Here is a 72,089-nt window from a genome sequence, read left to right on the forward strand (position 1 = left end):
CCAGTCTCTAGTATATTCTAGAGGGTTCTCCCCTCCTCTTCCCTCCCAAGTTTGCCCATTTCCATTATTTCTGCTGACCCTCAGGGTTTCAGTCCTGTTCCCTCCAAATACCTGACCATGTTCCCCTCTTCCCCTCTTTGTCCCCTTTTCCACCCAGGTCCCTCCCTCCCTCTCCCAAACATATTTCAAGAAACCAAAGAATATTAAGTTGAAAGAGGGATGAGTTGGGGGAGAATCTTGGGGGAAGTTAGAAAGAGAGTCTGGGATGATTATGATGAAGATAACATCATTACAATTTCAAAGAATAAATATTTAAAAATTTTAACTTTGAATTGTAGGTACTCATCAATAACAAATTTACCTCTATAAAACATTGAAAGAATAAATGATACGTGATATAAGTTAGGAACAAAGTAAGGCAAATCTGGCAGGCATTTAAAATCTTTAAATGTGTAAATAGCAAGGGAAAGTTGAAATGTTGTAAGGTACAATCGACATCTCATATAGCACATGTTTCTGGGGATATTCCAAGGAAAAGATCATGGTTTTGGACATATTTCACTCTCCATGTAGACTAATCAGACAGATGGAATTAGGATAGAATCCTTTGAGATCTTTTACAGCAAAGGCAGTGCCAATGATGGTTTGGGACTATCCAAGAACTAACTAACATTTACTAACTGTTGGGTAGTTGTACATAGCCAATGTATTTGAGGGCAAAGAAGATAAAAGAGTAGGCAAATGGTTGAAGAGATGTTCAGCAGCAGACATAGTACAGAGCACTTGATGCTCTACAGAGAACCACATTGGGTTCCCAGGACTCATGAAGAAGATGACAATTGTTTATAGTTTCACTTCGCATGCATCTTGTGGTCTCTTCTGGCCACCACATGTAAAAATAATTATTTATATTCTGTATATATTAATTAATGCTGGAAATTAATAGGATCGAAGTTATTCCTTAACCAGCTAGTTCCCCAAACGACCATACAGAGACCGTTTAATGTGTCAAAACTTAGGCCTTAGCTGGGAAGACTCTCTCAACTACCTTATCCACCTATCCCTATCAAGCACTTGGCTAGTTATACCTTCCAGGGTAATAGTCATGTCTGTCTCCTCTCATGTCTCCTGGTGAAAATACTGTTCTCTTTCTTCTTTCCAGAGTTCCTTTCTCCCTCCCAGGAAGTCCTGCCTTCCACTTCCTTCCCAGCTAACTGGGCATCTGACATTTTTTAAAAGACAATGGAAAAATGCCTTAGGTAGATGATAAAGGACAGTGACACAAATTCAAACAAAGTTCCCCAACAACCACAAGTATCAGTCATGTACATAGCAAAGAAATACAGGTAAGTGAAATACCTATGCCCATAAATACAAAAAGAAAGAAAAAATAAAAGTAGGTAAAAAGGGACTCAAACAAAAGAGAGTGAACAAAGCCTAAATTGTAAAATCTCCTCTTACAAATACCTCACAGTTTTAAAATGTTCTTTTATATTAGCTTAATCCAATTATGCTCTGGAATTGTCTTGGACAAATCTTGTGATCCAAACATAGATTTAATATCACACCAATCTTATTCAAACTAGTAACCATGATTATTAATGCTATAGGATAATTTCAATTTATTAGCTGTTACCATGACAAAATATATCCACATGGTTCGATTTCGTTCCTCTGTTCTCAAAATTTGAATGAAGATTTTAAAATAGCAGCAAGCCAGAAGGGAAAAATGCTGGGATAAACTAGGAAAATTATGGATATGTATTTGAATTAAAGGAGAATTTATGCAGATAATAATATCCCAAACAATATTAGAATCCCTTGCACTGTTAGAGTATTAATATAAATCAAGTGCACTAAGCCAGCATTCTGACTTGCCCAGCCATTCATCAGGTTTTTCATATTAATTCTTGCCAAAATATGCAGATTTTGCTATTTATCATAAAACTGAAGGTAAAATGAAACATTTGCTAATAAAAATTTTGTGACAAAAATAATCTTTAGTTAAGAAGGAAGCAAAAATGTTCAACAATGTAACTAGGAAGCCAAAGATGGCCTTTTTTCAGAGCTCTTCAAAACTACATGTACTGTGCTTTGCATCCAGAATGTGTGGCTTATATCATAGATATGTGGAATTGATTTTTATGCTTGCAAGATAGCTCCAAGGTCCTTCTTCTTAATCAGACTCATAAAGTTGCAGGATTTGATTGACAAAATAAGATCTAAAATGTTAATCCTAGTGTCAACCCCTTGAATAATGTAAAAATTCTCATTTACCCAGAAAAGGTAGCATGTTATTTGGTAATAATTAACACATTAAAATTAGCTTCATTTTCTATTTAACGAACAAAACCCTACCAAGTACAGATGAAATCTTTGAGGCTTAAAATTAGAAAAAATTACCAGTATAATCCTTAATTGTACGTTTTTAAATTTTATGTGCATGTGTGTGAGCATGTGTATGTGTATATGTGCTATGTTTCTTCGATCAAGTACCTGAGAAGGGCAGATAGCATTCATGGCATTCCCTGGAAATAAAATTAAAGACACTTATGAGCTGTGTGATGTGAATGCTGGGAACCAAAATAAAAAGCTTATTTAGCCACTGAATCATCTCTCTTGCCTGAGATTTTTTTAAATGGTATTTAAGAATTACACATGGTGCAAAGAGTCATTATATTAATAATACTTAAAATAAATAACATTTCAATTTGTAACATTAAATGGTTTTAAGAGGTTAATTTTAAGGAAATCTTGAACTTCGTTAACGTTTTCAACATTAATGTTTTTATAAATGCTGACACCTCAAGTTACTGCTTTGTGCTAGGACAAACTTGGATTAACCATGTTTTACTTATTAGGAATAAAACACTTTGAATGGGATGGTGTCTTTGTTAGGGTTTTACTACTATGAACAGACACCATGACCAAGGCAACACTTTTAAGGATGACAATTAATTGGGGATGGTTTACAGGTTCCAAGGTTCAGTCCACTATCATCGAGGCAAGAACATGGCTATGTTGAGGCAGACATGAGACTGGAGGAACTGAGAGTTCCACCTCTTGTTCTGAAGGCAAGTAGTAGATGATTGGGTTGCAGGCAACTAGGACGAAAGTATTATAACCCACATCCACAATGACACACCTACTCCATCAAGGCTATACCTCCTAATAGTGTTACTCCCTGGGACAAGCATATATAAACCATCACAAATGATACCTTAGGGAAAAGTCAAAATGAAGTTATTTGCAAAATTTGAAAATCCTTGTATAAGGATTCAATACTTTTTTTTATTATAGCCTATAATTCTTTAAACTGGATCTCAGGATGGGTACCATTAATTGAGTTGTTGACTAGAGCATATACTGTGATTAAGAACCCAAGGCCATTATTTTGCTAGATAGATGTAATAATAAAATGTCCCCTGAATTATTATATATTTTCCACAGATGAGTAACTCTTTCAAACCTCATCAGAAAAACTCTATTTACAGTAGATGCTGATTAATGCACAAGTCACAAACTTGCAAACATGTAGGGTATAAAAAGTTTTCTTAAAGAATAGGCCAATAATAAGCTTCTCTAATTCTGTGGATGTGCTCACACCCATGTACATAGGAGTATTACTACACTCAGTGGGTTGTCAAAGAAAAAAATATGAAGTCGTGAGAGTAGCACGTTGGGAAAGATAAGGGCACATTTGGAATGGGAAATGTGATAGATAGATATGGTCATATTTTATTTTAGACTTGTATAATATCCTCAAATATAAAGATGCCATTTAAAATTAAGATGCACAGAGTCAAAATGTCTATCTAATAAAAATGGTTGGAAGTCATCCATTCAAGTCATGATGAAACATGGGGATGGGTACACATATAGGAAGAAAGAATTCCTTCACATGTGGTGAAAAAGCAGGTGAAGTAGAACTGGTGGACGTGACTGAATTGTTACAATTTTATGAAAAAATCTTAGTGAATAAGAATTGTTTCTTTTTTATTATTAATCCTTTTATTTGTTTACATTTCAAATGATGCCCCCTTCCTGGTTACCCCTCCACAAATCTCCCATCCCATTCTCTACCCTCCTTCCCACAAACCTTCCCTTTGGCCTCTATGATGGTGCTTCTCCACCCACTCATCCACTTCTGCCTCACCACTCTAGCATCCCCCTATGCTGGGGCATCAAGCCTCCACAGGACTTCGGGCCTCCCCTCCCACTGAAGCCAGTTAAGGCCATCCTCTGCTACATATGTATCTGGAGTCATGGATTCCTCCATGTAAACTCTTTGGTTGGTAGTTTAGTCTTTAACAGCTCAGGGTGGTCCAGTTAATTGATATTGATCTTCCTATGCAGTTTCAATCCCCTTCAGCTCCTTTAGTCCTTCCCCTAGCTCTTCCATTGGGGTCCCAAGACATAGTCTAATGGTTAGCTGTGGAAGAGTGTCTTATTGCAATAAAACTACTGCTACTGTAAATGCTGAAAACATTGTACAAATGACAATGGAAGATTTAGACTATCATAGACATGGTTTTCATGGATCAGGAGCAGAGTCTGAAAGAAGTATGAATGTTCTAAAGGATAATGCTATTAAACAACATCACATACTGTAGAGTAACATTGTAGAGAAAGCACAATCAATATAGTGGATTTTGATGTTGACTATTTTTAGGAAAGTGTCATACCTACCCCAACTTTTACCAATTACAACCCTCAGTAGCCAGTACCTATCAACACTAAGATAAGATACATCCATCACTAAAGTATTAAGCTTATTCAATACTCATCACTATTTTTATGCAAAACACTATAAAATAAAGGCATATAATGGTATGTTGTATAAAGTGCCACTACACATTTAATATATTTTATTTACTAAACTCAGGATTATTTTTCACATGCCATTTGCAAAATAGACTATTGTGAATTAACTACAACTGGACTATTAATTAAATGAATAAGTTGTCTGTCTTAAATTTGTCTTATTTTTATGACTGATCAGTAGGCATAACTGTAAGTTTTCTTAGGTATCACATAGCAAAGGAAAACATATATGATTTAAGTTTTCTACATTATGCCCAATATATGTTTACAAAGTTGTCCACCCTCAGCATAACCACATAGATATACTTTTTGCACAGTGAAATGGTGTTTACTTCATTTATGTTTCTCTAGGCTAGCACTAATTACCTGACAGTAATGGCTTTGAAGAGGGAGGTTTTCTTTGGCAGCATGCTTCAGTCCTTCTTAACGCTGAAGGCAAAAAAACATAGTTCTGCCCCTGAAAGTGAGAGCATGTGGCAGACGATATTCATATCACAGGAAAAAGAAAAAGAGGACAAACTGTACACAGTTCTCATTCTCTATTCTTCAAAGACTTATTCACCCCGTAATGACCTATTTCTTCCGTCCATGTCTCATGTCCAAAAGATTTAACATCCTCTGAAAATGCTACTACCAGCTGGGAATCTAATGATCAAAAAACTAGTCTTTCAGCTTCCAATCACAACAAACAAATATAATTTTTATATGCCATTAGTAATTATGATTCTTTGTTCTGCACTCAGAGACCAAATAATAATCAGTCACATAGCTCTACAAAAGATAACTTTGTAAGATAATAGAGTAAATTATTTTAGAACTTTAGTTTTACCAAAACATTATAATGTCTTATTATACTAGAAGTCATTTTACAGTTAAGAAAATAATAATAAAATTATGTCTTAAAATTGTCATTCTGTGCTGGCTAGTTTTTATATTAACTTGACACAAACTGGCCATTTTGAGAAAGAAACCTTCATTTGAGAAAATGCCTCACCAGAATTGCCTATAGGCAAGCCTGTGGTACATTTGTTTAATTAATGAATAACATAAAACTGACCTGTTCACTCTAGGCAGTGCTATCTCTGAGCTAATCACAGCTATATAAACACACACTAAGGAATCCATAAAAAGGAAGCCAGTAAACAGCATTCCTCCCTCGTCTCTGCTTCAGCTTAAAGACTCCATTCCTACCCTGACATCTCTGGGTGGTAGACTTCAATCTGGAAGACGAGTTGAAGGGAATGTCCAAACAATGACTTGCCCAAATTTAGTCTGATCCCAATGGCAAGAACCAATCCCTGGCACTATTAATGATCCTCTGTTATACTAGTAGACAGGAATCTAGCATAACTGTCTTCTGAGAGGCTCCACCCTGCAGCTAAATGAAACAAATGTGATACCAACAGCCAAATATTAGACAGAGCTCAGGGACTCTTAATGAAAGTGATGGGACAAGGATTGAGGGCTCCAAAGGCGATATAAACTCCCCAGGAAGACCAATACAGTCAACTAACCTGGACCCTTAGGCCTGCCAGAGACTGAACCACCAACCAAAGAGCATGGGATGGATCTAGGTCACAAATACATACGTAGCAGATGTGCAGTTTTGTGTATATGAGGTTCTCCCAACTACTGGAACTGCAGCTGTCCCTGAATCTGATGCATGACTGTGGTTCCCATTCCCCTAACTAGGTCACCTCATCTTTCCTCAGTAGGAGAGGATGTACCTAGTCCTGCAGTGACTTAATGTGCCAGGGTAGGGTGATACTCAGGGGGTCCCCCTATTTTCTGAGAAGGGGCAATAGGGGAGGAACTGTGAGGGGGGAGTAGAAGGAGAGGATTGCTGACAATGGGATGTAAAATGAATGAATGAATGAATGAATGAGTAAATAAATAAATAAATAAATAAATAAGAAAAAATAAACTCTTTTCTCCTCAAGTGCTTTTAGTCATGATATTTCCACAGTAATAGGAACTGGAATTAGGATAAAGACCTATCAAACTCAGTATACAGAATGCACTGAATGTAGTTGGGAATCATCATCAGTACAATTTAGATTCCATGCAAAGATATGGGTGTTATAGTACACGGGGCATATCAAGTTCCTGTTAGTCCTTCCTGCAATACCTGAATGGCCTTGTAGGAGCTCCAGACACAAGTTAAACACATCTTTAATAATGTATTTTGTTCCAAGAATTATCAAATATTATTGTAGGTAATTTTGCATTTGAATGTTTTCATGGCTCCTGCTTCCAACATTAGAGTTGTGTGTGGTCTTGGGGAAATTTTCATTCATTCAAGATTTCCTCTATTTTAAAAGTGGCTACTTTGAGTCAGCCAACTTCCATGTAAACAAATAAGAAAAGAATACATACAAAATGCAGGATGAAGCAATTTGAAAATCATGTTTCTTCACCAAACCAACATCTTGTACAAATGTATTGCAATAAATTATTCATAAATAAAAATTAGAATTTCTAAGTAAATGGAAGAAGTAATACCAGAATAAATATATTTAAGGAAAGTAAGTACAAGTAGTGTGACTATAACGGCAGCACAGCCAAGAGAGTTCCATGTTCAGAAAAACCATGAAAAGCATTTTAAGGAAAGGATTCCTCTTTCCTCAGTGGCTTCATTTCTCTTTATAGATAGTAAAATAGGGTGTTTTAGTATTTCTTTGTCTGCCAGAGATTTTGACTAAGGAATTTGAAAATAGGAAAAAGACAGTTGTTGGAAGTACTTACTCAAAAATAGTTCTCAAAATGGCCACTGACACTTGTAAAGAATTTATTATTTAACGTGAGGTAGAACATGAAGCTGTTAGTACTGAATATATTTCAAAAGCATGAGATCTGCTCTTCTAAAAAGCAACCTGTGAAGATCCTGCTGAAGCAACTTTTAAAGTGCAGATTAAATTAACAAGGACTTATTAGTTGATCAAGCACGTGAAAAAATTTCACAGCACAGTTAACCAAATGTTTATGTAGGTTCTAAAGGAAATGGCAGCGTTTATGATGACATAGACAATTTCAAAGTAACTTCAGACTATCATTTCCCAGGCCAAGAGGCAACCATGACTTCCCCCTATTCTAAAACACATTTTTATGGCTCTAAGAATAGCAATAAATTGATGTTATTTGATTTCAAAATTCTTCCATGAAGTGCTACCCCACACCCTAAATGGGCTAAATCCCTCCGTGGGAGAAAAACAAAACAATGGAAAATGAGATGGTGGGAACAACATCTTCCCAGATTTTAATATGTTTCTGGTTTTTGACAATTTACTTTGAAAAGAAATGAAGCTTCATTCTAGAATTGGTAAAATGGATGGAACATATTATGGGAATAGTCTAATGATGATCATCAGTACTTGAAGGTATTACATAATTTCCACTGCTTCTTATTAACAGAAATAAGCTGAGTTTTCATCCCTCTTTGGACAAGGGAAAATATTCCTCTGAGGATCAGGCAGAAAACATCACATTTGGCATGATTGACTCTTGAATAGTGTAGGAACAAGCTTGATTTCTGGGCTAAACAAAACATAATATTTAAATTTAAAATTCAATCCATTTGAAATAACAAAAAACACAGGATAGCAAAAACTATTCTTGACAATAAAACAACTTCTGGGGGAATCACCATCCCTAACCTCAAGCTGAATTGCAGAGAAATAGTGGTAAAAACTGTATGTTGTTGGTATAGAAATAGGCAGGTAGATCAATGGAATAGATTGAAGACCCAGAAATGAACCCACACACCAAAGGTCACTTGATCTTTGACAAAGGAACTAAAACCATCTAAGGGGAAAAAATAGCATTTTCAAAAAAATGGTGCTAGTTCAACTGGCAGTCAGTATATGGAAGAATGCAGATCTACACATTCTTATTGCCCTGTACAAAGCTAAAGTCCAAGTGGATCAAGGACCTCCACATAAAACTGACTCCGTCCCACAGAAAGGAGCGACACCACGACATTCTTCTCAAAGCAGTTTATTTAAGAACCTTTCTTTCTGCATGCAAGCGGCCATCTCCTACCCCAAAGCATATTCCCTACTATATAAACCCGTAACCATGCCCCATCAGTCCAGTATACATAGTCTCAGTTCATAGTTCCATGCCAAATGGCCTGATCTTGTGTCATGGTGTGCCTGCACAGCTCTCACGATACGATGGGTGTGGCCTACTTTTGGGTGTATGAGGAAGTCAGGTTCTAGTCATTAGACTTGGAAGCAGTTCTGGGTGCCATCTTTGGAGTGTCACCACACTTGCTCCCCACATCAAACCAGATACACTCAAACTAATAGAAGAAAAAGTGGGAAAGAGTCTTGAACATATGGGCACTAAGGAAAATTTCCTGAACAGATACCATTGGCTTATGCTCTAAGATCAATATTTGACAAATGGGACCTCATATAATTGCAATTGTCCCTATAAGACAAAGGACACTGTCATTACGACAAACCCCCAACCAACAGATTGGGAAAAGATTTTTAACAATCCCATATTCTACAGAGGGCTAATATCCAATATAAACAAAAAGTCAAGAGGTTAGACTCCAGAGAATCAAATAACCCTATTAAAATGAGATACAGAGCTAAACAAAGAATTCTCAACTGAGGAATATCAAATGGCAGTGAAGCACCTAAAGAAATGTTCAGGGGTTGGGGATTTAGCTCAGTGGTAGCGCAAGCACAAGGCCCTGGGGTTGGTCCCCAGCTCAGGAAAAAAAAAAAAAAAAGAAATGTTCAACATCCTTAGTCATCCGGGAAATGCAAATCAAAACAAACCTGAGATTCCACCTCACACCAGTCAGAATGGCTAAGATAAAAATCAAGTGACAACAGATGCTGGCGAGGATGTGGAGAAAGAGGAACACTCCTCCATTTTGGTGGGATTACAAGCTGGTCCAACCACTCTAGAAATCAGTCTGGAGGTTCCTCAGAAAACTGGACATTCCATTAGCTGAGGACCCAGCTATACCACTCCTGGGTATATACTCAAATGATGTTCCAACATACAACAAAGACATTTGCTCCACTATGTTCATAGCAGCCTTGTTTATTATAGGCAGAAGCTGGAAAGAATGCAGATGTCTTTCAACAGAGGAATGGATACAGAAAATGTGGTACATCTATACAATGGAGAACTACTCAGCTATTAAAACAATGACCATGAAATTCATAGACAAGTGGATGGAACTAGGAAATATCACCCTGAGTAAGGTAACCCAATCATACACACACACACACACACACACACACACACACACACACACACACACACACACACACACACACACACACACAAACCCTACTTGGCATACACTCACTGATAAGTGGATATTAGCCACAAAACTTGGATTATCCAAGAGACAATCCACAGACCACATGAAGTTATAAGACGACCAAAGTGCAGATGCTTAGTCCTTCTTAGAAGGGGGACCAAAAATGCACACAGGAGGAGGTATGAAGACAAAGCTTGGAGCAGAGACTGAAGGAAAGGCTATCCAGAGACAGCCCCACCTGTGGATTCATCCCATATACATACAGCCACCAAATCCTTACAATATTGCTGATGCCATGATGTGCATGCATGACAAATATAGAGGCAGATGCTTGCAGCCAACCATTGAATTGAGAACGTGGTCACCTGGGGAGGAGTTAGAGAAAGGATTAAAGGAGCTGAAGGGGTTTGCAACTCCATAAGAACAGCAATACCAACCAACCAGAGCCCCCAGGGATTAAACCACCATCCAAAGAGTACACATGAACAGACCCATGGCTCCAGCTGTATGTGTAACAGAGAATGACTTTGTTTGGCATCAATGGGAAGAATAGCCCTTGGTCCTGCCAAGGCTCGGTGTCCCAGTGTAGGGGAATGTCAGGGCTTGAGGACAGAAAAGGGTAGGTAGGTGGGTGGGGGAACAACCTCACTGAAGAAGAGGTACAGGAAATGTGAAAGGGGGTTTATGGACAGGAAACTGGGAAAGGGGATAACATGTGAAATGTAAATTAAAAATATCCAATAAGAAAATAGGTTTGCCTACTTTTTTATATACTTAGATCTCCTTCATCTCACCAATATAGAGATATTGAAGTTGTATCTTATTCAAACTTTGGTACAATACAGCAATGAGTTCAATCTGGTCCTATAGTGAGTGTGCAAAGAGACCTTTTAAACAAGTCATATTCAATGTTTGTTACATATGTAATTTTTTTGTCTTCTTGATTTAATTTTGATAGAGTGTATGATTTTAGACCTTTAAGCCTTTTTGTATATATCATAATTTCTTTGAAATGTAAATACTCAAAATAGCCCTTTCAGTCTTTATTTTATAAAAATAAAATGCATTTGAATATGTATAATTATTAAATCATTATAAGTTACTCCCTTTTTAATATACAATGTGTTTTATCTCATAATTACTACTGTTGATTTGAGTCTTCTCTGTCAATCATTAGAATAGCTATTGTATATTATTTCTGACTTCCATTTTCTTGCTAAGCAGATATAAACTATTTACTATAAGTTTGTTGTTTTCTTAGTTAATGAGGTATGGTTCATGTAAAAATTAAGTTGCTAAATTTTACTAAGGAGTTTGCATATTTTAAATGATGAGCTGAGGTTGATACATTTTAATGTTTTATTAAAAGGGGTATACTATTTTCTATGGTTGTTATGATGTGCTCTTTATGAATGAAACTATTAATTATTTTCTTTATTCTTTACATGTTTTCTCTGTCAGTACGTAAGACATTATGAATTCCCACTTAGCTCTCCACTGTTTATGTACCACTCTGATGCAATTTATTCCCCACTGTGTTCTCAAAATTATAATTAATTTTTCTTCCATTCACAGTATCATTTTCAGTTCTGACATAGATTATTTGGTATGTAACTGTCCTGAAATGTTCTTATTCATACGTCAATTAAAAAAGTCCTGTAATTTATTTAGCAGTCATAATTGTCTGTTATTTGCTTTACAAATTGAAGCATATTTTTACTAGACTTCTGATTTATTGATTATGCTATTCCACTACATTTGGTCTTGTACAAGGGGTGATTTTCTTTCTTTTCTTTCTCTGTCACATTTATAGTTGTTTCTTTGATTTTCTTTGTATTTTTTCTCTCACAAGTGTGTGTGTGTGTGTGTGTGTGTATGTAAATGCTTGCACACTTTTTACATTTGTGTGGATGTACATTCAGGTAAAATCAGATGTAAATGGCAAATGTCTTCCTCAGTTTTCTCTCAACCATTTTTTAAGCTTTCTTTTGCTTTAGTTCAAGTTCTCTCAGCGAAACTAAAGCACCCCAATTTAGTTACACTCTATCTGCCTACCTGCTCAGATAGCCCCATATATATTCCTGATTCCGGTTTCTAAGAATGGAAATTATAATTTTACATATGGTTTTTGATTGTCTGATGTTTTCCCTTGGTTTTAATGGCTGTTAATACTTTTTCTACTGTTTTATTTGATAACTCAACACTTCTTTTTCACAATTACATTAGATTCTTTCTTAGATTCAAATTCCTGGTTAAATGTTTTCCTTCTTTTGTATTTAAATTTCTCTTCTAAATTACTGAACATTTCATCCACCTTGATAACTTTCTTGTCTTGCTCCTGGATTTGTTTCCTTACTTCATTCATAGGTTTCTTTGTGTCCTCCATATGAACACTTATCCTTTTAAAAGTGAGACTCTGAGATCTTTGTCTCATATTCCAGATATTGCATTATATTTTGTTTCCTGTTATAAAGAACTATGTGCTCATAGGAGTATAATAGTCATTTCCTTCCTTTGGATTCTTTATTGTTACATGTGTGGCCACTAGTTAGCATGTTTTCTCTCGAATTAATTTGTAACCTTTCCTATTCCTAGTGTTGATTTGTTTTACTTTATTTGCTTTTTCTTAACAAGTCTACTTTGTTTGGATTTATATTTTCTATTATTATTTAGGGAAAAAGCTGACTACGGTAACAGGTATCAATTTTTGATACCAGACACAGTGCTAACCAATAGTGACAGCACATGTGTACTTCATTCATGCACATGACAAGGTTCAGAACAAGGAACACTAAAGTTCATGACTGACAAAAAAAAGTTCATGAGGGTTTTTTGATTTTGTTTTTACTTTTTTATTGATCTAGGGATATTAATATTTAGCTAAGCAATAGGATGGGATGGAAATATAACGAAAAGATAATAAAGTATGAATAATGAAAATCATATGAGCTAGAAATAGGAGAAAGAACATACACAATACCATAAAATAGATACAGAGAAGAAAAGGCAGACATAAAAGCTTATTCTGGAAAGATACAAACCACATCAAAGCAACTCAGTAACTTGTGTGTGATATCATAATACAATAGAAAACAAAAAGACGAAATTAAAGAAAGACACCTTTAGCAGTTGCTATTTCTTCCTACTTACATTAAGAGCAACCTCTCTTTCCCTAGGTTACCCTTTGTAGTAGACTCTGCAGATGAACAGAAGGCTACAAGCCTCAGTAACTAAGATAACCTAAATTAGTAGGTCTCTTTCTCTGAGATACATTTCAGAAGGTGGTCCTTCTTCTGTCTGAACTTCACAGTAGGAAATTCCCTGTCTGTCTGTTAAAACATTCTGTTTGGTATTTTGGCTATTCTTTCTGGCTGGTTTTCACAGAGGTGGTTACTAATCTGACATCCTATTGGAGTGAGACAGCTCTAAATTTTTCCTTTTATGGTGTGTGTATATGCTTGTGTGTATGTGTGTAAATGCATACATGTGTTCTGTGTTTATGTTTATTTGTATTCAAGAGAGTGTAAAATGAATATCATCCCAAATAAGTCATGTGTGATAACAAGAAAAAGTAAGTCCTAAGATGCCTAAGACCAAGTTTTGGAACGTGCTTGTCATAGAGACAGAAATTCATATACTTTAGTATAGTGCTATTTCTGATGAGAATATCTGGAAGCAACATATATATTCCTTTCCTAACTCTACAGCTTCTTTTAATGCCAGTCTTCAGAAGTACACAGTGTCAGATTCACCTACAGAGCATTTCCCAGAGTATGACCCTGAATCAAGAAACCCACTCCTAAAGCAAAAGTGACACAGGATAAAACTGTAAAATAAAGAATGATATGCTTTCAAAACTGTTGAAATCCATGTGACAGAGCTTAATCTCTCACAAGGAAGGAAGAAGGGTAAGTGGGTGAAAGCACTGGAGGAAAGGGGAAGAGCTCACCAGTGTATGCTGATTAGGTCATCTGTGTTGACTAGTGGGTGTTCATTAAAATTAGTTTGTAAACACCCCACCCCCAACTCACACACACACCATGGAAACTGCAACAATTACGTGTCAGAGTCAAGAGCTAAGTATTTTCTCAAATATAACTGACAAGGAAGGAGGGCAGTTTCTATCCTAATATGACTAAAATCAGTAAGACAGAAGAGAGAAGTGCAGGCTGACAGGAACCAGATTTAGATTTCTCCTGAGAGACACACCCAGAATACAGCAAATACAGAGGCGAATGCCAGCAGCAAACCACTGAACTGAGAACAGGACCCCCATTGAAGAATTCAGAGAAAGGACTGAAAGAGATTGAAGGGGCTTGAGACCCCATATGAACAACAATGCCAAGCAACCAGAGCTTCCAGGGACTAAGCCACTACCTAAAGACTATACATGGACTGACCCTGGGCTCCAACTGCATAGGTAGCAATGAATATCCTAGTAAGAGCACCAGTGGAAGGGGAAGCCCTGGGTCCTGCCAAGACTGAACCCCCAGTGACCGTGATTGTTGGGGGGGAGGGAGGTAATGGGAGGAGGATGGGGAGGGGAACACCCATATAGAAGGGAAGGGGGAGGGATAGGGTGATGTTGGCCTGGAAACCAGGAAAAGGAATAACAATTGAAATGTAAATAAGAAATACCCAATTTAATATAGATGGAGGGGAAAAAAAGAAGAGAGAGTATTTAAGTCTACAGCTGTCTCAATGCTTTGAAATCAAAGGACATGGCCTTGACTAAAGGTCCTGCTAATTTCCTGGTGGCATCTACATATCCCCAAACTAGGTACTTCTACATAATGCTTAGGAAAATCTCTAGACACATTAACCACAAAGACTCTCAATCCTTTGACCCCAGAGAGAAGAAAGTCTTTCATTCTCTCTATTTTCACACAGGCATCTAATTATCTCAAGAGCAGGAAGGGCAGCAGGAAGGGCAGCAGGAAGGCCTGATTCCTTCAGGGGATACCCCTACCCCCATTTACAGAATAAGTGTCATCCTCACACTCTATTTGGCCATAACGTCCAACATACTAAAGCAAAAATCAATCTTTATAGATATTTTATCTCAAAAATGTGCTCTATGCTTTAAAATGCAGTTTTAAGGTGAAAATATTTTAGACCATATCACAACACTTAAAATTAATATGGTAGTGCTCTACTACTTCATAAACTTCTATTATATTGAAAAGGTAGAAATGATACTAATATGAGTTATCTTAATATGAAACAATTTTTATCAAAAGTTAATCTTCCAATACAGTTTATGAATCAATTTGCATGTAACAAAAACAAAAATAGAAAATTGAGTACATCTCAATATATCAATTACCTTTTTAGAAGCAAATTTTGAGAAATGGTGTTATCCCTGTTATTACTTTGTTTGAAAGATGTTGAAATTTTGCTACACCTTGACAAGTTAGACTGAGAAAAATAATTAAAATATTTGTCTATAAATCTTCATAATTTTTAAAGGAATATGATTCCCAAATTACCAAAAATAAAAATTGTGTTCACTGGCTATTCATAATTACTTGTTATTACAGAAGAACTTAGGGCCATACATAAATTTATTTCCTACAAAATTATGTAACTGTGGTGTTTGGGGTATTCTTGATTGTTTGACATGAATGAAACTGTGCCTCTTTCCAACACAAATTATATACATTAAATGCTCAATTTTCAAGGTGTTTGTATTTGGAAATGTAGCCATTTGTAAGAAAATTAATGAAAAATGGAGTCTTAATAGTGACAATATAAATCATTATAACTACTAAGGTCCTTACAACACAACAGAGAGGTGAAAAGAAAGGGAGAAGGGGAGGGAGAAGGGGAGGGAGAAAGGGAGGGAGAGGTAGAGATGAGATGGAGGGGGAGGGGAAAGGGAGAGAGAGGGAGAGAGAGGGAGAGAGGATGAAGAGTACTGTACTCCTGGAGAAAGCAAGACTGGAGTTATTTGCTCTTCACTATCTATCCACCAGAATGAAAAGGAAATTAATTTCTGTTGTTTAAGTCACTCAAGCTCTGGTATATTGTGATTACAGCCCTTTCACAGTAACACAACTGCTGACAGTTCTGACAGAATTTAGTTACATTAAGAAAGACTTCTAAAAATCATGACTTGGTTATTGACGAACTGTGGTACATGAGGAAATTCTTTTTTATTGGATAATATTTTATTTATATTTCAGGTGTTATCACCTTTCCTGGTTTCCCTTCCATAAACCCCCTATCCCATTCTCCCTCTTTCTTTATCTATGAGGGTGTTCCCTACCCAACCACCCACCCCTTCCTTCCTCCCCTGAGGAGATTCTTTTAGGGCAAAATACGTATGTGAAGTGTCATAAGTCAAAGATCCCAAGATAAATATGTCTACTGGCAAGGTCATCTTCAGTGCAATATCTACTATGTGAGGAAGGAAACTTCAATGGCCAACAGCAGGATCTACAAATCTCAAGGACAAAACCTTGAGATGGACAAATAGCAAAGGCTCAACCCTAAGTATGGATTTAAAAACAAACTTTCAGTGTAAAGACATCATCCACAAAACACCCTTGTTCTGCAACAGATAACACACTATACATGGGTTGGGGATTTATCTCAGTGGTAGAGTGCTTGCCTAGCAACTGCAAGGCCCTGGGTTCGGTCCCTAGCTCTGGAAAAAACAAAACAAAACACTATGCATTTCTTAGGAATATAGTGAATTCAGGAAATTCTACAACAATAAATCCATCATTTTCATTCACTAATGAATTTCCACTGGAAAAATGATTTATGTCTGCAAGACTTGTCACTTAATGACACAATTTAAAGTTTCATGCTAGTGAAATTTATTTTGCTATAGAAAACAGGAGACTATCTCCATCCAAAACAGTACAAACTGAGCTTAGATGATTATTCACAAGGAGGAATTCAAAATACATTGCTTTTAATCTGAATCTCCTCCTTTCTTACAGAGCAAAGTGTATACAATTGCAAAAAAATGATATATATATATATATATATATATATATATATATATATATATATATATATATATAGAGAGAGAGAGAGAGAGAGAGAGAGAGAGAGAATTCTCTGGCCACATCCACACTCTCATCCTGCACTAGAGTTCATGACAGACATTTTAAGTAAAACAAATATCACTAAGGATGTATCAAGACATTATATGAGAACTATACTAAAGAACATAATATTAGATTGAAGAGCAGAGAATCCACAATCTTGCTAAGTTGCAAGGGTGACAGGTAAAGAGATAAACTTCCGTCTAATTTCTAACATTAAATGGCACATGTGAGAAAAATCTTTAAATTGTATGAGGGCTAAAATACCACTTGAATGATATTTAGAGAGGAGTCCTGAAATGGTTTTGATGGTTAAATTTTATCCATTCAAATATGCATATGAGAAAGCACCATTAAAAGTTGAGAACTACTTAATTTCTACAGCTAAATTGTATATTTAACTCCACATGCTCCTTCAAAATTAATTAGCACTAGGCACCAGATCTATGTCAACATGATCCTTCAGCAGTTGTGTACCATTGTGTATTTCAGCGGCTCTCTGTGCTGTCTGTCCAGTTGATGCAGAGAAGTTGAAGCAGTTTCCCTTATAAACAATTTTCATCTCATTCTACATCTTACACTTTTTTAATTGGATATTTTATTTATTTAAATTTCAAATGTTATCCCCTTTCCTGACTTCATCTTCAGAAACTCCCTATACTATTGTCCCCTCCCCTTGCTTCTATGAAGGTGCTCCCCCACCAACACACTATCCACTCACCCATTCCCAACTACACTGGGGCTCCCAGCCTTCACAGGATCAAGGACTTCTCCTAAAATTGATGCCTGATAAGGCTATTCTCTGCTAAATATACAGCTAGAGACATGAAAACCCTTTCAAGTCCTTCAGTCTTTTACATATACCCTTCATTGGGGACCTTGAGCTCAGTCCAATGGTTGACTGCCAGAATCCTCATCTGTATATGTCATAATCTCGATGAGTCACTCCAGCAAGTACTTCTTGGCATCCACAATAGTGTATGGGTTTGATATCTGTATATGGGCTGGATCACCAAGTGGGGCAGTCTCGGGTTGGCCTTCCCTTCAGTCTCCGTTCCTCTCTTTTTATTTTTTTCCCTTTTTTTTTAAATTGAATTTTCTTATTTAAATTTCAACTGTTATACCTGTTCCTGATTTCTTGTTGATAAACACCTTACCCCATCACTCCTCCCCCTTCTTCTATGAGGGTTACCCCACCCAACTATCACTTCCTCCCTCCCCTTTCTGAAGTTCCCCTACACTGGAGGATCATGCCTTGGCAAGACCAAGGGGTTCTCCACCCACTGAAGACCAACAAGGCCATATTGTGCTACATATGGGGGTGGAGCCATGGGTCTGTCCATGTTAATTTTTGGATGGTGGTTTAGACCCTGGAAGCTCTAGCTTGTTGGTTTTGTTGTTCCTATGGGGTTGCAAACCCCTTGAGCTCCTTCAATCCTTTTTCTAATACCAGCCCAGGGGATACTATTCTCAGTTCAATGGTTGGCTGCGGGCATCTGTCTATGTATTTGTCATGCATGACTGTCTAGGTTTGGTGGCTATATGGATCTCCAGGTGGGGTAGTCTCTGGTTGGCCTTTCCTTCAGTCTCTGCTCCAAACTTTGTCTCCATATCTCCTCCTGTGAATATTTTTGTTCCCCCTTCTAAGGAGTACCAAAGCATCCATACTTGGGTCATCTTTCAGCTTCATGTGGTCTGTGGATTGTATCTTGGGTAATTTGACATTTTGGGCTAATTTCCACTTATCAGTGACTGAGGGTTATTTGTCTCCCTGTGGTCTAACTTCTTGAGTTCTTTGTATATTTTGGATATAAGCCCTCTATCTGTTGTAGGATTGGTAAAGATCTTTTCCCAATCTGTTGTTTGCCTTTTTGTCCTAATAACAGTGTCCTTTGTCTTACAGAGGCTTTGCAGTTTTATGAGATCCCATTTGTCGATTCTTGATTTAGAGCATAAGGTGGTTTGTTCAGGAAATTTTCTCCAGTGCCCATGTGTTCGAGATGCTTCCCCAGTTTTTCTTCTATTAGTTTGAGTGTATCTGGTTTGATGTAGAGATTCTTGATCTACTTGGACTTAGGCTTTGTACAGGGTGATAAGCATGGATCGATCTGCATTCTTCTACTTGGTGACCTCCAGTTGAACCAGCACCATTTGCTGAAAATGCTATCTTTTTTCCATTGGATGGTTTTGGCTCCTTTGTCAAAAATCAAGTGACCATAGGTGTGTGGGTTCATTTCTGGGTCTTCAATTCTATTCCACTGGTCTATCTGTCTGTCTCTGTACCAATACCATGCAGTTTTTATCACTATTGCTCTGTAATACTGCTTGAGTTCAGGGATAGTTATTCCCCCAGAAGTCCTTTTATTGTTGAGGATAGTTTTAGCTATCCTGGGTTTTTTGTTATTCCAGATGTATTTGCAAATTGTTCTAACTCTCTGAACAATTGGATTGGCATTTTGATGGGATTGCATTGAATCTTAGATCGCTTTTGGTAAAATGGCCAAAATAATGCATTATTTAATGTCAATGTTTTAGTGTTCTATTTTGTCAAACTCTGCCTCTTAGAGCTTTAACCTTTCTACTTTTCCATCTTCTTATTTAACAGAAGAGTTACAGTTACATAAATCATATTGTTATCCATCAAGGACATCTTTTAATTAGACACATTTATTAATATAATCATGATATAACAGATAAAATTTAAAAAAATAGAATAAGTAATTTAACTAAAGCAATGACAACCTGGTAGGTGTTTCTTCTCTACATATTATATCTCTGCATTATTCTAGTATGAATGAATTATTTTTATTTATTTTTCTTTTTCCTTTTAAAATTTTATTGATTTATTTATTTTTATACTCCAGATTTTATTCCTTTCCCCATCTAGTCTATTCGCTCAACAGTCCATATACCATATCTACTACGCCCACCATAACTCCTCCCCATCTCATGTGTTCACAAGATGTCCCTACCCTAATTACTCCGCCAGACCTCTAAACTTCCTGGAGTCTCCAGTCTCTTGAAGGTTAGGTGAATCTTCTCTGATTAAACCCAGACCTGAGAGTCCTCTGTTGTACATGTGTTGGAGGCCTCATATCAGCTGATGCATGTTGCCTGGTTGGTGACCCATTGTCTCAGTGATCCAGGTTTATTGAAACTGCTGGTCTCCTACAAGGTTGCTTTCCTCCTCAGTTTCCTCCAGCTTTTCCCAAATTCAACCAGAGGAGTCAGCAACTTTTGTTCATTGGTTGGATGTACATATTTGTATTTGACTCTTACAGCTCCTTTTTGGGGTTTTTGGAGGACAATCATGATAGTTCCCTTTTTGTAACCACCACATAGCCTCAATAATGGTGTCACGTCTTGGCCTTCCCTTGAGCTGGATTTCATTTTTGAGCCTGTCCCTGGACCTTCTTTTCCTCAGGTTCTCCTCCCTTTCCATCCCTGCAGTTCTTTCACACAGGAAGAATTATGGGTCAGAGCTTTGACTGTAAGATAGCAACCCTGTTCCTCACTTGATGCCCTGTCTTTCTGCTGGAGGTAGGTTCAATAGGTTCCCTCTCCCTACTGTAGGGCATTTCATCTAGGGTCCCTTTTTTGAGTCCTGGCAGTCTCTCACTTCCCAGGTTTCTGGTACGTTCTAGAGTGTCCTCCCAACCTCCATCCTCCTGAGGTCGCCTGTTTCCATTCTTTCTGTTGGCCATCAGGGCTTCAGTCCCTTTTCCTACACAATAACAGATTATGTTCCCATCTTCTACTATTCCCATCCCCCTTTTTCCTCCCTTGTCTCACTGTCCATTTCCCCTTGGAGTTGCTTTCTTCTCCCTTCCAAATGTGACTAAGGCAGCCTCACTTGGGCCCTTCAGCTTATTGAACTTTTTGAGTTCTGTGTACTGCATCTTGATTATTCTGTACTTTCTTTCTTTCTCTCTTTCTCTCTTTCTTTCTTTCTTTCTTTCTTTCTTTCTTTCTTTTTTTTGGCTAATATCCACTTATTAGTGACAACATACCATGCATGACATTTTGGATCTTAGTTATATCACTCAGGATGGTATTTTCTAATTTTATCCATCTGCTTGCAAAACTCAGTATGTTCTCATTCTTAATAATTGAGTAGTATTCTATTGTGTAAATGAACTACATTTTCTGTATCCATTCTTTTGTCTTGGGACATTTGGGTTGTTTTCAGCTTTTGGAAATCACAAATAAGGCCACTATGAAAATAGTGAAACATGTGCACCTGTGGCTCGGTGGGGTCTCTTTTGGGTATATTCCCAAGAGTGGTATTTCTGGGTCTTTAAGTAGGTCTAGGTCTATTTTCAATTTTCTGAGGAACCTCCAAATTGATTTCCAGAGTCGTTGTACCAGTTTGCATTCAACCAGCAATGGAAGAGTGTTCCTTTTTATCTACATCCTTACCAACATATGTTGTCACCCGAGGTTTTGGTGTTAGCCATTCTGACAAGTGTAAGGTGGAATCTTAGGGTCATTTTGTTTTGCATTTCTCTGATCACTAAGGACTTTGAATATTTCTTTAGGTGCTTCTCAGCCATTTGATATTCCTCTGTTGTGAAATCTTTGTTTAGTTCTATACCCCATTTTTTGATTGGGTTGTTGTTTTGGTTTTTTTGGTGGTTAGTTTCTTGAGTTCTTTACATATTTTGGATATTAGCCCTCTATCAGATGTGAGGTCAATGAAGATTTTTTTCCCAATCTGTAGGATACCAATTTGTCTTATTGATTATGTCCTTTGCCTTAGAGAAGCTTTCAAGTTTCATGAGGTCCCATTTATCAATTCTTGATTTTAGTGCATGAGACATTGGAGTTCTGTTTAGAAAATTTCCCCCTGTGCCAATCAGTTCAAGGCTCTTTCCCACTTTCTCTTCTGTTAGATTGAGTGTATGTGGTTTTATATTGAGGTCCATGATCCACTTGGACTTGAGCTTTGTGCCTGGTGACAAAAATGGGTCTGTTTTCATTCTTCTACATACAGAGGATAGCTAGTTAGACCAGCACCATTTATTGAAGATGCTTTCTTTTTTCCATTTTACTCGTGTGGTTTTATTACTTCAATTCTATTACATTGATCAACAGGTCTGTCTCTGTTCCCATACCATGAAGTTTGTATCACTATGGCTCGTTAGTAGAGCTTGAGGTCAGGGATGGAGATCCGCCCACCTGTTCTTTGATTGTTAAAAATTGTTGTTTTTTTTTTATTCTGTGTTTCTGCTTTTCCAGATGAATGTGAGAATTGCTCTTTCCATGTCTTTGAAGAATTGTGTTGGGATTATGATGTGGATTCCATTGAGTCTATAGATTGACTTTGGTAGGTTGGCCATTTTTACTATGTTAATTCTGCCAATACATGAGCATGAGAGGTCTCTCCATATTTTGAGAACAACTTTGTTTTTTTCTTGAGAGACTTCATGTCCATATCATAAAGATCTTTCACTTGTTTGGTTAGAGTTACCCCAAGATATTTTGTATTATCTGTGGCTTTTGTGAAGGGAGTTCTTTTCCTAATTTCTTCCTTAGCCTATTTATCCTTTGTAAAAAGGAAGGCTACTGATTTGAGTTAATTATATATCTGGCCACTTTGCTGAAGTTGTTTATCAGTGGGAGAAATTCTTTGGTAGAATTTTTGGGGTCACTTAGGTATACTATTGTGTCATCTGCAAATAGTGATACCTTTATTTCCTCTTTGCCAATTTGTATCCCCTTAATTTCTTTTTGTGTCTTATTGTTCTAGCTTGCACTTTGAGTACTATATTGAATAAATATGGGGAGAGTGGGTATACTTATCTTCTGCCAATTTTATTGGGATTGCTTCAAGTATCTCTCCATTTAATTTGATATTGGCTGTTGGTTTGCAATAAATTGCTTTTCTTATGTTTAGGTATGGGTTTTGAATTCCTGATCTCACCAATACTTTTAACATGAAGGGGTGTTGTATTTTGTCAAATGCTTTCTTGGCATCTAAGAAGATGATCATGTAATTTTTATTGAGTTTTTTTTAAATATGGTAGATTACATTAATGGATTTTCATATATTTAACCAAACTTGCATCCCTGGCATGAAGCCTACATGGTCACAGTGAGTGATGGTTTTGAGGTATTCTTGGATTTGGTTTGCAAGAATTTTATTGAGTATTTTTGCATTGAATTTTATAGCTTATATTGGTCTGAAGTTCTCTGTTTTGGTAGGTACCTTGTGTCATTTAGGTATCAGAGAAATTGTGAATTTATAGAATGAATTAGATAGTTTTTCATCTGTTTCCATTTTATGGAATAATTTGAGAAATATTGGTATCAAGTCTTCTATGAAGGGTTAGTAGAATTCTAAACTAAATCTATCTGGCACTAGCCTATTTTTTGGTTGGAAGATTTCAATGATTTCTTCTCTTTCCTTATGGGATATGGGCATGTTTAGAAAGTTTACCTGCTCTTGTTTTAACTTTGGTATACGGTATCTGTCTAGAAAATCATCCATTTCATCTAGATTTTCCAGTTTTGTTGAGTATAAGCTTTTGTCATAGGATTCGTTGATTTGTTTTTTTATTTTCTCCATTTCTGTTGTTATGTCTTTCTTTTCATTTCTGATTTTGTTAATTTGGATACTGCCTCAGTCAGGGCCCTTTAATTAGTTTGGCTAGGGGTTTATCTATCTTGTTGATTTTTTTGAAGAATTAGCTTTTGTTTTGCTCATGCTTTGTATTGTTTTCTTTGTTTCTATGTGGTTGACTTTAGGCCTGAGTTTGATTATTTCCTACAGTCTACTCCTCTTGGGTGAGTTTGATTCTTTTTGTGCTGTTAAGTTGCTAGTGTAACATCTCTCCAGTTTCTTTACCAGTATACTTAGTGCTATGAATTTTTCTTTTAGCACTGCTTTCATTGTTTGAGTATGATATATCAACATTTTCATTAAATCACAGGAGTCTTATTTCTTTCTTTATTTCATCCCTGACCAAGTTGTCAATGAGTATAGAGTTGTTGAGTTTCCACACATATGTGGGGTTTCTGTTGCTTTTGTTGTAATTGAAGACTAGCTTTAGGCTATGGTCATATGATAGCATGCATAGGATTATTTCAATCTTCTTGTATCTGTGGAGTGTTGTTTTGTGACCAGTTATATGGTTGATTTTGGAGAAGGTACCATGAGGCGCTGAAAAAAAGTTGTATTCTTTTGTTTTAGGGTTAAATGTTTTATTGATATGTGTTAAATCCATTTGGTTCATAACTTTTATTAGTTTCACTGTATCTCTGTTTAGTTTGTGTTTCAATGACCTGTCCATTGGTGAGAGTGGGGTGTTGAAGTCTCCTACTATTATTATGTGGGGTTCAAGATGTGCTTTGAGCTTTAATAAGGTTTCTTTTACACTGTAGGTCCCCTTACATGTTAGGCTTAGATGTTCAGAATTGAGAGTTTGTCTTGGTGGATGTTCCCCTTAATCAATATGAAGTGTCCTCCCTCATCATGATTGATAAATTATGGTTGAATGTCTATTTTATTGGATATTAGGATGGCAACTCCAGCTTGTTTTGTGGGACTTTGCTTGGAAGAACTTTTTCTATCCTTTTACTCTGAGATAGTGTCTGTGTTATTTATTGAGGTATGTTTCTCATATGCAAAAAAATGCTGGATCTTGTTTGCATAACCAATCTGTTTCCTTATGTCTTTTTATAGATGAATTGAGTCCATTAATATTGAGAGATATTAAAGAGAGATGACTGTTAATTCCTGTTATATTTGTTTTTGTAGGTTGCTTTATGTGCTTCCAGTTTTCTCCTTTTTGCTTAGTTGTGAGATGCTTAATATCTTGTCTTTGAGAAATATTGGTATCGGATATTAGTATAGGAAACTTCCTTGTATTGGAGTTTTCCGTCTAGGATTCTCTGTAGGGCTAGATTGTTAGATAGATATTCTTTGAATATGTTTTGTCCTGGAATATTTTATCTATCTATGTTGATTGAGAGTTTTGCTGGGTATAGTAGGCTAGCCTGGCATGTTCTCTTAGAGTCTGCATGACCACTGACAAGGCTCTTCTGCCTTTCATAGTCTCTGTTGAGAAGTCTGGTGTAACTCTGATAGGTCTGCCTTAGTATGTTACTTGGAATTTTACCTTGCAGCTTTCAATATTCTCTCTTTTCCCTGTACATTTAGTGTTTTGACTATTATGTGACAAGTAGATTTTCTTTTCTGGTCCCATTTGTTTGGTGTTCTGTAGGCTTTTTGTACTTTTATGGCCATCTTTTTCTTTAGGTTGGGGAAGTTTTCTTCTATGATTTTGTTGAAGACGTTTTCAACTCCTTTGAGCTGGGAATCTTCATTCTTCTCTATTGCAATTGTTCTTAGATTTGGGCTTGTCATTGTGTCCTGGATTTCCAGGATGTTTTGGGTTAGGAGTTTTTGATATTTTGATTTTTTTTTTACTATTGTGTCAATCTCTTTTATGGTATCTTTTACACCTTAGATTCTCTCTTCTATTTTTTGTATTCTGTTGGTGATACTTATATCTATAATTCTTGTCCTCTTTCCTAAGTTTTCCATTTCATGGTTTGCCTCCATTTGTGTTTTCTTTATTGTTTCTACTTCTGCTTTTAGGTTTTTCACCACTTTATGCAATTTTGTCATCTGTTTGATTGTGTTTTCCTGTATTTCTTTAAGGGACTTATTTGTTTCCTTTTTAAGGGATTCAACCTGTTTATCTGTTTTCCCTGTATTTCTTTCAGTGAGTTATTTATATCCTCCTTTAAGGACTCTATTATCTTGATGAGATAGGATTTTAGGTCAGCTTTCTGATTTTCAGGTATATTAGTGTATTTGGTAGGGGAACTGTGTTATGATGATGCCTATGAATATTGGTTTCTGTTGCTTATGGTCTTGTGCTTGCCTCTTGCCATGTGGTTATCCCTAGTGTTTGTGGTCTAAATTACACTGTCTAGAGACTGCCTCTTTTGTCCCTGGTTTGTAACAGGTCTCCCGGTAGGCTTGTGGGCCTGGATGTAGCAGACCTCTTGTGGGCCCTTCTAACTGAAGGGTATTCAGAGGAGTGGGTAAGCTGCTGGTTTGTTGCCCTGGCTGCAGTAGATTTTCTGGGAGGCCTTCATGCTGTTGGTTCTTCAGAGGTGCAGTCAAACGGCTGTCCTGCATGAACCTTTTCTCTGGAGGCAGGGGGAAGTTTATCAATGGACAGTTGTTTCTGTTTCCTTGTGTGCTGTCACACTCTAGGAAGGCTTTCAGTCTTTTGGGTCAGTTACCCTGCACGTCACAGAGCTCCTGGGACATCTTCAGACTGTGGTGTCAATTGCTCAGTTGCCCTGTGTACAGCGGAACTCCTGGGATGCCTTTAAGTTGTGTTGTCCTGGGTGCACTGGATATCCTGGGATGCCTCAGGAAGTGGTATTAAATGTTTTGAGTGCAGTGGTTCTTCCTGTCAAATGTTCAAAGGCTGAGTGTAGCAGGTCCTCTCCTATGTCTCAGGATATAGCCTCTTCCAGAGAGCAGACTAGCTAGCAGTCTGTCCCAGCAGAGAGGACCAGGTAGAAGGGATGTTCAGTGGATGGGAGGTTTTAGCGAGATGGTCAGTCTTGAGTCCAGTGGCCCCCAGTGGCAGCTGTGGGACTTTGGCCAGGGGGGTGGGGTTCTTACCAAATGCTGGTTGCAGTGGATCCTCTGGTATGTCTCGGGATATAGCCTTTTCCAGGGAGAAGACCAGCTAGCAGTCTATCTCAGCAGAAAGAACCAAGTGGAAGGGGAAATTTATTTTTATTTCAAATTAATTTTTATTAATTACATTTATCACATCTCTACTCTGTAGCACAAAAAACTAAATTGTGTCTTATATTATATTAAAATATACACTTTATATTCAATGCACCTATAACTCTCTTGATGGATTATTTAAGCATTCGTACCATGATAATTATTGGATTTTTGTTATCCTCATACTTCAATAAAAGGGACATCAATAAACAGAGATAGGGTCTATTTTTGGAGTCAAAACAGATGCTTGCACTTGAATCAGATGCCTGGCCTTCCCTTTACTCCATTTCTCACCCACATCAGTCTTCAGTACACACAGGCATTCCCAAAAGAACAAGCACAAAAGGACAATTATCACATTTCAATTCGCATTCCTCCTCACTTTGCATAGAGCATCTACACATATAAAAGAGTCTCATGCCCACATGCCATATGTTAAGCAATCCTTGCTTGCAGGGTCTGGTATGCTTGATGGAACTCATAGATGTGCATTTATTTAGACTTTGCCTGCTTGTATGGGCCAATAGAGCTCCTTGCGATTGCCCTTATACTGCTATTTAATATGTTAAGGATTACTTTCTCTGACACACCTTACAACTCAACTGTAGCCTGTATCTTGTGTTATTCTCAGTCTCCGTATCTGTGTAGAAAGCAGTTACCACCATGATTTCAACCTCAAAATGTTGGCTTCTTATCTATTTCTCTGAGCTGTTCCATCCTCAGGCTCAAGAGCGAATTTATTCTGGTTCAGTGATATTATCTTCCCTTCCTCAAGCCATCTCACATCCTCTGCACCATCTGCTCATGGCGTATCTTCACTATAGCATTTGTTACCCAGAGAAAAGTATTCAGCTAGAATTATTTCTCCTTTGATAAGTGCATAACTTCAAAACAACTGACAAATATTGTTATATGTTCAAGGTAATTAATGCTTCTTATAAGCTACCATGAAAAGAAGTAAAATGATTAACTGCCACCCTCTCCCCCTTTAAGGGCAACTGTTTATGATAGCAACTATTAGTTCCGTGCTTTTTATATGTGCTTTCCCATATCTCCAATAGTTTAATAATTTTAAGCAGTCATTCAAACAATTGGTTTTAAAATAGTGCACCTGATTACTGAATTTTTGAAGAAAGAGAAAATGGATTTGATTTGATAAAGAAGATAAATATATAGAACTGCCATGGTAGTATGATTTTATACTAAAATTAATTGGCACTTCTGTTGTCTAAGGGCCTCTTTGTTGTTCAAATGCTTCTTTCAGGTGAATACATTCTAATAAGTGTATTATTTTTGATAGTATATTCTCCTGTTAAATTATGACTCATCCCGAACTTCACCTGATCAAACTTTTGTTTAACCTAGCCATATAGACAAATGGAGATTGTTGTCCCCAGGCAGCAATAACTATGTTTCTTTAAATTATGTATGCACAAAGTCTCAAGAGGATATCAGTATGACAATTTCATACCTGGTATAACAAGAATTGGTTCCATCTGTAAAAACTTCAGGGACAGAAATGGAGAAAAGCCTGAGGGAAAAGAGGTCCAGCAACAGGCCCAAAGTTGGATCCAGCTCAAGGGGAGGTTCCAAGGAATGACACTATTACTGAGGCTATGGAGCACTCACAAAAAGGGGCTATCATGACTGCATCTGCATAGCCCAGCAAGCAGCTGAGCCAGATGCAAATATTTACACCCAGCCAATGGACAGAAGCTGGTGACTTCTGTGGTTCAATTAGGGAAGGCTGGAAGAGGAGGGCAACCCTATAGTAGGACCAACAGTAACCTTGATCCCCAAGATCTTCCGAACACTAGACCACCAACCAGGCAGCACATACCAACTGTGGGTTGGTAACCCCATCTTTCTACTTGAGGCCCTGTCTATCTATACTGTTGGCAGATTCTAGGATTTACCTCTCTCCACTCTTGGGCATTCTGGCTAAGGTCACCACTATTGAGTCCTGAGAGTCTCTCAACTCCAAGGACTCTGATACTTTCTAGAAGGTTCCCCAGACTTCCACCCCAAGAGGCTGCATATTTCCATTCATTCTCCTAGCCCTCTGGGCTTCTATACTTCCTCTCCTCCCATACCTAATCCTGTTCCCCTTTCCCTTCCCCCTCCCCTCTTCCATGCAGTTCCCTTTTTCCCTCTGCCTCCCATGATTATTTGTTCCCCCTTTTAAGTAAGATTGAAATATTCTCACTTGTGCCTTCCTGCTTGTTAAATTTCTTATGGTCTGTGGGTTGTATCCTGGGTGTTTTTAAATATTCAAATAAATTGACTGTACTAACAGATTTATATTATTCATATACTCTGCATAGTAAAGTGTTAGATGTTGAATCTTATGTTTAACCATAGCACAGATAAAATAGAATTTTTCTAGAGCATTTACAATGTGATTTAAAGCTAAAATATTATTAGGACTGGCTGGGCAAGTGGCTCAGTAGCAGAGCACTTGCTATTATATCCTAGGCTCTGGGTTCAAGTGTCAGCACTATAAACCAAAACAATAAAGTTAACATATCATTAAAAGTATTATATGACAAATGTGTTAAAATCAATTCATAAAATTTGAATTTATGATTCAATATTTAATATTTTTATTCACTTTAATATTTGCTTTAATATTCACTCAGTATTAAATTACATTTACATGATGAGTAATTATTAATATTTTTAAATATTTAATACTGATTTTACAAATGAACACTATTTCACTTCATTAATTTTCTAGCAGTAAACATAAACAGATGTCACTATTAAAAGAATAGCATGATCTTAGAAAGGTATAAAATGCTAAAACAAATATTTAACAGTTATTTATTAATTTTCATTTTCAAATTGCATCTTAACTTAGGGTTTCAGAATTTTATGGGGATCAAACTTATTAAACCAGAATCATACATGTTATATTCTCTTTCTAAATCCATTTCCCCTGCCTGTCAATCTTTTAGGGGCACAACCAGCTGCCCTGAGTGGTCTGTGATCTTGCTGCACATCTAGTTTCTGGGCACTTCTCTATCTGACTCACCCACTAACTCCCTTCCTATCTTGTCCCCAGGAGAATACCCAACTGAGGGAGACTTGCAGGACCCCTTGAGTTCATTGTCTAATTCAAGGATACCCACTCAAGGCCTGCCACCTTAATATTATTGAGATTAGCCCCCCTCCAAATACCTGCTACAACAGGAACATCCAGGCATAGAAGATATGAAAGAAGAAATCGATACATCAGTCAAAGAAATGTTAAATCTAAAAAATTCCTGACACAAAATATCCCTGATATCTGGGGATAAGACCTAGCCTAATCATGATAGGAATAGTAGAAGGTGAAGAGTCAGTTCCAAGGACAAGAAAATATCTTCAAAAAAATTATAGAAGAAAACTTGTCTAACCTAAAGAAAAAAGATAGCTATAAACATCCAAGAAGCTTATAGAACACAAAATATATTGGACCATAAAAGAAAATCCTCCTGCCATATAATAATCAAAATAGCAAATCAACAGAACAACAACAACAAAAAAGAATACTAAATGCTATAGAAAACAAATCCAGGTAACATCCAAACCTGACCAATCAGAGTTACACACAAATTTTCAACGGACTCTAAAAGCTAGAAGGGCTAAGTTGCAACCTCTAATAAAACTAGAGATGCCATTGAAGACTATTATACCCAGCAAAATTCCCAGTCAAAGTAGATGGAGAAAACAAGATAATTCAAGACAAAACATAATTTAACAATATCTATCCTCAAATCTAGCCCTACATAAAATACTAGAAGGAAACCTTCAACTCAAGGAATATAACCACAGCCAAGAAAACAACAGAAGATAAGTAAGTCCATGCCAGCAAACACAATACAAGGGAAACACAAACAAATCTCACTCTCATCAACTGACAAGTCATAGATACAAAACTTAAGAGAAATAATAAAATTTATCAACCTTATGAATCAAATGGACCTAATGTATCTACACAGCAAGACACCCAAACACAAAAAGTTACCACTTCTTATGACCTCATGGAACGTTCTCCAAAATTGATCGTATATTCAATCAACAAAGCAAGCCTCAACAGATACAAGAAAATTGAAATAACTCATTGTTTCTTATCAGACCACCATAGATTAAACCTGGACATTGACAAAAACAGAAACATCAGAAAGCCTACACACTTATGGAAAATAAAAAATTCTGCTCAATGATCTCTGGGAATGGGGATAAATAAATAAATAAATAAAATACTTTTTATAGTTCCATGAAAATGAAGGTTAAAACATACCAAAATTTATGATACATAATGAAAGCAGTGCTAAGAAAAATGTTTATAGCATGAAGTTCCTCCAAAAATAATTAGAAATTTTAAATACCAACAATTTAAAAGTACATCTGCAAGCTCTAGAAAAACAAGCAAACTTAAGAGGAGTGCAAAAAAGGAAATAATAAAAAATTAGATATGAAATCAATCGATGAGAAACAAAGTAAACAATACATAGAATTGACAACATCAAGAGGTGGATCTTTAGGAAAATCAACAAGATAGACAAACCCTTAGGCAAATTAACATACAAAAAGACAGTTTCCAAATAATTAAAATCAAAAATGAAAAGGGAGACATAACAACAGACACTGAAGAAACTCAAAGAATTATTAGGTCTTACTTTAATAGCCTCTACTCCACAAAATTAGAAATTCTTAATGGAATGAATGATTTTCTAGACAAATTTACCAAAGTTAAATCAAGATCAGATAATTTATTTAAATGCCCTCTAACCAGCGAGGAAATAGCAGCCATTAAAAGTCTCCCAACCAAAAACAGTTCAGGACCAGATAGTTTTAGCACAGAATTCTACCAGACTTTCAAAGAAGAGCTAATACCAATACTTTTCAAAATATTTCACAAAATAGAAACAGAGACAACACTACCAAGACACAGTTACTCTAACACTTACATCACACACAGATTCAAAAAAGAAAGGGAATAGCAGACCAATTTCTCTTATGAACACTGATGTAAAAATATCCAGTAAAATACTCACAAATGGAATCTACCAACACATCAAAAACATCATCCACTATGATCAAGTAGACTTCAATTAGGAATGCAGTAATGGTTCAATATATGGAAACCCATCAATGCATTCTATTATATAAACAAAATGAAAGAAAAAAGGAAGTATTGCTATTTGGAGATGGTATGAAAATGTACATAAGCTACCTCAAAAATTCAACCAGCAAACTTCCATAGCTGATAAACACGTTCAGCAAAGTTGCTGGAAACAAAATTAGCACAGAAATCAGTATCCCTTCTTTACACAAATGATAAACTGGCTGAGAAAGGAACTAGGGAGACAACACCTTTCAAAATAGACACAAATAATATAAAAATACCTTGGAGTAACCAAGGTTAGACTTCTAAAGGAGGGAGGGGGACATCAATTCACCTATAAAACCTTTAGCCCAAATTTGTCTTGCCTCCAAGATGTGCAGGGACAAAGATGGAGAAGAGCTTGAGGCAACAGTCAGTCAATGACTGCCTCAACTTGAGACCCATACTATATGAGAAAGTCAACCCCTGACACTACTAATCATTCTTTGTTCTGTTTGCAGACAGGAACCCAGAATAACTGCTTCTGAGAGGACTCATCCAGCAGCAGATGGAGGCAAATGCAAAGACCCACAGCCAAACATTAGGTGGAGTCCAGAGAGTGTGGTAGACCTGTGAGGGACAGAAGTGAAGGGACAAGGACACCAGAAGAAGATCCATAGAGCTAGGACCACAGAGGCTCACAGAGCTTGGGCCACTAACCAAGGAGCATATAGGAGCTGTACCTAGAAACCTTACACATATGTAGCAAACATGAAGCTTGGTGTTCCCTGAAGAGTGAAGCTGGTGCTGTCCAAGTCTCTCTTTTCTGCCATTTAATCCTTTTTCCCCCATACTTGAACTATCTGTATTAGCCTTAGTGGAAGAGGATGTTCCTAGACCTCCTGGAACAAGGTGCCCCAGGGTAGGGTGGTACTTAAGGGGTAGGGGGAGGGATTTGTAAGGATGAAACTGGGAAGAGAGGAGGGAGGAGGCTTTAGGCATAAAGTACGTTTTTTTTTTTTAAATGGGTATATTTATTACTTTGATTTTATGCATATGCACCAGGTCTGAAGCTCTACAGAATCAGAAGAGGATGTTGAATCCCTGAAATTGGAATTACAGGAGGTTTGTGATATGTAGGTGCAGGTAACTAGACCAAGGTAAGAACAGGAAATGCTCATAAACATTGAGCCATAAGCCAAAATTGTTTTCTTTAAGAAAAACAAACAAAAAATATGGTTTTATGATCCACCGTGTTTTGGCAACTGGTCTGGTAACAAAGTTTAAGTGCTTTACAATGATAAATATTGTTCCATAATATTTTAAACAATTATTAACTCATTATGAGTGAGGTGTAACTTTTTGTACAATTTCTGTTTTATGTGTGAAATGATAGGTAGTATTTACACTCATTTTTAATAAAAATACTGATAAGTATTCCTGCATGTGTTTATATTTGTTATTTTTGGAAATATTTGAAGCATTTTTCTTACAGATTTTAAGGCTCGAGGTGCATAATAACACATTTGAATGCTTAAATAATTTAACTTTATTAATACTAGCAGCATATTGAGTATGCTTACTATTTCATATCTCACTATCACTAAGCATTTTATCCACTATTCATTCTTTTTTAAAATTTTGATCTACTATTTACATTAGCTACTTTCGTCATTGGTACAAATGAATGCTAGATATAACCAAAAGATGAGAAGCAGAGTTTATTCACTTTAGAGTCTATTGGATTCAGCTGGCCAAACAGAAAAGGGTAGTAAAAGCAAAAAGTAAAAGTTAGGGGCAGCAGGTCACATTTTATCTACAGGCAGAAGGCAGGGAAAGAATTCTGGCCATCAGCAAATATGCTTCCTTTCAAACTGGGATTCTATCTCATGTGAGGATGCAACCCTCAATATGGGCAGGTCTTCATTTTTGGTTAAATATTTCTATAAACACATTCATCGATGTACTCAGAGATGTGTTTCTAGGCTGTCTTTGTAACTTTTCTATTGCTGTGACCAAACATTGTGAGCAAGGCAACTTATAGAGGTGTTTGCAGGAGGTTACCGTTTCAAAGGGTATGTTCATGACAATTGTGGCAGGAAGCATAGCAACAAGCAGGTAGGTATTACCCTGAAGCAATAGTGAGAGCTACTTCTAATATATAAGGAGCAGGTAGAGAAAGAGCTAACTGGGAATTGTATGGGTCTTTGAAATCTCAATGCTCACCCCTAGTGTCACACCTCTAAGGCAACACTTCCTATTCAGCTCAAACAATTCCACCAAATGGGGATAAAGTATTCAGGTATATATAAGTACTTGGAGACATCATTGTTCAAAGCACCACATAGGATGATTGAAAGCTAATTTAAATTGAGAATGAAAATCAATTCTCTCACTCTGAATAAACCAACGTTGTTTAAGATAAAAGAACAACATGCAATTATATGACAAGTGGCTTGAGATCTTACTTCTACACATGCACTCTAACAATTTAAATATAGTTTAGCAATTTTAATGAGAATGCCCCCATAAGCTGAGATATATCAACACTTGACCTTCAGTTGATAGTGCCATCAAGGAAGGTTTAAGGGGTGTGGCTTTATTGGGTAAAGTTTGTCACTAGGTATGGACTTTGAGAGTTTTCTACTTATGTCTAACTTTGAGTTTGTTCTCTCTGATCCCTGTTCCTCCTTGATCCTTGATTCTGTGCCCTCACCATGATTGATTTTTTTTATCCCTCTGGACCTGTAAACCAAAATAATTTCTATCATCCCTTTTTTTGTTTGCTTTTGTTCATACTGTTTCATCACAACAAAAAGTAAGTGATATAAATATGAATTGTCTATAAAAATAATGACCATTATTACTACTATTCATAAGGGAAAAATCCCTGATATTGCTCTCATTTATGAAGACTCTGTGACCCCTGAATTTGGATTGACTTTTCAAGGATAAGTAACTGTTTATAAAACATGGCATCTGCCTTTAAGGTAGAGGTAATACTGATAGCCATCTAGAACAATAAATACATATTATCACGGTGGCAGAGATTATGTAAATTATAGCCAAGTTCATGCTTACTGAACTGTAACCATATACTCCCAATCATGTCCAGTCTGGGCCATTGATGACAACATGTAAAGAATGTTCAGCATGACCCCTGGAGTTGCTTCTCTGCTGTGAGGAATGGTCTGATTCAAGTATATTTCAAGAATAATGTCTTTCATCATTTCCTAAACAGTAACAGGCTAACTTGTTATCTTGTGGTAAGGGTAAGCTTATAAGCTTCCCAGTGATCATGATGCAGCTAAAATCAACTCCAACTGAGAAGGACTTCATTGAATGTGTTTATTTACATATTTGAATAGAGATAGGTTAGTACACATGATAATCTAACAACCCCATCCTGGAGTGAGCTAGACAGCCTTTCAGAGGGGGAGAAAGAGGGAAATGAGAAGAAAATGAATGTAAACATATAAAGATGAAATGCACACACACACACACGCACACACAGTAAAAAAACAAAACAAACATCTAGCCATAATCTGAGACTTTTCAAAGAAAATTAGAAAATCCATCAAAAATTGAACCACTCTAATTCCTGTCTGGGAAAGTATATTGATGAAATCTAATTTTTCAGTAAGTGAGATGGTAGGTTTGTATAAACAATCCTTTTTTATTATATGAACTAACGATTTTAAGAATATTGCTCTTTATTGCATTTCACTGATAAATTCATGCAGATCAAAATATTAAAAAAGACTATACAGTTTTTGACATACTATAGTTTTATGTGAATAACTGGATCTAGTTCATATTATTAGTGATAGGAAATAAAGATCTAACTAGTGCTTTAGTTAGTAGATTAAAGTGGGTTTCTCATGTTGCTGTGTATCATTAACCAATCTCATCAAATGCATCACCTTTTCCCCAGAAAGAAAATAAGATTTATAGTAACTATAATCTTGCTATTTGGCATGCTTGATTCAGTTTACTTAATCAATTTATTTGGCTTGGAGTGGTCTATATTTGTTTGGAAAAATGTATTCTCAGAAATCAAACCAGTAGATGAATACTGAATTATGCTGTAATTTTCATTATATACATTCGCTAAACAAAAACATAATTCAAAGGCATACATACTCTATCAGTGAGAGTTTGAAACCAACTCTCACTTTCCTGTGTATTTCAGAGACTTGGCACAAAATACCAAACTTCTCCTTACTTCAAACTAAATATTTTGATTGGACAAGATCAAAACCACAGATGAAGGAGGGTAAGATTAGCTCGCTTTGCAACCTCATGCTTTGGACTGTATCAAACTCTCAGTATTGCTTTAGGAACTAAAGGACAAATATAAAATGGGATTGATTCCAATTTTACAGTTATATGTAATATTTCATATTTACCTTTAATATCATTTAGGAACCCATGGACTTAGTATCAATTTATATTCTCATCATTTGACATAACACACAGAATGACAACTCTACATTAACAATGTAAACCTGGCTCAGAAATATAGTCTCCAAAATTGTGAATATTATGTATCCATATTTTCATTTCTTTGGATTGATTTGTAATTTGGGTGCTATCCCACCAGGAATAAACTTTTACAGTGTCACAATGGTATTCAGAACAAAATAGTATTTTAAGATTATAAAACAAAGCAAAAATACAATTACCTAGTATATAAATTAAAAAAATCATCCACATCTCTAAAGCTATAAACAGAGAATGAAGTGAGCTTAATGAGCTACTACTAATGTTTTAACAACTGTTTTAATATCTTTAACAAAGATGTTTTAATGTCTCTGAAATGCTGAATCAGTATGAGGCGAGACTTGAAAATCATCCATGTGACCACCTTACTGAATGAAAGTTTGAATTGTTCGAAAGACTGTTTTGGGTGATAAGGATTGATAATATTTTATTGTTCAAAAACAATCTCAATACCTAAAGATATATCGTGTGTTTTAATGTATTTAGGAACTTCTTTGTAATGGACTTGTTTTCACTTTTGTCATTGTTGTCAGGTAAGACACTCTGAATCTAGAGGTTTATATATAGACCAAATGTTAAATAACAGTAAAAATGAAATAATTCTTTGTATGTTTCACTGATTTTAAACATCTACCTACTATCTATCTATCTATCTATCTATCTATCTATCTATCTATCTATCTATCTATCTATCTATCTATCTTTATCTAAATCTATATCTGTCTAAAATCTATCTATCTATCTATCTATCTATCTATCTATCTATCTATCTATCTATCTATCTATGTAACTATCAGTCTATCTTTATTCCACATGTATGTGAGTGTCCATAAAAGCCAGAAGAGGACATTGGATCTTATGAAGCTGGAGTCTGTGAGCTCATGGATGTGGGTGCTGAGAACCAAATTCTGTTCTTCTGGAAAACCAGCAAGGGTATTAAGTTACTGAGCCTTCTCCAACCCTGTATGCAGGATTTTAAAGAGAATTTTCTAGAAAATTAGCATATCATTATGGTATCCAAATTGTTTAGGTTAACCAGCCCTTTCTCCATTTCAGTATTTATAGGTACATAAAAAGGCAATTAAAAGTTATACTATCAATTAGAAAGTCAATTGAAAAATATTTACTATATACAAGAAATTAATATAGGTAAAGCAAATGCTATACACATGTGCATGTATATAAAAAGAAAACATATCTAATACAACTATTATGTAAACACAATGTAACATTTCTGTCAAAAAATACCAGTGTCAAAAGAAGAGACACAGGAGTAACTGACATTTGGAACAGAAGTGTTTTGCTAATGAAGAAATGCAATTTGGTGATCTTCAAGGAGATGGTACATAATTCAACCTGAGGGAGATATAGAAAGTTCATGGGAAGGAATTTTGAGGTTTTCACAGACTGGGGTTTTCACAGGCATAGATGATAAAAAGGAACATCGCATGTGGAGGATAAAACATGAACCAGGAACAAAAATAGGAAAGCTCTGGGCATTTTCATAGAATATGAATTATCCAGTGTGCAGCTGAATCTCAAAGCTTAGCAGATAGAAAGTTAAAATTAAAATTCATTTATGGAGATGTCTACTAGATGTTTGCCACATATGCACATATCAGGCAGTACATTGAAAACTCTGAGGAGGCCTACACTAGAGGAACACTAGTTAAAGAATATAATTGTTACAATGGCCGTCACATTGAATATCTTTGTGTGCATTACTTAACGCTTTTGAGTTTATCAAAGATAATACTGAATTTTTAATCATAACAAATCTAGTAGAGTTGAGACTAAGATTCTTTAGCCTACATCAAATCATACATTGATGAAAGACGCAATTACTGAGATTTCCTTCCAATAGAAGTGCATAAAATTACTAAGGGAAACATGAAGTGAAACCTCAAGTCAATTATAAATAATAATTGTTGAGCCTCATTAAAAGATTAACAGTGATCTCCGTGTTCAATATTGTTAGTAAGAAATTAGTGACACCTACCGTAAAATATGCCTTTTTCTGAAAAGCATAATATTTTCTCAACAACACTTTCATAAATTGAAACTTTATATACTCTAACATACATAACATGAAAGTCCAACGTGTTCACATAAAAGGACTGTCTGTCCAGATAAATGTCTCCAACTTTAGAAAAAGAACCAGTCTACTAGCTACAAAAATCTAAACAAGTTTTGTCAAGCTTGCCGATGATAAAATGTGAATAGAAGATGTGTTTGGGGATTTCCAGGAAATGGTAATAATATACAAATCAGGGCTGCTAGGGTAATAAACTTTGCTCATTCAGTGGATGCTTTCTTCTCACCAGAAATCATCTTATTTTACATTCTAAAACTTAGAAGTGTGGCTTTTTAAAATCTGAAACTGAAATCCACCCCAAGATAGCTAAAATTGTCTGCATAGACGCTCTGCCTTTCAAAATGCCACCAGCTGGAAAAGGCAAGGCTACTTTTTTCCTTTTGCATGGGTTCACAGTACAGGATTTGATACAATATTGATTTCATGTATAGCCTAATTGTCTATGTGTATATAAACTTGAAAGTTAAAAAACATCTACTAACAAACCTAAGGTGAGTACACAATCCTTATAAAACTATAAATTAGATTAGTAGTCAAGCCTTCAGACTTTACATTTGTCTAAAGATTCTATGGATATACCCTTTCTGCTCTCTTAGTCTGTCACTCCAGCCTCTTGCAAGAGAAAAAGGACTGGCAAATGAAGGATAGAAGAAAGAAGGTGAGGAGAAAATGATTCATTTATATTTTAATTTTTCAAAAGGACTTGTCCATGTTAATACCTAAAATATATTTGTAAACATGCACTCATATTGTTAAGTTCACCTAAAATTTCAATTGTATCTGTTGTTCTAAGTTGCCTGTTTTTTCTCAATGTCATTCATTAAAATAGAAGGCAAGGTTACTGAATGCCACATAATTTTTCAATATATAGAATACATTTAAAAGGAAAACAAACAACTCCTTTAAGTTACATTAGAATAAATAAAATTTTAAAACACATTTTGAACAAATGAAAATAATTGTCAATTTCCACAATTCACAGTTTTAATATTTTACTTCTAATATTGGGCTGAATTAAGAAAATTCACAATTATATAAAATTTATTTAATTCTCCAGAATCCAAAAAACATGAGAATGTATTTATTCATAAGATTCCTGATGTTTCTGTTTGTTTCTAGAGTTAGAAATGCACAGGGGAGTTCAGGTACTGGTTTTCACAGCATTTATTATATATATATATAATTATATATATATAATTATATATATATATATATACATAATTATGCCAGGTTATAATGTGTACTGCTCCTTTAATATATAAATTTGGTTCCCAGATTCCATGTTAGTGGTAGCAACTGTCTTAACTTTGGATCCAACAGGTTTAATGCCTTCACCTTGATGCTTCAAGTACCTGACCTCACATATATACATAAACATAAAATAAATCTTTATTTTTAAAAAGTGAAGAACTAGCAAGACCTCTCTATGTTTAAGAGTCCTTGGTGTTCTTCCAGAAGTTTTAAGTTTGGATCCCAGCACCCATGTCACAGGCTCACAAACACCTGCATCTTGAGCTCCAGAGGGAGATGTGATGTCCTTTTCTGTTCTCGGTGTAAACCAACACTAGTGTGTATCTACCCAGAAACACACATGAATGCACATAATGTAAAATAATAATTTTTAAAAATTAATAAAGTACATTTGGGTCATTAAATGTTGTTGCCAAATGTTAACAACCAAATTTTAATTGTTAAACAATAGAAACAGTTATATGAGCCTCTTTACTCCAAAGGTCAGTGGCAGACCTCATGGGGTAAATTTGACCAAATGACTGAGTCTAGGTTTCTTATAAATATCAAGCCTTGTTTACATTACTTTTTTAAAAAATCTAATATTCAAACTATAGAAGTTTGTTTACCAGACTCTAAACTAAATTATATAATTATCTCCTCCAAAAAGATTTCCTTTTTGTTTAGAAATTTTCTTTCCTATATGTGTATCAAAATTGGAGATACATAGATAAGGGGAATTGGTGATTGTATTATTTGAATAAAGATAATTTATGTTAAAACAGTCCTGCTGATTTTCATTAGGCTATCCTGAAAGGGTGTGACTATAATTTTCTGACCTCTTTTGGGCCACAGTCATGTTCTGATAGACAGTTGACACTACCAAGCACTACTACCATGTTGTTTATGTGTTAATATACTACCTTAGCATCTGAAAATGGTGTCTTCCCACAGCGTCTCATGCACCAAGGGCTACCTTCTCAGTTTGTAACCAGTGCTACTCTATCGACATTTTCACTGTAGAATCACAATCTCTTCCTACATCTTTCTTTCATTTTTGCAAATGCTATCTTTTAAAGTTTTACTGTCTACCATTTATGTCTATTTGCTTCATATCATTTTTTGGTGTACAAGTGGATTTCCTCTTACTTTCAATTCTGTTTTATTTTCTTACAATAATAATTTAGATGAAAAATATTAAGATATTTTACTTTATTTAGAGGAAATTTTGGAATTATTTGTTATGTTTGTGTGTGTGTGTATGTATGTATGAGAGAGAGAGAGAGAGAGACAGAGAGAGAGAGAGATTGAGAGATTGAGAGATTGAGAGATTGAGAGATTAAGGCTAAAACCATGTGTTTACTTTAGACTTCCTAGTGGCATCCTAGGAGATATCTTAATTGAAGTTTGCTGTAATTATTTCCATTTATTATAAAAGAAAGTATCACGGAGGGAAAATTGTGTTCTAGAAACCTCAGTTTAAAAGAACAAGATAGAAGAGTAGGTCACTAGCATATGGTTTTAGCGTGAACCTGCTACACCAACTATAATAATGAAGGCTTAATGTAAACTTGAATTATTAGAATTCTAAGGAATTCTAATAAAAGTTTTATAAATAATTCAGAACCTGTTTGTAATGTGAAATTTTCTAGTAGGAAGTCTAATGCATTTTTCTGGTATCTCACAGTATCAGGCTCACACTAATTTCTATTTACTTGGATTTGATATCTGAGTCAAATTGGAGTTTATATATATATATATATATATATATATATATATATATATATATATATATATTCCATATTTTATATTTTTTTAATGGTGGGAACCAGGGACAAGCATTCCATGCAAGCTCACACCGGAGATTCGTTTTGTATCTACTTAGCCAGAGATGACACCAGTTAGTCCACATGAGAAATGTAGTTTCTATTCTGTGCTTTTATCCACTCAGCTGATAAGTGAGTTATCTGTCTGAAAGGAAGCAAACAACAAAGAAACAAACAAACAAACCAAAACAAGAATAGCTCCCAGAGCCAGCCTACAGATTCTTGTACACAGAGAACAACAAAACTTGAGGTCATCAACATTATGAATAAAGCAATTCTTTCAAATATACTAAGACGCTTATGTTAATAAGACTGTTTAATAGCATTTCTACAGAGCAATGTTTTATCACAAAGCCTTGCACATGGTTCAACTCATATGTTATTGAAAATATAATATGTCTTTGGTGATAAAAGGAAGTAATGGATTTTTTCAGTCATCTTTGCTGCACAGAATATGGCCCCACTGAACCACTTGAGATAACAGCTTTTATTGTTTCTGATACTAGGAAAATTTTGTGCTTACCTGGCAAGTTCTGCTAGGTGGCTGAATTTGTCTCATCTGGGCACTCAACTGTGGTGATGAGACAAGGTGGCTCATTTAAATATATGGAAATTAGTACAAGCTTCCAGCAAGTAACTCAGTAGGGATGGTCAACAAGAGACCTGTAGTGCACCCCAGAAGCTTCTCTGTGCATTTTGGCTTCTGACAGACTAGTGGGTAGAAAACTCCAAGTCTAGTCTCCTTAAGGCCTTCAAGTAGAACTCATCTCTACCACATTCTTTTGGTGCCAGGAAGTCTCTAGATCATCTCAGATTTATAATAAGATGGACAATAAGAAAAGTTGGAGAGACAATTTGTGCTCTTGTAAAATAAGCACAGCTATGTTCATATAAGGAAGAGAAAGTTTATTAGAAGATATTTAGAGACAAGCTGCTGCTAATGTTCCATATGTTAAATAATACAAATACCACATTAAAATAAACCATTTGCTAATAAAACTAAACAGATTTCACAAAAAAATGTATCCAATTTTTATCATCTACACAATGATGAACTAGTTCTCTATCAAAGGTGTTAGTTTTAAATCAAAAATAAAATTACGGACTGGTGCATTTTGTCTGTACTAATTATGCATTTATTTGGTGTTTTTCTTGGTCCAAATTTACAACACACATTCAACTTATATAATCATGACTGTGTTTCATTTCAAGGGTGGCCTTCATCTACATATGTGAAATAGACTTCACAACCATGTTAAAGCAAAACATAGCACACATCTTTAAAACCATTTTATGTGTATACATGTACACATATGCATGTTTGTATGTATTTGAAGATGTCAAATTAACCTTGGGTGTCCTCCACAACTGCTTTCTAATTTATTCATTTAGGCCAGGTCTCTTATATGTCAATTCAGAATATGACAATTTGACTAGCAAATCCTCTAGGACTTGCCCATATATGTTGGCTTGGGTGATTAGAACTCTGAGTCTCATGGTTGCACGACAAGCACTCTGTCCAGAGAGCCATCTCCTTAGCACTGCCTAAGTTTGTGAACAAAGATAGCTCTTTATGAAACTGTGCAAAGAAGGAGGACTCATCCATTTCTAGTGTCATCTAGGGTTCAGAAGTCAAGTATATGAGTTTGGCTCTCTTGAATTTAACTTGTAGAACTAGGAAAGCAATGATGAATGTGAAAAGAAAGGTAGTTCAGACTAAGTCTTGTATACACGACTGAAAATCTGTCATACAAGTTTCTGAGTAATTATAAGATCCTAATTAGCTATACTATTTGAGCTAATTTTAAGATCCTAATTAGCTATACTAATTATTAGCAAAAGATGTAATAAATAGATAGGTGGTAATTTTTTTTACTTAAAATATCTTATAAATACAAGTTCATAAAAGTAACCTCAAATTAAAATGCTATACCATCCTAGGAAATATGAACAAATAGTTTCCCATTTGTTTTTTTCCAGAGACAATTTATTTTAAAGAAACAAATCTATTTCTGCAGATGTAAAAATCTTTGAGTCTACACATCTGTTTTTAATCTTAAAGTGTTTTTAAATGTATAGATAATTATAGGAATGAAAATAATACGTTAATCAAAATATTCAGCCACCTGCACTGAGTGCTATGGAAGAATTTATTATTCAATCTGAGGGAAAATTTTTCATAAAAATGACAAATATACTATTTTATAAAAAATAAAACTTATTCTTATGTAGTACTTTTATAGCTCACATGAGGATTTTAAATCTTGATAAAGATTCCAGCCAATGTGAACTGACATGACAATGGGGGAAATCAGACACTTAGCTGCAAGTCCAGGGAAATGTCAATTGCCAATTTCAACAAAATGTATCTATGTTTCATATGGGTGGGAAGGGAATAATATTAATTAATTTTGTTCGTTAAGGCATTGCTCTTTTATTTACAGCTCTGTTCTCAGGCCTCACTATTAGAAATAACAAGGCAAATACACAGCACTTCCATTAAAAGCAGCTTTCCAGACCAGATGCTTTTTCAAGTTTCAACTTTACTGTAATAGATTTTCTCTTTCAGTGTAGGAGATGAGTCCAAGTTATTCTTTTGAGTTGTTACATGTGAATAACACCTTTCTATTTCTGTTACTAAGCTTTTCCATTTTCCAGTTTTCCAGGGATCAAGTTCCTGTGAACATGTGAGGCTGATTCACACGGAAAGTAGGAACTGGATCACGCAGCTCATTTCTATTCCCATATCCTATGCAAAGGACCCATGCCTCATCACCACTTCAGTTCTTCACTTTTGTCTGATTTTTCTCTCAAGACAGATACAGTTGATCCTTTCTTTAGCAATACAGTTCTGTCTTTTTTATACCAAACTGTAATATTCCTATTTATTTTAAATCGAAACATCATACCCTGTATGTGGGGAAGAAATTCATTAGATTCACGAAGCTAAAGATATTGAGAAGGCTTACAAATCTTACAAAATGAACACGATTCTTGAAACTCACAAAACTATAAGGTTCTTAAGGCTTCTCTCCAAGGTTTTGAAGCAATAAACAATTACCAGGGAAACGGAGAGTTTCTAGCTAACCTATAAAGATGTTACACATAGAGTTCCATGGAGGTAGCTTTTCTGAGTAGTTGAGTAATTGCCTAGGCTCTGACAAACTTTCTGGGAACAATGCTGCTTTTGAGGTAGCTGCACTTCTCTAAGTGACACCAAATAAACACATTCACCAATCTAGGCTTTGATGTAACAGTTTGGTCAGCAGCCCATGTCCGATTTGGGGTAAACAGGTGTTAGTTTATACCTTCTTCTGAAAAGTCACACAACCTAGAATTTACTCAGGCACATCAATTTGTACAAATTGTATCAAGTCTCAAGCAAATTAACTATCAATAGCTCATCATCAGATCTAATGTAAAACACTGTGACTTCCACTTTTTAGATACCAGATTTTCCATGAAAACTCACAAAGGATAAATACACTAAGAGATATGGGCTTTTGGAGTTGTACTGTTCACATCTCATTCTTCTAAAAGCAAATTCATTGAATGCCTATGCCTCGATTATTTTCTGTGAAGATTCTGAATATCTTGTCCCTACTGTTGCTGTGAAGGTTAAAGGAGAACTCAGATTTTAGAACTGAGGCTATCCTACCACACCTAAATAGCAGCAACTAATTGTTTTTCATGAAAAAACAAAACCTACTATTATATATTCAATTTCATTCCCCATGTACCTAATGCATGTCTTCATTTTAAAGTAGTTCTAGTAAAATGGACATTGTCAACACGGTCTGTCTCATAATCACTTATTATTGTTAATGACCTGCTTGATTTCCGGCTCCACCTTTAATGCTCATACTACTCCATTATCACTAACCTAGAAGATAAAACAATAAAAATTTACTAGTTTATAATAGTAAATATCACAGCAGAAGATGCTTCTGATTCCTTGAAAACTGACATGTAAATGGTACTGTATTGCCTTCTAGGAATTCATAAGGAGTCACATTTTCTGTCTTATTCATATTTTATAAGCTTCCTACATTCCTTGGCTCAAGGTTCCCTTCCATTACAAAAGTGAGACTGTCTACTCAAGTCTTATGTACAATGCTATATCTTTCAATTAAATATTAGGCTACTCTAGTCAATAATTTCTAAAATGTGGACAGATAAACCAAGGCATTCTCTCTCTGTCTTGACTTCACTTTATAAACAACACTAAATTTTCTTTGATGTATAATACAGCATCTATAACTTCTATGCATTTGAAAGTGGATGTGCTTGCTACTCAATATTAGTTTAACTTTATTCTTTCTCATCGTTCATGTTGTTTTAACACATTAATATATCTATGACTATTTAACTCAGAAGGATGAGCTCTTTGAATATTAAATTGTACAAATACATTGCCAATTGAAATATATAGATTTCATAACTTTCTTCTCTCTTTAATGTTTTTCCTTGTCTGTTTCAACTATTTAAATTGTGTAAGCAATGGTGATAATAGTAGTTGGTAAATGATAAATACATAAAGCATAAGTCTCACTTTATGCATGTATTTGAAGGTTAATACAGCTCATCAACTTGACAGTTTCTAGAATCACCTAGAAGAGAAGCTTCTCAGTACACATATAATGAATGTTTGAGATTAAGCTTCTCAGGACACATATGATGAATGTTTGAGATGAAGTTACATCCAAGAAAGAAATTTGGGAATGTTGGGAGGTTTTATAGGTTATTTTGGTAATTCCCATGGAGAGATTGACACTAATAATAGATAATACCATTCTGAAGACTTAGGTTCTATATTGAATATAGGAGAAAGGTAAACTGAGCACTGGTATTCACAGCTGAGTCCGCTTTTACTAAAATCGCAACATGACTAGCTACCTAAGACTCCTGCTAGCATGGCTGTCCTCTCAAACATGCCCTATCTTTACATAACTTTTTTCCTTTTGGGCATGCTGTCAAAACAACAGGACAAATCATTGATATAGTGTGTATGTTTAGAATTCTCCACCCTTATTACATATATTCCTTGAGATTTAACACATTCAACTTTCAAATGCAGGTATTTGCCATTGATGGGTGTAGACATAAACCTCTGAGACTACAACATATACTGAACAGACTTTCTCAATTGTATCATAAGAACTCTTGAGATAGTAGTAAAGATGTGTTTTGTGGCTGATAGCAGCTGATAAATACAGCAGGAAGTATGGTTGGGGGGCTATCCAAGAGCAAAATTTAGACTAACTTTTTTTATATTGTAACTGTTTCAGTGGCATCCTCAAATTGTCAATGAGAAAAAGTCATTTGTTATGAAAACCCAGTGTTGGTATGGTAAAGAGTAACATTATCTGTTATTAACCAATATGTATAATTGAATATGTGCACTAAAGCAACAGACAACTCCTAAGAAGTCTTCTTCATTCTTTCCTAACTTCTTCATTCTTCTTCATTCTTTGCTAACTGGAAATAGATGTAATAGAAACATAGGAAGTGAATTAGTTCTTCCAAAAGTAAAGACCTTCTTGCCCTGGAAAACAAGCAAACAAGCAAGCAAATGAAGAAAAACAGAAAAGAACAGAGTAGTATTTTGATGGGATTGTCCTCTGACCTTGACTTGAGTCCTATGACATATGTCTGCACTCAAATGCACATAAATATGCACACAAAATAGTTTTTTCAAAATATTCTTACTATAAGAAGAACGTACTTGAAAGTAAACATACCAAAACATAATTAAAATAAGTATTTATAATTATAAACTAAGCTGTCCTTTTTATGCCTTTTACGTGCCTTTGTGCAAGATGGCAGTCATTGCTGAGAAACAGACATTACCTCTAGCATTTTAAAAATATGTTTCTTTGTGTGTATTTATATGCATATTTCTGCAGATGTCAAGTATTTGGTAATATATTTACACAAACTTAGGCACTGAAATACAACCTCAAGATTCATCTCTGTATATGTTGCACTACAGCTAAACCACTTACCTGTGGTCTTGTTGTTCTGAAGCTCACACATTAGGCTGTCGTGGTTGGCCAATTAGCCCTAGGGAGCCTTTTGTTTTCATTCCCCCATAATTGGCATTTTAGGTGTGCATCATGCATACCATTTTTAGATGGGTTTTGGAATCAAATGTCTAAAGCAAGCCATTTCTTTCTGAAATATCCCTCAATCCCAGGGCCAGCAGGCTTTGTAGTATATTTTATGATAGTTTCTTTCATATCTTATCACAATGTTTTAATCCATACAACAATCCTATGAATTGCAATATTCAACTTATAAATGAAAAATTCATGATTCCTAGACAATCTATTTGAGTCATTTTATTGGAGTCAGTTACCAGAAAAATGTCAGCAACATTAAGGTTACTGTGCATGTTTCTGTTTAAATTGAGAGATAGTATTTATTCTAGAAAATTTCCCATAAATATGAAATAGTGAATATTCTATGTTTATAGCTGTCAAGAAAAATATTGATAATTACTATTCTGGCATATTCTACAGGACTCAGTCAAGTTGAAAGGCTAGTCTACTAACTTTTTACTTACTGACTTACTTATTTTAATTTATGTTAAGTCATAGGTAACTGTCATCTGGCTAGCCTGTCAGTAGAGAGAAGCTTTCTCATATGTTTCTGGAGTTACTAGGAAGCTTTCTAATGCCAAGTTGATTACATATTCTGTTATGTTTTGTGTCTGTGGAAACCAATTCAACTACTGAATAGTACCTCATTTAGCTGTATATAAGCTTTTATGATATTTGCCTTTATAAGCTGCTTCTGGGATGTACCACAATATAAGAGAGATATCTGCATCTATTTAAAGAAATCTTCAGGGTTTTTTTTTCAGATTTTTCGTTTGGATTTTTTAATTTACATTTTAAATGTTATCTCCTTTCTTGGTTTCTCCTCTGAAAACTCGCTATCCCATCTCTCCTTTTATGAGGGTGCCCCCTCAGTCACCCACCCCTCCCTCCCACCTCTGCAGTCTGACATTCCCCTATACTGGAGCATTGAGCTTTGACAGGACCAAGGGCCCTCCTCCCATTGTTGCCTGACAAGGCCATCCTCTGCTACATACACAGGGAGGTTCATCCCTGTGTTCTCTTGGGATGGTCATTTATTCCCTGGGAAATCTGGTTGGTGGATATTGTTTTTCTTCTTATGGGTTTGCAAACTCTTCGAGTAGTGGTCCAGTACAGTTTAAGCTTCCCTGGGAACTGATATCCTACATGGCAGAAAGAGAAATGTACATGGGTAACTGACGTCCTGGTTGGCAAGTTAAGATATGAATGTTAGACAAGACAAGTCCCATCCTGGTATAGAAATTAAGACATGAATATTAAACAATCAAGTGCCCCGCCAGAGTTGAATGCCCCCAAAGAGTGGAAGCAGGATAAATAAAAAACAAAGACATGTTCCTAAGGAAACCCCCCATCCCTAAATCCTGATTAGTGGAATAACTTGGCACAGACATTTATAAATCTGAGACTTAAATAGCCCTGTAGAACCTTCAATCAGGGTCATAGTTCAGCTCCCAAGCCTGAATCATGTCCCTAATCAATCAGTATTGGGTTGTGGCATTCGATAAACCATCCCTGTTTGACTGAGATCGACATCTAAGTGGTTTGTGATTCAATTTCCTATGATTTCCTACACTTTATGCCTGGTGGACAGGAAGATTTGCAAACTGCAGTTAGTCATTGGTTTCTTAAAATTATTGGAAGGAACAAAAATTGGGGCTTGTTGAGCTTTGTATTGACCTGTGACTACGAGGCTAGATATACCATTTACTAGTTAATTCTTACTGTTCTGTCAACCCCCACAGCAGCTCCCAATTGTACATAAGTCCAATTATAGGTGCTCTGACACCATTTTCCAGCTTTTGTGAGCACAAGACACAGAAGTGATGCAGTGACAGACATGCAAGTAAACATCCATTCACATATAGAGATAAAATGGAAAAATACTGTAGACTGAATGGTGTGTGAGCAAAAGAATTTTATTTCTCGTGTTTTGAGAGACCAAAACTCTGCTCAATCAGCCAGTTAGTTCAGTATCTGGAGAGGTCAAATTCTAGTTTCTAAACAAAAGTATCCTTGGGAGGTCTTCATTACTGCTCTTCCTGATGATCTAATCGCCTGCTTCTTACTAATCTTTATGGGTTGGAAAATAAAGATTCCTCTCTTATACAATATATCCAAACCACAGTTCTCTCCAGAACATCCCACCTCCCCTCTATACCAGATCTACTCCCTGTACGTTTCCCTTAAGAAAAGAGCAGACCTTTTAGTGACAGCAACCAAACATGACAAAGCAAAATCAAATATGAAAGGAAAAAGCCCTAATATCAAGACTGGACAAGGCAACTCACTAGGAGAAAAAGAAAGTTCCAAGAACAAGTAAAAGAGACAGAGACATACCTGCTCCCACTTTTAGGATTCTCAGGGAAACATCAAGCTAACAGGAATCACCCCTATAGAGAGGACTTGGTATAAATCCATGATGCATGTCCCATACTTGCTGATTCAGTCTCTGTGAATCCATATGGTCCCTGCTTAGTGGAATCAATAGGCTTTGATTTCCTGGTTACTTCCATCCCCTTTGTCTCTTACAATTATTCTTTCTCATCTTCTTCAAGATTCCCCAAGCTCAGAGGTGAAAGACTAGAATGAAACTCCAACTTAGACTGTCCATATTCTGTTTGGCTATAGATCTCTTCCTCCTTCCATCTGTATCTAGCGAAAGCCTCTCTGACAATGACTGGACAAGGCATCACTCTACAAGAGTATCCTTCAGTATAAAAGAATATCCTTCAGAAGCATTTAAATCATTTATTTGCCAGTACTGTTTAGTTCTACCTTAGGTCTGTAGGCTATCTAGTCTTTGACTTCTGGCCATCCAGGCAGAATTGGAGATGGTCTCCTTCTACCTCCTTTTTCTCAAATTACATCAGGCATAGGTTGATCACTTTTACAAGGGATGTGCTACTATTGTACCAGCACATCTTGCAGGCAGGACAGACTATAAGTCAGAGGCTTTGTGGTTTGACTGATGTCCAGGTAGTATTTTGACACTTCGATTTTTTTAAGGAACATAAATATTCAGATCATACAATTCTCATTTCAGTTTCATAAAAAGTATGATTAATTCTGAAGAAAACATTAACTTTAGCTGTGAACTTGTTAAACCAAATATATTATATGCTTCTAAATGATAGCTGTAGTGTGAGCATAGGTTGGTTATGCCCATTAAAACAGGGATATTTATGAAACAAGAAAGGAATCACAAATTAGAAGCAAATACCAAGTCTATGAAAAAATCCAATGAAACAAACAAACTAACAAAAAAAACTATTACAAACTTACCAGTAAATCTTCTTTGGTTTGATTTTCCATGTTGTATACTTACTGTGAAAGAGATCTTATCTTCCAGGTCCAACAAGGAAACTGTTCTGCTTTGAGGCTTTACTTTGTAAGTATTGAACTTCCATGATCTTTGTGGGCTGGAGTATGCATCTAGGCTAGAGTCACGTGCCACTGGCCCTACTGGTTTGGGAAGGCCAGAATGACCTCAGATTCATGATGACTATATCCCTTGTGGCAACTTCAAGAAATGGAAATGCTCAATTTTAAAATCTAGGTGGAAGCAGCTGTGATCTGAGGCTCCTGCACTCTGAATTCTGGTTGGTATGATGCTATATGATCTTTGCCAAATTGTGTTATCTATGCTTTTCAGAGGGATATTCACCTCAGCTTGAGTCATAACAAGACTTCTTGTAATAGAATGATCATAAAACATATCTGTGCTAGAATTAATGAACATAACGTAAAATTTGTCCAGGAACACCAACATGTTTCTAGCATTGGGTCCCCTTAATTACATTTAAACCTCTATCTATTAAGTCCTTTCAGTTTACAATGAGTGTACAGAGTCAGTAGCTCAAGTAATACATGAATTTTCTCTAGATTCTCCATTTTTGGTGGGGGGGTTGTTGAACCAATATTTGTTTAAATTGTTGATTCCTTTAATACAGCATAATCCTTTGAACATACCCAACGTTTTGTGCTATAAGCATGATTCCCTATTGTTTCCAATATGGATAGAGTAAGAACTTTATGGAATTGAGTTCCTTTTTCTTGAAATCTTTTGTCACTAGGATTAATTGTGTACTTAATCAAAGTATAACTACACAGAGAGACATGAGGAAATAGAAATTTGATATTTGTTGCCTTAAGCATTAAGACTTCCCATTAACTGCTAGTTGGGAAAGTAAGTAATACTAAAGACCTAAGTGGTATAGAAGTTGATGGAACATACTTGGTCAGAGTTGCAGGGTTTACAAGAAGAATCAATAACATTTCAGGGCAGAAGATGTAGATTGTATTATTAAAAAATTATCCATGCTAATGTCACCTCGGCAATGGTGGGTCTCAATCTGTTCCCAGCCTTGTACATTGCCTGAGACTTAGCCAAGTGTTTCTCCTTGCCAATGCCTCTCCCATAAACAGCAGTTCTGCTTCTCCAGAACTCCAAAATGGCTCTCTCAATCCCAGTGGCCAGCTGCTTCCAAACCACTCCCTTCCTGTTCCAAAGCCTGGACAAATTCGTCCTAGCTAAATTCTTTCCATTCTGCCCACCTGAGTCCTCACAAATATAAAAGAACAGTGTTAGTTAAGAATCAACAGCAAAAGATGCTGGTTCAACTGGAGGTGAGGATGCAGAAGAATGCAGATCGATCCATGCTTATCACCCTGTACAAAGCTTATGTCCAAGTGGATCAAGGACCTCCACATCAAACCAGATACACTCAAACTAATAGAAGAAAATGTGGGGAAGCATCTCGAACACATGGACACTGGAGAAAATTTCCTGAACAAAACACCAATGCCTTATGCTCTAAGATCAAGAATCGACAAATGGGATCTCATAAAACAGCAAAGCTTCTGTAAGGCAAAGGACACTGTTGTTAGGACAAAATGGTAACTAACAGATTGGGAAAAGATCTTTACCAATCCTACAACAGATAGAGGGCTTATATCCAAAACATACAAAGAACTCAAGAAGTTAGACTGCAGGGAGACCTATTAAACCTATTAAAAATGGGGTTCAGAGCTAAACAAAGAATTCACAGCTGAGGAATGCTGAATGGCTGAGAAACACCTAAAGAAATGTTCAGCATCTTTAGTCATAAGGGAAATGCAAAGCAAAACAACCCTGAGATTTCACCTCACACCAGTGAGAATGGCTGAGATCAAAAACTCAGGTGACAGCAAATGCTGGCGGGGATGTGGAGAAAGAGGAACACTCCTCCATTGTTGGTGGGATTGCAGACTGGTACAACCATTCTGGAAATCAGTCAGGAAGTTCCTCAGAAAATTGGACATTGAACTACGTGAGGACCCAGCTATACCTCTTTTGGGCATATACCCAAAAGATGCCCCAACATATAACAAGACATATACTCCACTATGTTCATAGCAACCTTATTTATAATAGCCAGAAGCTGGAAAGAACCTAGATGTCATTCAACAGAGGAATGGATACAGAAAATGTACATCTACACAATGGAATATTACTCAGGTATCCAAAACAATGACTTTATGAAATTCATAGGCAAATGGATGGAACTGGAAAATATCATCCTGAGTGAGGTAACCCAATCACAGAAAAACACACATGGTATGCACTCATTGATAAATGGCTATTAACCCAAATACTTGAATTACCCTAGATGCACAGAACACATGAAACTCAAGAAGGATGACCAAAATGTGAATGCTTCACTCCTTCTTTAAAAGTGAAACAAGAATACACTTGAGAGGGAATAGGGAGGCAAAGTTTAGAACAGAGGCAGAAGGAACACCCATTCAAAGCCTGCCCCACATGTGGCTCATACATACACAGCCACCAAACTAGATAAGATGGATGAAGCAAAGACGTGCGGGCCGACAGGAACTGGATGTAGATCTATCCTGAGAGACACAGCTAGAATACAGCAAATACATAGGCAAATCACATCCTTAAACCACTTAACTGAATACAGGACCCCCATTGAAGGAATCTTAGAATGGACTAAAAGAGCTTGAAGGGGCTTGAGACCCCATATGAACAACAAAGCCAACCAACCAGAGCTTCCAGGGACTAAGCCACTACCCAAAGACTATACATGGACTGACCCTGGACTCTAACCCCATAGGTAGCAATGAATAGCCTAGTAAGAGCACCAGTGGAATGGGAAGCCCTCGGTCCTGCCAAGACTGAACACCTAGTGAACATGATTGTTGGGGGGAGGGTGGTAATGGGGGGATGATGGGAAGGGGAACTCACATAGAGAAGTGGAGGGGGAAGGGTTAGGGTGATGATGGTCCAGAAACCGGGAAGTGGAATAACAATTAAATGTAAGTAAGAAAAACTCAAGTTAATAAAGAAGGAAAAAAAATCTTCCTACAAACAAACAAACAAACAAACAAAAAGAATCAATAGATGACACGACCTCTGGACATGGCATCTATCATCCTAAACCATCAACTATTCTGTTAGAAATCTTCCAGTGGCAAAATGTGCCACCACATCCCCATACTTTGCCTGCTTTTGCTTCTGCCTCATAGTACGTAAAGGTTGTTCCTTCCTCCTGCATTCCCTTTTCCTCTTTTGGACCAGAAGGCCTGCCTCCTCCTCACCCAGGGATTAGCTTCTTGTCATTGTTTTCTCCAATCAATTAATGCTGCTATTTCTCACTTTTTATTTTGTAATAATTACATGCTACAGAAGATGTGCAACTCTACTCATAATGATGAGAATAAGTTATGACTTAGTCAATCATGTTTTACTCTTCAGGATGCCACTGTATTAAATGGCACCCATGAACATGAAAGAAAATGAATTTTCTTGGCTTTTTGATTCAAATGTTAATATCTTCAATAAGCATCCTCACCAACACATTTCAAATATATTCTTCCAGTGATCTTTGACATAATTTTGCATAGTAATATGGACATGTACAATTATTTATTAAATATCTCTAAGTGATACTAGAAGACATTTAATTTTATCAGATAAACCCTGTAATTAGAGTGTTCACCCAACCTTCTTTAAAATGTAATGTATCACATTATGGCCACACATAGCAAGATTCTAGAAGTACCAACCAGTTAGGCAATACACAGCCATCACAGTCTTCCAAGAACCACTTAAGACCAAAGAAATCAAGGAACAAAGCATCTATCCAACAAAGACAAGTCCAAACAGCAACATTTAGAATTGCAGTCATCCCAAAGTCAGGTGCCTACCCACCATCATAAAAACACAAGTGTTCAATTACCATAGAACAGAAGGTAGGGATAATTGCAACATTGCTGAAAAACAAGATACTTTAACAATATGATAAAGGTTCTTAAAAAATTGATTGGATTAATACTTTTAAGATCTCTATGAACGTACACACACACACACACACACACACACACACACACACACACACACACACACACTCACAAAGAAGCAAGCCTCAACAACAGAATATAAAAGATGAAAGAGAGAGGCATTGAGGACATGAAAGAAGGAATAGATTCCTCAGTCAAAGAAAATGTTGTATCTTTTTTAAAAAGAAAAATATAGTTCAGGTCTAAACATCCAAGAAATCTGGGACATTCTGAAAAGACCAAATCTAAGTATAATAAGAATAGAGGAAAGGTAGAAACCGAGGTCAAAGTTACAGAAAATATTTTCAACAAAATCGTAGAAGAAAATTGCCTTAACCTAAAGACAGAGCTGCCTATCCAGGTAAAAGGTTCACACAGAACACCAAATAGTATGGTTCAGAAATATTATTCCCCTCAAAACATAATAATCAAACTACTAAATGTAAACAACAAGGGAAGAATGTTAAAAGCTACAAGAGAAAAGGACCCAGGAACACATAAAATCAGGCCTATCAGAATAAAACCTAACAAAATCTTAGCTAGAGCAATAAAACAACTTAAGGATATGAAGATGATCCAAATTGAAAAGGAAGAAGCCAAGGTATTATTACTTTCAGAGGAAATATCAATATACACAAGGGACCCCAAATATTCTACTGAGAAACTCATACATATGATAAACACTTTCATCAAAGTAGCTAGCAAAAAGTTAATACATAGCATCAGTAGCTTTTCAAATGACGGTGGGCTGAGTAAGAAATTGGAAAACAACACTTCCACAATCACCTGAAAAATATAAAATATTTTTGTGGAGACTCTAAAAAAATCAATGAAAGACTTTTATAATAAAAACATTAAGACATTAAACAAATAAGTTGAGGGGCTGGAGAGATGGTTCAGCGATTAAGAGCACTGACTACTCTTCAACTGAGTTCACTGGCATAGGAGAAGGCTTTCTGAACAGAACACTATTAGCACAGGATCTAAGAACAATCATTAAGAAATGGGATCTCATGAAAATGAAAACTTCGTGCATGGCAAAAGCCACTGTCATTCAGAAAAAGTGATAGTCTACAGAATGGGAAAATATTTTTAGTAACTACATATCTAATATATATTTAATATTCAAAAATGCAAGAACCCAAAAAACTAGATATCAAGGATATGAGTAAACAAAATAAAAACGGAGTACAGATCTAAATAAAGAATTCTCAGTGAAGAAAACTCCAATGTTTGAGAAACATTCAAGGAAATGTTCAACATCATTAGTCACCACTGAAACTCAATAAAACTACACTGATATTTCATCTTGCATCTATCAGAATTATTTAAAGTCAATACAACAAGTAACTGCTTATTCTGGTAAGGATTTGAAGTAAGGAGAACACCCATCCATTGCTGGCAGCTATGTAAACTTGCACAGTATATCAATTCCTCAGAAAAATGAGAATTAATCTACCTTAAGAGCCAGCTTATAACTCCCAGGGATATACACAAAGCATATGTCAACCTTACATAGAGATGATTGATCAACTATGTTCATTGCCCTTCAAAATATGAATGCATAAAGAAAACATGTTAGAGTTACATAATAGAATAGTACTTAGCCAGTAACATAGATGAAATAAAATTTAACAGGCAAATGGATGGAACTAGAAAAAAATATGATTTAGGTAATCCGGGGTCTGGAAGACAAAGATGATATCTATTCACTTATATGTGGATCCTAGTGATTAAACGATGGCAAACAAGCTAAAATCCACAGAAAAATGGAGGGTAGATACTGAGTGACTAGGGGAACAAATATATCTCCATAGGACATTTAGAGTAGATAGTTACGGATGCTTACCAAAGGCTAGATTGGGAGGATTGATTGGGAAATGAAGGATTGATGGGTACCAGACAGGTAATAAAGGGAGACACAGCTGTAACAAAGGGTCAATTGAGGAGCAGTATGGGAATATAATATAATGGTAGACTCCTAAAATATATACTGAATAAAGGTGAGTAAGTGAAACTGGCAAGCAATTGTAGTGACAGAGTTCTGACTGAACATATCTTGTCACCAAATGAAATTTAAAGTTGCAGATATGAGTTACATCTAATTGATTTGTTGACCAAAGGGGTCCCATGTGACTCTGCAAACACTACAGGCTACTTCCAGGGCTATAGGTTACTCTCCACCAACTGAAGGCAAGATTCCATTGCTGAAGACAACAGCCACATAAATCACAGAACATAGAGAAGTTGAAGTGGTGTTCACATAGAGCCTTCACCTGTATGTTCCAGCATCTTTAGTACAGAAAGGTTCTCAGCATGCTACCACTAATAAAACATATATCACCAATGCAGTTACCAACACATTGATCTAGAGTGATGTCCTGCCTGTAAGAAATGCTAATGCAATGCAATGGTTGTCCAATACTTGTGAGAGTAAATATCCAATATCTGATTTGAGCTAATGCCCACTCCACCTGATAGAATTCATATCTGACATTAGTTGGGTGATCCAAAACCAGAGTCTAGGTAGATCAGCAACATGGGATAAAACCAAATACTACCATTGTACTAAAAGTTGGTAGCAATAAAATGACAGTCTGCTATGCTTGGAAATCAGTGCACTCCTTGGTCATCATTAAAAAAGCTTCCTTCTTTGGCAGGCAGATACCCACAACTGGACATTAAACAGAGAGTAGAGAACTTGGGAAACTAGTCCCTAAACCACATATGTCCCTCAAATCCTTCTTCCTCACCCTCAGGGCTAAGCTCAGTCTGTGGCAGAAGAAGTGGGAAGAGTGTAAGAACCAGATGTGATGAAAAATAACAAGCGAACAAGTCCTTCTACATAAATAGGATAGAACCACATAGGAACTCAGAGACTGAGGCTGTAATACAGGACCTGCATGGGTCTTTTGTGTACATATATTATGGCTTCCATTTTAGTTTTTTGATGAGATTCCTGCATATACAAATGAGTAATTATCTGAATCTTTATCATTTTCTTGTACATCTTCTTGAGCTCTTTTCCCTCTGTTTGTTTTGTCCTATACTGATGTGTTAATTTTTATTTTATTGGATTTTACTTAATTTAATTTAATTTGTTATTATCACTTAAAACCCTATTTTTTAATGAGTGACAAAGAAGGGTAGATATGAATTAGAAGGAATATAGGAAGGACCTCTGATGAGTAAAGGGATAAAACCTAATTAGGATCTATTATGTGAGGAAAAATATCTATTTTCAATAAAAGGAAAAAATGAAAGAAACAGAAATTAATGCACAGAATTAATTCTTACATTAAGAATAGAGATATAAACTAAGACTTCTGTAGAAGCCATTTTTTTCACTGTTGTAGCAAAAATACTTTATAAAGGCAACTCCTGAAAAGATGGTTTTGTTTCAGTTCTTAGTTCCAAGGAAGCAGTCCATTGTCAGGACAAGGGGTGGCTGGTTACATTGCTCTCACAATAAGTATGAGTAGAGTTTGAAGAGCTAACTTTCTCATTATTAATCAGCACAGGACTCCAGTCCATGGATGGCGCTGTCCATATTTCAGGGTTGTTTCCCTACATCAATTAGTACATTCTAGCTAATCTCTCATAGACATGAACAAAGATTTGTATAAATGGTGATTTGAAATCCCCTCAAGTTGGCTCTCAAATTTAACCACCACTACTTCCCAGAGCATATCTGAGCATACAGTTATTCATGAGCAAATGATGTGATCTCTGTGGATGAAAAGTAGCTTGTAGTTTATATCCGTACTCATCATAGAATCAAAGAGTCACTGACTAAGTGTCCAGTCCCTATAAAGAAATAAGTCAGTAAGAGGACAAATTTCTATTCATTATTATAGGAAAATAATCGTGACCATGATTTGATTGACTCTTTTCAGTTACTGATAGAAATAATATGACTTAAAATAAATCCATACTGCTCCTAAAATGTTGAGACAGAACTGAAGCAATTTATTCCATAAATGGACAGGATTGGACTTAAATTGAATACTTCTATGATAAAAAGTGATTAGGAAGCATTAATTGATTTCAAAAGTCAATATGGGCAATCTTCCAGAAATAAAAGCAAAATAAAACCCATGACACAGGAAAATAGAATAGTAAAGACAACGCTTGGTATTCCTGGGAGGACAATTCAAGGTAGTCAGTTGTGTACTGCAGTGTATGTCCGAGGGCTCCAAAATAGGTCAATAGCTCTACCATCTCACAAACCCAGCATATTTTTAAAGAGAAAGAAGTTTTAAATTCATGGCATAACATAAGGTTTTGCCTTTCTTTCGTATATCCATATTTCAGGAACTGCATTAATTAGTGATAAAAAAATAGGCACAGTTTTTATATGACTGAATGAATGAATACCAGAAAGCAGTGATTAATGACTCTTTGTCATATTATGAAGCTTTGAGTGTGGAAGAGTGCTTAGTCACTGACCCAGTCATAATCCATACTGGTGTGCAGGACTTGGATGAATACAAATGTGCCATCTATGTACCAATACCATGCAGTTTTAATGATTGTTCTGTAATACAACTTGAGGTGATAGAGGATTATTCTCCCTGAAGTTCTTTTATTGTTGAGAATAGTTTTCACTATGCTGGGTTTTTGGTTTTCTTTTTATTTTTTGTTTTGTTTTTTTTTTGTTTTTTTTTTTTTGCACTTCAAAATGAGTTTGCAAATTGCTCTTTCTAATTCTATGAAGAATTGAGTTGGTATTTTGGTGAGGATTGCAATGAATCTGTAGATTGGTTTCAGCAAGATGGCCATCTTTGCTATATTAGTCCTGTCAATACATGAGAATGGGTGATCATTCTGTCTTCTGAGATCTTTTTTGATTTCTTCCATCAAAGGCTTGAAGTTCTTTTCATACAGATCTTTCACTTGCTCAGTTAGAGTCAACCCAAGGTATTTTATATTATTTTTCGCTACTTAGAAGGGTGTCATTTCCCTAATTTCTTTATCAAAATGTTTATCCTTTGAGTAGAGGATGGTACTGATTTGTATGAGTTAATTTTATATCCTGCCTCTTTGATGAAGTTGTTTATCAGTTGTAGGAGTTCTCTGGTGGAATTTTTGGGTTGTTTAAGCATACTATCATATTGTCTGCAAAAAATGATATTTTAACTTATTCTTTTCCAATTTGTATCCCTTTGGCCTCTTTTTGGTTGTCTAATTACTCTATCTAGGACTTCAAATACTATATTGAATAGGTAGTGACAGAGTAGGCAGACTTGTCTAGTACCTGATTAAGTGGGATTGCTTCAAGTTTTGTTTAGTTTAGTTTAGTTTAATGTTGGCTACTGGTTTGCTGTATATTTAGTTATGCTGTATATTTGCTGTATGTTTAGATATGGGCAGTGAATTCATGATCTTTCCAAGACTTTTATCATGAAGGTGTGTTGAATTTTATCAAATGATTTTTGTGCATCTAATGAAATGATCATATGGCTTTTATTTCCTTGAGTTTATTTATATAATGAATTACATTGATGGATTTCCATGTATTGAACCATTCTTGCACTCCTGGGATGAAGTCTACTTGATCATTTTGAGAGTTTATGGATTCAATTTACCAGAATTGTATTGAGCATTTTTGCATCAATATTCCTTAGAGAAATTGGTCAGAAGTTCTCTTTTTTGTAGGGTCTTTATGTGGTTTTAGAAAAAGGGCAACTGTAGCAAATTGGGTAGTGTTGCTCCTGTTCTATTTTGTGAAATTGTTTGAAGAGTATTGGTATTAGGTTTTCTATGAAGTTCTGATAAAATTTTTCACTAAACCCATCTGGTCCTAGGCTTTACTAGTTGGGAGACTTTTAATAAATGCTTCCATTTCTTCAGGAGTTATGGGACTGTTTAGATGGTTTATATGATCCTGATGTAACATTTTTACCTGGTATCTGTCTAGAAAATTGTCCATTTCCTCCTGATTTTCCAGTTTTGTTGAATATAGACTTTTGTAGTAGGATCTGATAATTTTTTTTTAATTTCCCCAGATTCTGTTGTTTTGTCTCCCTTTTCATTTCTGATTTTTTTTTAATTTGGACACTTGCTCTATGCTCCCTGGATAGTTTGGAAAGGGGTTTATCTCTCTTGTTGATTTTCTCAAAGACCCAGCTCCTGGTTGTACTGATTCTTTTTATAGTTCTTTTTCTTTCTAATTGGTTGATTTCAGCCCTGAGTTTGATTCCTCTTGGGTGCATTTACTTCTTTTTGTTCTAGAACTTTTAGGTGAGCTGTCAGGTTGCTAGTGTATGCTCTCTCCAGTTTCTTTCTGGAGTCACTCAGAGCTATGAATTTTCTTCTTAGCACAGCTTTCATTGTGTACCTTAATTTGGGTATGTTTTGCCTTTATTTCCATTAAATTCTAAAAAGTCTTTAATTTTTTTCTTGATATATTTCTTGACCAAGTTATCATTGAGGAGAGTGTGGTTCAGCTTCCGTGTGTGTGTGGGCTTTCTATTGTTCTGGTTGTTATTGAAGATCAGCCTTAGTCCATGGTGATCTGACTGGATGCATGGGATTTTTTTCCATCTTCTTGTATCTGTTGAGGCTTATTTTGTGAGTGATTATATGGTCAGTTTTTGAGAAAGTATCATGAGGTCCTGAGAAGAAGGTATATTTTTTTGTTTTAGGATGGAATGTTTTATAGATCTCTGTTGGATCCATTGGTTCTTAACTTCTGTTAATTTCACTGTGTCTCTGTTTAGTTTCAGTTTTCATGATCTGTCCATCGATAAGAGTGGTGTGTTGAAGTTTTCTACTATTATTTTGTGTAGTTCAATGTATGTTTTGAATTTTAGTAAGGTTTCTTTTACAAATGTATGTGCCCTTGCATTTGGAGCACAGATGTTCAGAATTGAGAGATTATCTTGGTAGATTTTTTTCCATTGATGAGTATGAAGTGTCCTTCCTTACCTTTTTGATAATATTTTATCAAAGTCAATTTTCTTTGATATTAGAATGGCTACTCCATCTTGTTTCTTGGGAGCACTTGCTTGGAAAAATTTTCCAAACCTTTTATTCTTAGATAATGTCTGTCTTTGTCACTGAGGTATGTTTTCTATATGCAGCAAAATGCTGTGTCCTCTTTACATATCCAGTCTGTTATTCTATGTCTTTCTGTTTGGGAATTGAGTCCATTGATGTTAAGCAATTTTAAGGAATAGTGATTGTTTCCTGTTATTTTTGTTGTTGGATGTGAAATTATATTTGTGTGGCTATCTTCTTTTGGGGTTGATGCAAGGAGATTACTTTCTTTCTTTTTCTAGGGTGTAGTTTCCTTCCTTGTGTTGGACTTTTCCATCTATTATCCTTTGTAGAAAGATATTGTGTACATTTGGTTTTGTTATGGAATATCTTGGTTTTTCTATCCATGGTAGTTGAGAGTTTTGGTAGATATAGTATCGTGGCCTGGCATTTGTGTCTCTTGGGGTCTCTATGACATCAGTCCAGGATCTTTTAGCTGTCATAGTCTCTGCTGGGAAGTCTGGTATAATTCTGAAAGGTCTCTTTCATATTTTACTTGACTTTTTTACTGCTTTTAATATTCTTTCTTTGGTTTCTGTATTGGGTGTTTTGACTATTATATGAGAGGAATTTCTTTTCTGGTCTAATCTCTTTGAAGTTCTGTAGGCTTCTTGTATGTTCGTGAGCATCTCTTTCTTTAGGTTAGGGATGACTCCTTCTATAATTTTGTTGAAGATATTTACTGGTTTCTTAAGTTGGGAATCTTCTCTGTCTTCTAAACCTATTATTCTTAAGTTTGGTTTCCTCATTGTGTTCTGGATTTCCTGGAAGTTTAGGGGTAGAGCTTCTTGCTTTTTGCATTTTCTTTGACTGTTGTGTCAATGTTTTCTATGGGATCTTCTGCCCCTTAGATTCTCTCTTTAATCTCTTGAATTCTGTTGGTGATTCTTGTGTCTATGACTCCTGATCTCTTTCTCAAGTTTTCTATTTCTAGGGTTGTCTTCCTTTTTTATTTCTTTATTGTTTTTATTTCCATTTTAGATCATGGATGGTTTTGTTCAACTCCTTCACCTGTTTGGTTGTTTTTTCCTGTAATTCTTTGAGGGATTTTTGTGTTTCCTCTTTAAGGGCTTCTACTTGTTTATCTTTGTTATCCTGTATTTCTTTAATGAGTTATTTATTTCTTATAGTCCTCTATCTTCATCATGAGATAGGACTTTAAATCTAAATCTTGCTTTTCTGTTTTGTTTGGATATCCAATATTTGCTTTTGTGGGAGAACTGGGCTCTGAAGATGTCAAGTAGTCTTGTTTTCTGTTGCTTAGTTACCTGTGCTTGCCTTTCGCCATCAAGTTGTCTATGGTGTTAGCTTGTCTTGCTGTCTTTGACAATGGATTGACCCTCATGTAAGCTTGTGGAACAGAACTTCTATAGACTTGTATTCTTTTAGCCAGATCTGGATACAGAGATCTGTGGGACCAGGTCAGCTCAAGGCACAGGCACAAACTGGAAATGTCCTGTCCCAAACGGCTCCTGGGTTTTTGTGTCCTGAGGCCACCTTGCAGGTAGCTTGAAGCAGAAGAGTTGGTCTTACCTCTGCTTCTCAGGTTTGTCAACATTCCTGGTAACTGGCTTTCAACTCTTGGTGAGAGCAGAAACCAGAAGGGTCCTACCTCTGACTGCTCCTAGGTTCCAGTGCCCAAAAGGCACAGAGGGCATTAGGCATATTCCTCTTGGGTCTGGAATTTGAGCAGAAATAGTTGTCTCCTTTCAGCTTTCCTAATTGTCTGCACATCTGAAAGTCCATCTCTCTCCCCCAGGGATTTGGGTACAGAGAACTGTGGGACTGGTTCAGCTATCAGTCCCAGCAGAAACTGGAAGGCAATCTTTCTTTCTTTCTTTCGCTGGCATTGATAACATGCATCCTAAATTTTATTTTTATTCCATATTTTATTTATTTACATGTTAAATGTTATCCCCTTTCCATGTTTTTCCTCTGGAAACGCCCTATCCTATCCCCACTCCCCATGTTTCTATGAGGGTGCTTCCTCACCCACCAAACCACTACTGCCTTACTGCCCTGGCATTCCCTTACATTGGGCCATTGAGCCTTCAATGGACCAAAGTCTTCTCATATTGATGTCCAACAATAACATCCTCTGCTCCACATGCAGCTGCATCCATGGGTCATTCCCTGTGTACTCCGAGGTTGGTGGTTTAGTTCTTGGGAGTTCTGGGGGTTCTGGAAGGTTAATATTGTTGCTCTTTCTATGGGGTTGCAAATGTGTTCAGCTACTGCTGTCCTTCTTCTAGCTCCTCCTTTGAGGAACAGTTGCTCAGTCTAATGGTTAGCTACAAGCATCAGTCTTTGTATTTGTCAGGCAAAGTCTCTCAGTAGACAGCTATATCAGAGTCCTGTCAGCAAGCAGTTCTTAGCATCCACAGTAGTGTCTCGATTTGGTATATTGAATGGATCCCCAGGTGCAGCAGTCTCTCGATGGCCTTTCCTCCAGTCTCTTCTCCACACTTTGTCTCCAAATTTCTTTAACTAGGAGCAATTCTTGGTTAAAAATTTGGAAATGAGTGGATGGCCCAATTCCCCCAACCAGGGACCTAGTTTAACCTCTGGATATAGTTTGTACAGTTTCTCCCTCCCCTTTGTTGGGCATTTCAGCTAATATCATGGATGGGCAGGATTAATATAGTAAAAATGACAATCTTTTTTAAAGCAATTTACAAGCCATCTTCTCAAAAGCAATTTACAGATTCAATGACATCCCCATCAAATTTCCAACTTAATTCTTCATAGAGCTAGAAAGAGCAATTTTCAAATTCATTTGGAATAACAAAAGAACCCAGGATAGCGTAACTATTCTCAATATAAAACTATTCTCAATAATAAAAAAACTTCTGGTGAAATCATAATTCCTGACTTCAAGCTATATTACAGAGCAACAGTAATAAAAAAACTACATGATATCAGTTAAGAGACTGGGAGGCACATCAATGGAACAGAATTGAAGATACAGAAATGAACCCACACTCCTATGGTCACTTGATCTTTGACAATGGAGCTAAAACAATCCAATGGAAAAACCATAGCATTTTCAACAAATGATGCTGGTTCAACTGGCAGTCACCATGAAGAAGAATGCAAATAGATCCATTCTTGTCCTATGCAAAGCTCAAATGCAAATAGATCAAGGACCTCCACATAAAACCAGATACACTGAAACTAACAGAAGAGAAAGTGCAGAAGTATTGAACACGTGGGCAGAAGGGGAAATTTCCTGATCAAAACACAAATGGCTTATGCTCTAAGATCAAGAATTGAAAAATGGGACCTCATAAACCTACAAAGACTTGGTAAGGCAAAGGACACAATAGTACAAAATGGCAATTTAGAGATTGGGAAAAATCTTTACCAACCCTAAATCAGATAGAGTGGTAATATCTAATATATACAAAGAATTTAAAAAGTTAGGTTTCAGAAAATCAAATAATCTTATTAAAAATGGGGTACAGAGGTAAACAAAGAAATTTCAACTGAGGAATATCAAATGGCCAAGAAGCACCTAAAGAAATGTTCAACATCCTTAGTCATCTGGGAGACACAAATCAAACCAACCCTAAGATTCCACTGCAAACCAGTCAGAATGGCTAAGATAAAAACTCCCCTATTTCTATCAGGGTAATATTTTCCACCTGCCTACACACTTCTGCCTCATAGCCCTAACAACTTGATCAAGTTAGTTTTTTTTTTTTTTTTTGAGCTGAGGACCGAACCCAGGGCCTTGCGATTACTAGGCAAGCGCTCTACCACTGAGCTAAATCCCCAACGATCAAGTTAGTTTATAATGGCTTGCCTTCTCCTGTATTTTAAATTAGACAAGAATCTGGAGAGCTTATGTTTAATTATTATTGTTGTTGTTTTATTATTCTATACTATAACAAAGGTGTACAGGTGATAATTTTTTGTGCATTAATGTCATAATTACAAGTTAAAATTATCGTAACACTCTAAAATATTAGTTATTGCTCCCTTAGATAATATCTGATAACATAATCTTTTTCCTTAAAAAGTAATCTTGTCCAGATTGCATCTGTTACTACCTTTTTGGATCATATTTATTTTAATTTCTAGTCTAGTAGTATAATTAAATTTTACTCATAGCACTCCAAGGAATGTTTTAATATAAACATATTGTGTTTAGACATTTTAAATTCTTATGAAATGTACTTAAGAGACCTCAGAATACCATTTTTATAGATTCAAGAAGTTAATAGTGCCTAGCTTTATAAGAGAGTGGGTACTTATTGGATCTTTTAACACATAATTAAGTCTAAGTTTTATTTATAAAAAAATTGACATTATGCTTTTGCTTCAATCTTTGTTGTAAACTCTTTTCTGTTTTAAATGCCACAATAAAAATTTCATTTTAGTCACAGTTTCTAGAACTAACATTTGAAAGCATCACATGCAAACCATCCATAAAAAATAAAGATGAAACTTGATCTTTTGGTTAACTTTTTATTTAAACCTTAGATAAAGTCAGTCTTTAACCTGTTCTAAATTTAGAGCCAAGTTACATTTCTGCATGACATTTTTTTCAGAGGAGTGGAAAAATAAAAAGGAGGCAAAATCTCTACAAATTAATAAAACGCTAAAACTGCCTCTCAGTCAGACACACACACACACACACACACACACACACACACATTTATGTGAAGGCACACACATTAAATTGGGTATGCTAAAAAATACTAATTTTCACATGAAATAAAAAATGTAACAATGAAATGGACACATAGTTGACAAATTTTTCCATGTAAAATGAGTTTTATAGCATGAATTGTATATACAGGATGAGAGGTAAACAATTACAAGTGAACAGTTATGAACACAAATGATACACTTATATTAAATCAGAGTGTACTTGGTAAAAACAGAGTTTTTTTGTTTTTTTGGGTTTTTTGTTGTTGTTGGTTTTTTGTTTTTTTTTTTAGCTCTAGTTAACTTTAGAAGGAACAAGGTTAATTCTCAAGTGGTTGGAAAAGCCACCTTTTTGCATTTCTGTTTGTCAGCCTACTGCTCTCAGTTTCTTGATCTCTACAAAGTAGGCTCATATGCAGGGCAAGACTTTAGTTTCAACTTTTTTCTTGTAGTCAACATCACTGTTAACCCACTTTAATTGAGGCTGGAGAGTATTAGAGTAAAACAATAGCTCCATATTTTTGGTATCCCAGGAAATAACTACTTCAACCCTGATAATGTGTTACGTAGAGATCTGTATCTACTAAGGATGAAAGAAGTATTGATAAATAGAAAATATGTCCTTCACTCACTCACAGCAAATCCCAAGGCTGACATCTGCTGAGTTAGAGAATACTCTTCCCTCTTATGGTACCAGGCATCTTAGCTGGTTCAGAGCATGGTCACATGAGTGTTAGAACCACTTCTTTGAGTTCCCAGCCCGGATTTAATCCACCACCAGACATTGCCATCTTTGATAGCATCATCATCAGAATTCCATCCACACGGACATCACCATCTTTGTTTCTCATTTAATCACTGTCAGCTTTGACCAACATTCTATCTGCAGCTGTTATAAAAACACCAAATGTGAGTAGGTATGTTAGTGCAAGTTAGATGCAGCTGAGCTCTCATCAATCTGATTTTATAAAATTAGCGGGATACAGTCATAGACTCCATTCCTTCCTATCTATGTGGAACTTGATTGATAGCCATGGGAATTATATCTGTATTTCTCTTGCATTGTATCATTAAATTATATATTAGGAATGACTGTTATTGCACTTTGTACATCAATTAAGTCTATTCCAGATTATCTACTGAGCTTCTGCATATATTTTAATTATCAACATACAAATTTACAGATGATGAAACCAAAACTGAGGTAATTTTTGTAAATCATCTCTAATTGAGCTTCTAGATAATTAATGGCCAAACAAGTTAAAACCTATTCACATAATGCCTCTTCAGTACTGTTCTATATTAAAAGAGATTTGAATAAATTTGTCCACTGAGATAATGAACTTGCCATTGCATACCTGTAATCCAAGAAATAAAAAGGAAAATTCCAGGAGCTTACTGGCCATTTAGCATAGTCAAAATTGTTGGCTTAAGATGCAGTGAGGAATTTTTTAAAACAATAAGGCAGAGTGACAACAAAATAGAACCAATGTCTTTCTCTGACCTATACATTTGTCAGCATTTTGACACACACACCAACACACCAACATGTACACATAACACACTCACAAGGAGTGATAGAGGTAGAGAAAATGGGGAGAAGCAAGTTGAAAAGGAGAAAGAAGGAACAGAAAGAAAAAATTGAAAACAGGAAGAAAATTGAAGCGTTTGAATATTTGTTCTAGTAAAGTGAATTTTTGAAGAGTAAAAGATCAATGAAATAATATATACAGGCTTGATATGTGGAGAAGAGAAATTACCTTCCTAAGACACAAAGTATATGCCTGCATCCATGCAAAGCTGAATATAATCTGTTGTGAACCCATTTGTCCCACAGCTTTTAGCTTTTAGAAAGTATCTGTACTTAAGGTATCTGAAATAATATTAGCAAAATAAATTTACAGTCTAAGATTAAAAAGTACAATAAACTATCATCTGAAAAGCCTTGTTAAATCAATACTTCAAAATAATGCTTGAAAGGCTGCGATTAGGTTGACATTGAGCATAACTGTCTTCTCGTTGAGTCTCACACCTAATAAGTGCTTTAATATTCTTGTCCTTAGACGAGGATTGTGCTGAAGATCCTAGTAAAAGTCTATAGGCTGTATACCCTGATCAACCTTCTCTCCTCCTCAACTACTTCCCGATTTCTAGACATGAACAACAGATGCTATTGTAGTTGTGTTCATCATTTTAAGCAATTCCAATGTCGTTTGTTAACACGTGCAAATAATTTTCTATTCTACAACGATAAACATTATTTTTTGCTTTTTAGCATTTGGGATTTGGCAAGATTGCAGGATGTATATACACATTATTACCAATGTTGCAATGACCAATTTAATTACCTTTTAGTAGTACAGATCACACATAAAACTATGTTAGAATATTTTAGTTAGGAAAGTTGTTTTCTCCATCAACAAGTAGAAGTTTTAATGTAGATACTATGACTGATATTTGGTCTTTACATTTTTTTCCTTTTAACTTACATTTGTACTTACTGATTCTTTCTACTTTAGATCTGACAAGTAATAAAAAGAATGAATGTAACCAAGTGTTATTTTCCCCAAAGACGGAAGAAACTACAAAGGAGGCATGACTCAGGCCTATATCTTGATGTTAGCAGTATATTGAACTAAAATCTTGTGTGGTGACTTCCTTCTAATTTCATAATTCCATTCTCTCCACATTCTAAATTTCATTTTGCCTGGAGTTTAGTTAAAAAATAACCTTCTACAGCATTCAGTACTACCTCCAAAATCAATATTTTTCATGCAAAAAAGAAACATTGTACTGACTCATATCTCTGAGGGGTCCTTAACTCTAAATGTGTATGTCTGAAGTTAGCTGTACTTTAGGAGTCTAGTATCAGAGTAAACACCAGGGACCATATGACATGTAAAGTAACCAATGCGTTAAATTGAAGTCAGTTCTAGATAGATTTGAAACAGATAGGATACACATATGTTATCTCAGTTATAGATCTACAACTGAGCATTATCTATAGGTAATGTTGGCAGCTTTTGTTGGGGAATACATTGCAGTAGTAATATAAAGCAACATATGTAGCCCACAAGGTCACATTCTCACATAACCGAACAATTTTGTGTCTCTGTGGTAGCAAGCTGTACATGCCCTGTTTTCAATTTAATTGCCACACGTTGTGCCATTTTATGAGACATAAGTTCATTAGACCTTCTGTTCAAGTACCTTAAGGCCACAATTTATTCCAACTCTGCAATTATCATTGACAACTTTTATATGAAGCCAAATTTTTCAATCTCTCTGGGAGCATTTGCATAATTTGTGGCTTTTTTCTCCCCAATGATAATCTCACGTCTGACAAAAAGAAATACAATGGTAGATTTTGCAAAACATCAAGGCTGAGTATGCCATTTGACTTCTTCAAGAGCAAGTAGGAATATGGAGAAACTGAAAATATTTGCACATCTGTATTTTTATAAGCAGTTTGCATTGGCTTGTGATAAATTAAAAACCTTGGAGAAGGGGCTCATTTTCTTATTGATTGTATAGTGCAAAACACTTTTTCACAGTTCTGAAAATTGTTTGGTGGAAGTTATAATTAAAGTTTATAGTCCCTTTGAGGTAAATATGGAGAACAACTAAGCTAGATTTCAGCTCATAAGCTACCATAATAGAATCTGCTTGATAGAAATTTAATTTATTTTTGTCAAAAATCTTATAGTGACTGTATAACAAACCTAACAGTGAGTGAACAGACAAATAAGACAAATTCATTCTGAGGGATTCCAATAGTTTGATTTGTGATCATGGTACACACTGGGTTAAACAATGCATTAAAAGATATTCTATGCATGTAAGCAAAAATCATGGCAACTCTCTATCATTTTTGAAAATTAAAATCTTAAAGTAACTGTTTTTAATGCCAATGCTCAAGAGATAATATTTTTGCCTACAAATTTTCTTGCTACTTGTTTAGTGTAGATCTGCTTGAATACTAGAAAACAAAAGCTTGAAAATATATGACTATAAGTTGCAATTTCAAAACAATTCTGGGAAAAAAATCAGAAGGGGGAGAGAGAAAGAGAAAGAGATAGATAGATAGATAGATAGATAGATAGATAGATAGATAGATAGATAGATAGATAGATATGTAGATTGCTATTGTAAGATTGTTGAGGATAGGTGAAAGACAAGGCACTAGAGCCTGTGATTGAACAGTAGAAAAGGAGGGCGGGCTGAGAGTTTTTGAGAGGTGGGAGAGGTAGGAGAGAAGAGACAAGGAAGGAAAATGGAGGAAGAGAAGGATGTCTCAGATTCGTGTTGTTTTAAATAGCCACAGGTAACTATGAATATCTTATAAGAGATGGATAATATAGCATAATTTGTCTTATCTTGGTGGACAGTTTATATCAATATTAATCATCTGAGTTTATTGTGTGGATGTTCTATCAAGTGAGAATATACTGATATATATCTAATTGATAAATTATAAGTCCTTAGAGTTTGATTTTACCAGGTTATGGGGAATTGTGACGATAACCCCAGGCATCGGATGGCTGGGAATGTGAGCAGAGTTCCCAGCAAGAGAGCCTCAAGATTGACCATCTCTGCATGGGGCAAGCCATGGAGGCAGCAAGACCACTGGGGCCAGAGAGTAGCCAGTGTTAGTGTGGGATAATGTATTCCTTTTTTCCCACAAAAAGGAAGGAGGAGGAGAAAAGCACAAGAGAGGAGGAGGAAAAAGAGACAGGAAGGGAGAGGGAGCACGAAAAGGAGAAAAAGACAAGACAGGCAGTATATCTTTCATCCTGGAGGATAAATCATATATGAATAGTCTACAATTTTTTGTTCTACATTACTGTTAACTCATATATAAGTGGAATGCATTAATACTGCAAAAATTTTATATTTTCATCTTTACTGTCTAATAAGAGAAGTCCAACAGGAAGCTATTGCTATTATGCATACTAGTGACCCAGTTTCCAATCTCTTCAAATCTAGTAATGAGATAAGCAATTTAAAATGTATAATTTTGTCTTTGTGACTTTAGTACTAGGAAATAATATCAATTTTCAAACACTGTGACAACGTTTAAACAATGTAAGCATTTGACTGTTCAAACTATGTAGTAAACATCGTATGTATACACACATATTTCTTACTCATTATGATCAAAAGATTTTTCAGTGGAGAAATAACTGTGGTACACACTTCAAGAACATTATGCTCACTAAGAAAAACAAAAAGGAAAATATCAACAAATTTATTCCTAGCACATAACCACTATTACTTT

This window comes from Rattus rattus, chromosome 1 (genome assembly GCF_011064425.1).
Source record: "Rattus rattus isolate New Zealand chromosome 1, Rrattus_CSIRO_v1, whole genome shotgun sequence".
NCBI classification, from domain to species: Eukaryota; Metazoa; Chordata; class Mammalia; order Rodentia; family Muridae; genus Rattus; species Rattus rattus.